Consider the following 72,089-nt stretch of genomic DNA (forward strand, 5'->3'; position numbering starts at 1 on the left):
ATCCCTGGCATGGGTATGTCTATCAGAGCACGAGCCCACAGCCGCCCTGGCAGACTGAGCTGTTGATACTCAGTTAGAAACTCTGGTGGCAGCCCCCACCCACTTGCTTTTCAACAACTCCCATGTGGTACCACTGGCTGTATCTCGGTGACAAGGCAGGACATCCTTCAGGCATTTTCCCAGCTGGGCAAGTGAGTAGCATCAGTGAGAATGTTTACAGCTTGCTACCACTGAGTGAGCTTTATCAGAGCTCTTAACATTGACCTCTCCACCCAAGTTGATAAAGGGGGAGTTGGAGGGTGGGGTGGGCAGGGAGCAAGGGGCTGGGAAGCCTGAGAAGCTGGGAAAGACCAGAAAGCAAGATGACAATCTAATCTGAAAGCCACACCCTTGCTGTTAGGATGTAGTAGTTTGGACTGAGAATTGCTTCCTGTAACAAGGAGCAGACGGTATCCCCTGAATAATGGCAGTTGGATCCCACAGTCAAGGTAAACTGTACACCTACATAGTGCCACTTGCTGTGACCCCAAATGGGCTTTGGCAGAGCAGAGTACAAAGAACTAAAGGCAGAGAGGAGGGCCCCTCCAATGGGGAAACATCGGATCACACTGAATCCCAAATCAGCATTTGCATGAACTAAAATTAGCTCTGGGTCAAGAAGCTGAGATAGCTACTAGTTGACAAACCAAAGCATCTTGGGGACATCTGGAAGAGACATTGGAAGGTAATAGGGAGAAGGATTTTGAGTTGTGGCTTGTTTACAGGGGCAGAAGGAACAGGCTTTCTTGGACACCAGCGAGGAGAGGTTAGCTAGCTGCTGTTCAACCTCTTGAGCTAGCAGTCCTCTACTCTAGCCTCGGAAGCTCTACTCTAGCCTCGCCTCGGAAGCTCTACTCTAGCCTCGCCTCGGAAGCTCTACTCTAGCCTCGCCTCGGAAGCTCTACTCTAGCCTCGGAAGCTCTACTCTAGCCTTGGAAGCTCTACTCTAGCCTTGGAAGCTCTACTCTAGCCTCGGAAGCTCTACTCTAGCCTCGCCTCGGAAGCTCTACTCTAGCCTCGCCTCGGAAGCTCTACTCTAGCCTCTGAATCTTGAGTCTTATTTATAGAATGGTAGAGAGCTAGCCAAAGCCACCTTTTAGCAACAGAGCCAGTGCCTGCAGGGACAGAATCCAGCAGGCTGTGGCCTGAGTGGGCTGAAATGCTGCCAGAGAAGCAGGCCAGTCACTGGAGTCACAATCGCTGACTGAAATAGCAGTAGGTTAAGGAATAGCCTAACGGTGGGGCATGATCACATAGACAAGGTTAACAACTGGCTCTGCCAGTTTGCCGTCTGGGCCTCTTGGTGGAAGCACTCAGTTTGTAACTGCTGCTTTCTGGGACTCTAAAGCAGGCTCACACTTAAAGCAGGCTCACACTTAATTGGAGGAGGGGCTTGAGTTTGCCACCAACACTGGGGACAAGCTGGAAAGTCCGATCTGGTGAGAACCTGGGAAGTACTTTTAACACTTAAATGATAAAATCTTTCCCACAGTAAGAGTAGGGAACATAGCAATGCAGGGCGCTAGGACCCGATATACAATGCTACTATGGATGGTCAGACAATGGAAGTTTTAAATGAGGGGATAAATGACTTAAGCAGAGATTGACATAATGTTTGTAACTATCAGTTTGGTAACTTTAAGGATAGTGGTTTCTTGTCACTGTGCCAAAAATGACTTAATTTCTTAGGTTCATTAGTTAAGATACTTGTAAGTTTTAGGACTTACTATTGAGGCAAGTTTTGGAAAGACCTACTTAATGAAAATAAAATACTCAAGAGTAACTTAGAGCAGAGTCCACCACACCCCACTGCATTATGAAATTCATGAGTAGCCTAAGGTTATTAGAAAACCAACCTTAATTATCCAGTTACCAAACAAGAACGCCCTTCAAGTTGATAGGCACCTCCAAGGCTATGCAGAAGTTAGAATTGGAATCCTATAGGAATGCTAGGCTTGAAGAGACTTAAAGGAGGAAGTCAACTTCATGTGACATGCATTCAACTCACCCTTTGTGAAGCAGATGTTAAATTCATGAGTTAAGCAGGAAACCGAATCCTGAGACTTGAAGGTTTGGCTCTAGCAATATTGGAATCTGAACCTTAATTACCATGGAAAACATGGAGAAGGAAGCTAGGGGTCATAAAACAAAGTATGGCCAGAGGTATGGAAATTTCCTAAGACCAGCTTCCCAGTTAGGGTTAGGGTTCTGTGTCAATAGCAGCTGCTTGCAGGACAGGATTGAGGAATCAGAGTACTTGAACGACTTAAACACAATGCCCAAAAATACAATTCCTTAAAAGAAGCTTCCTCCCCCTCCCCCCGAGACAGGGTTTCTCTGCAACAGCCCTGGCTGTCCTGGAACTCCTCTGTAGACCAGGTTGGCCTCAAACTTGGAGAATGCCTGCCTCTGCCTCCTGAGTGCTGGGATTAAAGGTGTGTGCCACCGCCACCGCCCAGTCAAGGCACTGACTTTTAAACAAGGATCTTGTAAACATTGAATATCAGATCAAAGTCAGACATTAACTGAACCTTTGCCTTTTGAAAATGCTAATTTGAGCGCAAAAGGGCATCTAGGCCTTTAAAGGCAAGATCAGTGCCCATGGACGAATTCATCCAGAATAGATACTAGATCTCAATCTTTATTTGGATATGAGAAGTGGTCTCTAAAAAAACTCCAAGGAAAACCAAAAGACCAGATGTTCTAACTGGTAAACAAGGTCATGTTGAAAAGGATTGTGTAGGCAAGGTGTCCTAAAGATGCCTGTCTTAGAGAATTCAAACAGCCCCCCCCCCATTCTGAACAGTATGGCAAAGGCTGGCATTAGAAATGAATGCAGGTCAAGGTAAACCTTTGTTACCAGGAAACACCCTCACAAGCCCCAGTGTCCATTTTCTTTGGGAAAACTTCACAGAGCAATTAAAAGGCTCAGTGCCTGTCAGAAACCACACTGCTCTGAATGATAGGATGGTTTCAGTTGATAAAAATGTCAAGACACCATGTAAGTATATTGGCAAGCATCTATAAATGAGACCAAAGCTAAAGAAAACACAAATGGCATTGAAACTGAGGGTTTTGTGTAGACACAGGCAACAGATGGTAACAATTTCCCAAATCCTTGCTATCCAGATTGGCATTTTGAAAGTGAATGTTCTGCTTCTAGGGATTGAAATTTTTATCTCAGAAAAGTACAAGATAATGGGGTCAAGTCTATAGGGCCAGAAGGACAGATAGGAAAACTTAGCCATGTGGCTAACATAGCAAATTGATGGAGACCTTCTCTAACTGTTGCCTTTCAAGCCATACCTGTCATGTCAGCAACTGCAACTCTGTCACTATCAGCAGCTAGGCACCTAAGTCACAGCCTGAGGGACACAGCCTGAGGGAGTTATATGGCTCTGACCTTTTCAAAGCTGCAAGGGGGACTTAAAATGTTTAACTCAAGATTCAAAGGTAGAAGTCTACTCAGAGGCTTGATAGTAAGTAGCTCACCTCTCCTTGAGTCTCTCCAGAAGTCCTCCTGCTTGTGCTCCTGCTCATCAGCCCTCCTCCACCTGGCTCCTTCCTACCACTTCCCCTTACAGCTAGTTGCTGACTCAGCCTCCTTGACCACAGGTGAATCTTCTTTAATCAATCTTTAAATGAAACATGTTAACAGAGCATAAACATAAGTAACACCTTCTCTACAACACTAACTCTTCCTAGAGGACCTTTGTACTCTACCTGTAACATTGGAGACTGGTTAGGGCAGGACATCCCCTTAACAGTTTCTCAAGTGTAATTTGAAACCAAAGAACCTAGGCTCTGGGAGATTGCAAGTCAATTCTGTCAACCATGAATAAAATACCCAAGAATGTTTAACCAGAGATAATGGTGCCCTTGGAAGCCCTGCAGAGGCTTCTCCCTGAGCATCTACTTAGGGCAGGGTAGGGTTACCCCTCTGTGGGCCGGACTAGATAAGGTCTATCATATTCACCTCTTTATTCCCCCCTCTGTCCACCAAAGCTTCAAGGCCTGACTTGATCACCAAGATTGGCCAGGTCTTAGGAGACTCCATCATGAATATGTTCTGCATTCTGCAGCAGGGGACAGTCATGTGGGCACTGCCCAGAAGGCTCAGCTTTATATGGCTACTAGCTAGCCTCATGGGAAAGGCCTGGCTTTCTCAAGTAGACACTCTGAATCTCACTTCAGTCTCTGGCACACCCTCTTCAAAGAATGAGCACACTTCCTTGGCTGTCCCCTAAGAAAAGTCCCCATATGCTCAAGATTTCCATGTACTTCCAGACACAGGGCCCAGGGCCTCGAACGCTGGGACTGATTTGAATGTCTTGGCATGCATATGTAAGTCGAAGCAATTAGTGAAAAAGGCCATGCATTTGAAAATGCTGGGAGGGAGAATATAGATGGGTTGGAAGGAAAGGGGGAAATGATATGATTCGTCGCAAACAGAATGAACATGTTAAAAACTTAGCAGTTAATCTAATCAAGCTACCCCCCTAAATACTTAAATGTCACAGCCTCCAAATCAGGTATTTTTGCAGTGACTGAAAATGTTTACCTCTAGAACACTGCCACTAGAATACCCTGCCACTTTAAGCCACTGTAGCTAGGATTTTCTAAACTTGAAGTTCTGTGGTTCCTAGTCCCTTAAATTTGGAATCAAATCTCAGTCTAGGAAGGTCTAATGGTTCTCAGGCATGAGGTTGATCTGGTTCATTCAGTACTTCGTGGCTCTTTCTACGGTATGGTCTGTGTCTCGTGGCTCAACTATCTCATGGATCAACTATCAAGAGCTGCTATGAGGTTTATTTTCACGGTTTAAGCCTCCCTACTACCAATGTAATCTACAAGGTATTGAGTCAATGTCCTCTAAGAACAGAACTAATGTGATGCAGCTCAATAGATTCATCCTTGCTTAGTAACATCCTTGCTTAGTAACAGTGTCTTCTCACTTGAGGGGCTGAGAACACAAATCACCAGGTACCTTAGAATTCCTAATCCGATGCCAAAGATACAGAAGGTTCCTGGAGAGCCACTGGGCCTTCCAACTTGGATAGAAGCTTGGAAATGCTGGCTTTGTCAGCACAAAGTGGCAGCAGCAACAGGGCAGTTCAACTCAGCAAGAGAAAGGTAGCCAAGTGCCTACGAGGCAGATCCTGCCACAGGTTATCCGGGTGGCTGCTAGGAGATTGTTCCCACACCTCAAGGTGGATCTCCCCCCCACACACACACTACACACCACACACACCTCAAAGTGGATCTCCCCCACACACCCCATACCACACACACCTCAGTGGATCTCCCCCCACACACCCCAAACCACACACACAAGGTGGATCTTCCCCCTACACCCCACACCACACACCTCAAAGTGCATCTCCCCCCACACACCCCATACCACACACACCTCAAAGTGGATCTCCCCCCACACACACAACAACACCCATACCACACACACCTCAAGGTGGATCCCCCCACACACCCACAACACCCATACCACACACACCTCAAAGTGCATCTCCCCCCACACACATCCACACCACACACACCTCAAAGTGGATCTCCCCCCCACACACTCACACCACACACACCTCAAGGTGGATCTCCCCCCCACACACACCCACACCACACACACCTCAAGGTGGATCTTCACTGTCAATTAAGTCAGACAATCTTTGCTTGGGTAATTTGCTCTTTGTTTGGGTAATTGTAATAAGTAGTGGCAAGTTGACATTAAAAACATTCCCAGTAAGCCTCAGAGCTCCTCAACTAGAGCCCCTTCCCAACAAAGGTATAGTTGAACCTCAAAGGCAACAGTTGCCAGCGTCACAACGACCTAAAGTTTTGAGAAATGCCAATATCCAAAGGTAACAATGTTCACGAGTCTGGAAACATGAGCCCAGACTTGGGAGGTGGGGGTTGGCTGACATTGCCACCAGAGCATAGACTAATGAGCCACCTCCATAGGGAAGTCTGTACTTGAACACACCCAAATGGACTTGCTCTCCAAGTCACTGGTCAAATATTGAACTGAGACACAGGTCTGATCAATAATGTCCAAGCCACTAAGGGCTCGGGTCATTTTCATCGACAGTTGTTTTTGTTCTGGTCTGTTGCTCTTCAGGTGTCAACCAAGATTGATTTTAGGGATCAAAGTGTATGTCTCCTAGATAAAGTCACGCTAGAAGAGATTGTATTAAGTGGAAGAGACCAGTTGAGTTCGAATCCATACGCTTTGCCAGAAACAGTTAACTTCCAAGATTAAAGAAACTTAAGATTTCTTTCCTGGTGCCAACAACATATACAAAAGTGTGCTACAGTCCCCAAACTCTGGGTTTGAGCTTCATGAAGACCATGGTTTAGAAGGCATGCATGGGACTGATCCATGAAATTGCTGACTCCTTACCCTATATTTCATGAGATTTGGAGGCCAACTGCACAAAACCAGCCTTAAACCTGGTCAGAGCATCTCCCCTAACCTAAGTGTGCCCTTGAGGGTCTCATTTGGCACAGCTTTGAGGGTTTCATTTTGTAGAGCTTTGGCAGGGAGACAGCCTGGTAGCCTGGTACATACAGGTTTGCAAGTACACAATAGGTGGTGAATGGACCCATGGAATCAATTTGTCTCCAGAATTCCAGGATAATGGCCATTCCATCAGCACTGGTGGGCCTTGTTTATTTAGCACAAAGTGCTCCCAACTAGAGGTGGCATTGCTTGCTAAGTGTACTACTCCTCCAGGTGTATGACCGGGTCAGCTCTCCTAGTAGGACTAGTGAGTTTGAACCTGTATGCAGAGGGCCAGAAGAACCTTTTTTTTTTTTTTTTTTTTTTTTCTGTATCCTGTTCTTGTAAAGGTATTTCTAAAAGCAGTCTCTTGTCATTCACTATAATAGACCATCCCTCAGGTAATAAAGAAGGCAAGGGAATTCCAGGTTGTAAAAGAGCCCATTGGCTGGATTGCCTTGTTTTATGGCTCTGAAATCTGTTAAAGAAATACAAACTGAATGTTAATGTTGAATTTTAAAAGATGGGTTGATTCCTCTATGTTGAGCACTTAACTGTTCCTGTACCAGCTGTTCTAATGCCTGTTAAAGCCCATTGTTCTCCCACACAGGCTTGTCAACCATTTTAACGGTAGAGCTGCTGGTACATTTGAAGAGAATCGGCTATTATGCCCTGATGCCCTGCTTATGCCCAACCTGAACAGTCAGTGACTTAATACCTTTCCATATTTTTTTCTTCCCCAGAAGCATCCGATAGTTCATGGTAGGAGACTGGAAGAACGTTAATCTGTCTTCCATTGCTGTAACAAATCCAGGTCACTGCTGTAGAAATGTTAAAGTGTTTTTATTTATGCTCTGGAACACTTGTTTAACAGTGCAAAGGTGTTTTAATTAAACAAAATTCGCCTTCAGTCAGGTTGAGCTGACAAATCTGTAGGGAGGAGCCAGGTGGAAGGGAGGGGGAAGGGTTTAGAAACAAGCAGGGAGATTTCTGGAGAGACAATGGAAGGGAGAGGTGTGAGCTGCTCTGCTCTTCCAAGGAACAGAATTCCACCTCAACCTTTGATTCTTGAGTTCATTGGAAGGGATAGATAAGTTCCTTTGTAGCTTTGAAAGAGAACTCCCTCAGGCTGCAGCCCTTGTGCCTAGCTGCTGATAGCGAGTTGCAAATTCAGACAGAACAGCTTAAGGGGCAGTCTTGTTTGATACGAGGGAGCTTTTTGTTAGCTGGAAACTCAGGATGAAGCACCTGGTGTAGAAGCGCCTAAGTGGCTCTGTGGCAGTGGAGTCGTATAATCCTAGCTCAACCTGACAAGAGGGAATGCTTCTAAACCAACTCGAGCCAGTGTCTAACAGGCCCAATGTCTTCCTGAGGCCTGAGATTTCTAAAGGGACACGGGGCGAAGGCTGCTGCCAGGCCTGACAAAACAAGTCTCAGTGATTAAGGGTGAGGAACCCAGGTTGTGATTTTACCAGGAGGTATCAGTGACCTACAGGATGGGGGTCAGGGCTTGGACCACAAAGGGGTCTCTGAAGTATGTGGTGTATTCCCACTATGACAGAATTGTGTGGCTCTGTTCAGGCCAGCTGTGCCCACCTGCAAACAGCTTATCACAGCCAGACTTGCTAACCTCTCAAAGGGGCAGGGAGGGGAAAGAGGGTCACTAGACCCTCATCGGGGTGTCTGGTCTCTTCTTGCCGCCAGCTACATCCACCTCTAGTTTCGTGTGGCCCCCAGGGTCCCAGGGAGGATCTAGAGTGCAAATGAGCCCAGAGATGACGGGGGTGGAGGAGAGGGGGGTGTCTCTGAGCTCAGTGCTTACCTTCCAGTGTATCTGCTTTTGGGTTTCACTCAAGCTCCTGCATCAAATTCCCTCCCCCATGGTCTGTAATACCAATCCCACTTGTTTCCCCAGGGGGAACCCTTCTACCAAAGCAGCCTCAACTGAGAAAATGCCCTCCATGTGTTTGGGGCTTGTAAGGCAAGCCTGTGGGGCATTTCTTAGTGATTGATGGGAAGGGAGAGCCCAGCCCACTGTGGGTGTGGCCATCCCTGGGCTGTGGTGTCCTGGCTTCTAAAGAATGGATGGGGGAAAATGAGACATGACTATATCAAGTTTGGGGGGTAGGAATGGGCAAGATGTCCAACAATATGAAGCCAGAAAAATGATAGTAGTGCCTATGCATGTGGACAGATACCAACCGCACTGACCCAGAGAGTGGAGAAGAGAGGTCGGTAAAGTTGTCTGAAACTGACCAGCTATAATAGGAAAATACTCATTAATGAGAGTAAGCGGTAAATCTTAGTCTGAGGGTAGCTGCCAATGTATCTGCTTCAACTCAATGTGTCCTTCAATACTGGGGTGTACACTTGGAACTTAACTGCCCTGGCAAATGATTGGGAAGTCTGGTGGCATATGATACACCTACAATACCTCTCCTCTAGGCCAATAAGTCTTTGAGTATTCAATCTGACTTAGACCTAAGGTCAGATGAGGTTGAACTACTTGGACCACATAACCCTAGAAGTCCATGTAGACCTCCCCATTTTCTCTTTAGGGTCCTTGAACCAAAGTGATTTAAGTGACAAATGTGGTGTCTACTTATCTAGTTAGGTCACTTCCAGAAGTCTCCTGGGGGGGGAGCATAATTCAGCCTCAGTCACTACCAAGTGAACATGAAGGGTTTCCCAATCTGAGCTCTGGAGAACTTGCTTGGGATCTATACTTGGGTCTATTGGTTTAATTTTTTGGAACAAGCCACATTGTAACAAATGGTGTACATGGTGACAACTTTGACACTGGATGGACTTCTATAGATTGGAAACCTCAGAAGCTATTAACTCAGCAAGAAATCCAGGCATCCTATTCATGGCCTTCACACACAAGACATGGCTAAGGCTGGTTGCGTTGGGTCAATGGTTCTAGCCAGTCCTTAGAGGAATTTCCAAGTGCCCACAATGCTTTATAAAGACAAAATGGTATTTCTCAGGCGTTGCTTTATAGAAAGCTGTGGAAAGAGGTACACTGCACTGGTGTTAGCCAAGCCTGCAGGAGGTGGGGGGATAGACGGGCCAACTACTTGTAATCCTTCAAATGGAGTTTTAAGTGCTTTCCAATCCGACAGAAACTTGAAACAGTTTCCAGTAACCCTGATACTTTGTATAAGCATTCTTTCCTGAAAGAATCAAATTGATAATGGCTTAGAAAGACAAGAGTCAAAAAACCAAGGTTCAGTGCAGCATCTGCCTTAGTTTGGGTTACTATTGCTGAAGAAACACATGCCCAGAGCAACTCAAGGAAAGGGGTATATTCTTAGAAAGTTAGGGCAGGAACCTAGAGCTTGAGGGAAGAGGCTTTGGAGGAGTGCTGCTTACTGGCTTACTCCTCATGGCTTACCTACATTGCTTACCAGGACCCACTAGCCCAGGGATGGCCCCACCTACAATGGGCTGGGCTCTCCCTCCCCATCACTAACAAAATGCCACACATGGAGGCATCTTCTCAGTTGAGGCTTCCTCCTAACTCTGGCTTATGTCAAGTTTACATAGAACCAAGCACACATGAATAAAATAGACTGCTTTGGTAGAAGGGTTCCAGGCTTGCTTGTTAGCAGTCTTACACATGGCTTTGTCAGTACTGAATTCAAAGCCTTAGAAGCCAAACAAGTTCAACGGTGATGCTGAGCGCCAAGATCCATGCCAGGTACACACCTATGGCTTGTAACTGCCACCAGTGTTAAGAGTCCTAAGCCAGGGATTTGTCTTGGTGTTTCAAACTTGTAAAATGGGTTGAAGCTAGTTTGTCCATTCTTGGAGTGGAGGAAACCCGTCTGGACACAAACATTCCTGAGTACATTATAATGAAGGGGCTGACTTTCTACCAACTGAGCTAGCCAAGCAACACAGGAAAATGGGCTAACTCTTCAAGTGGAGGCGTGCTGGCTCCTGAGCCCACATTACTCCTTCAGTGTTGCCTCTGAGTGACAGTAAACAGTCTTTCCAAGACTCTGTAGGGGCTATCTTAAAGTGTAGGGGGCTGCGTGTCTGCTTTTTTCAAACATTTCCATTGCTACTTCCACCTACCAATTTGAAGCTTGGCAAGTCAATCTCTTGGCCTCGTCATGGTTTGGAATCATCACTGTTCATCTGAAGTTGTACAGTGGCTTTAAGTTCTGTTCCACAGTAAAAATGGGATGGCATGTGCTTTTGCAACAAGGCTTGCTTTTAAAAATCATAAGGAACCCTTACAAAGGTCATAGGAATTCTTACAAGAAGTCCCGTGGGCCCTCCCCATACCTTATCCATTAGCTTTCCTGTTCTTACATCTCTGTAAAGCTGTCTCGGATCTCCACCCTAGCCCCACTTTGGATCATGGAATGCATATTCCTCCCTTCACAATCAAGAATTAATGAACATAAACTAACAAACCTCACTTGGCCATTGAGTGAAGAGCGGCTAAAGTAATACAACCCCTTTGGTCCAGGAGAGGCAAGGGTAAATCAGCTTGCCTGTTGCTGGGCAACAGGCCTTCATCTTGAAGCTGGACTTAATCCCAGGGCAGCCTCCTTGCTGATGGGGAGCAGAAGCTGCTGCAGATGTGGGTGGGGCTGGAGCGGAAGTAGGGGTTGAGGGTAGGGTGTAAACTGCCACAGCTGTGCACCATCCAGAGGTTTCTGGGTGGTAACTAATGCTGGCCACTTGTCCATATAGTTTTATTGCTTTAATCCCACCAAACCAGCCAAGGCCAGGCCATGATGATATGTTTAATGAGTCATGACAGCCAGGGCCTCTTGTGGTGATTAAAACACACCTAGCAGAGTGTGAGAAGGTCCCCAGAGGTGAGGGTTCTAATCCCTGAAATTGCCTGCATTTGTGAAATGCAGGGTTAGGGAGCTTGAAATGCTCAGGCTGGGAACAAAGCTTGGCAGCCAATTGGAAGCCTGGGTAAACGGGTACCTTCAAAGACTCAGAAGTAGGTGGGGTTTGGGCGACAGGACAGAAACTGGGTGGTTCTTGGTATATTCCAACTGATAGGATTTGGAGACTGAACACAATTGTCGTCATTCTCGACAGTAGAAACAGCATCAACGGCAAATTTTGAGGTTTTCCATACACATGAGTATTGACGTTATCTTTACTCTTTCCACAACTCATTACTATTACATACTATGCAAATGTATAGAAATACAGCCTGGGCCCACTTAGTGTGCTCATATGTGCTATGTGTTGAAGTCAGACCACTTAGAGATTGGGTAAGGTATAGGGGGGAGGGGGTGATTCATCTGACTCATAAACCTATCTTCACTTTCTATCTGCAACCATTGCCTTATAGCACTTTGAGGGAGGGGCTTGTGAGACTTCCCCCACTCCCTTTAGTCAGGTCAACTTGTGGTCATTGTGTAGGTTTTTAGGCAGCTATATTCATCATATCTGGCTCTTAAAATCTTCCTGCTCCCTGCCTCTCCTGAGACTTGGGTATGGGGAGTTGCGTTTTAGATGTGTCAGAACTGCTCTCCAGTCTTCCCTGGTGGAGAAATTCCGACCTGGTGTGGAAAGAACACTGAGGGTGGCAAGTTCACTAGCTGTGGGTTGAAGGATAAGTACAAAGAATGCAGTTAGAAATTGTGCAGGTGTAGGAGAGTGGTTGGCAGCGGGTAGACTGTGGCATGACCTCACCAAGGATTGTTGGCTAGGTGTAAAAGTACCTGGAATGAATGTACTAAGAGTGGGCCTGTCCTAGTCAGGGTCACTATTGCTAAGACGAAACACCATGACCAAAAGCAACTTGGATCCTTCTGGATCCGACACTTCTTCTTAAACATTTTTGAAGCTGAGTGAGTCTGAGCTGTTAATTGAGTTTGTAGTTGCATCTCTTAAAGCATCAGAAATATGGGTAGGAAAAGACAGGCCTCTTGGAGAGCAATGGGGGTGGGAATGTGCTTATGGATCAACCAAGAAGATTCCCGAAGGGTAAAGCATGGGATGAGGGGACGCTGGGAAAAGGCTTAGTGGGTAAAAATGCTTGGCCATGCACCCACATAAAAGCTGGGTGGTACCATAGCATGCTCATCTGCAGACCTATGGGAAAGATGACAATCTTCAAGAAGCCTCCAAGGCTAGTTAGCCTGGTTCTTACAGGAACAGAACCAAACTTTTAAAATAGTAACAAAAATGGCCAAATCAACCCTGCGATGCTGATTAACCTGGTACCCTAGTCCCAACCTGGCATCAGGAGGCTGGAAGTTCCTGTAAAGCAACTGGGTATAGCACATTCCATGTCAAAGCTTTGAATTGCTGGTTCTATCAGTAAGTCAGCAGCTGCAATAATGGGGAAATTGGCTCTGCAGCAAAAGACTAAAGTTCCTCTGAAATAACCCTCTTTACCTGGGCTCCTGCACAGAAGGGGCTGCCCAAATTTCTGTAAACAAAGAAAAATGCCCACAGGTGAATCTGATAGGTCCTTGCTAATTAAGGGACCCTCTTCCCAAATGACTGTCAAGATGACATAGAACAGTCAGTACAGGTTGCAGGCAGCCTTCCTATACTGTCAGCTGCTACCCAAATAATCACTCAATATTAACTGTAAGTGCACAGCTGACTAGCTCGGGCTTGTTACTAGCTACCTCTTACTTCTAAACTAACCCACTTTTTATTGACTTGCCATGTGGCTTGGACCTTTTCTCAGCCCAGCATGCCCATCTTCTGATTCCCAACTCTGCCCTTCCTCTTCCCAGTGCTGTGTGACTGTCATCTCATCTCTGCCTGCCCAGTTACTAACCACTCAGCTTCTTAACAGTGAGAACAATACATATTTAATGTACAAAGGCTGTTCCACAGCATCCACACTTTTTTGTCTAAAAAGGAAGGTTTTAATTTTAACATAGTGAAGAATTAGCTAAACATAGTGAAGAATTAGCTACAATGTCAGTCCACTTGTATCTGGCAAAATTAGAGAAAATGGCTGAGTCTAAAGTTTTAGACCTAATTTACCTTTTAAAATAAGGAAAACTATGACTCTAGTCTTGAGAAAATATCTAATGATGGGGAAACATCTGGCTACCTGGACAGTTGTCCAAAGCTCTCTCCTTTTGGGGCATCCATGTTTGGCCCACAAGCGCCTAGAATCTCACATTTCTGAGAAGCGGGGAGACTGTCCTACTTTATCTTAGCAAAATTTGGCAGTTACTTTGGCATTGTGCTTATCCAGTTTGGATAACATGTCTGTCAGCAGTCGCAGCAAAGGCAGTTTCTTGCCCAGTGGCTTACTTCTGCCACAAGAACGTAAATGTCATGTGGAGTTTTCCAATGCCCACCTTCTCTGTAGTAGATTGGTGCTGCTGCCAGGAGCAGATATCTCTTCGTCCCCCCCAAAAAAAAACTTGTTTAAAACCTCTTAAATGCCATATTCTATAGATCTCTGGAGTGTTTGAAGACCACCTATCTAAAACCTTAAACTTAATAACATGACTAATAGGTAACTATTATCCTGCATTTATCCTAAACAATTCACAATGAAAACACTTGTATTACACCTTGAACAAGAGTAGAAATGTATGAAGAGTAGGTTCTAACAATCTTACAGACTTTTCATTGATAAAAATTTAAGAGAAACACTCCCCAAATTTGTATCAATATGCAAAAATCCATACTGATGTAAAATATTTAAGACTAGGAATTGTTTTTTTTTTTAAAGTAGGTTCAATAACCTACTTTATCCATCACTTCTATATCCCCCTTCTCTCGAAGAAATGCCCCATCTAAAAATGGGTGAAGAGCAAGCAGGGGACATCTGAAGTTCACACATCATTCCTGTCCACTTGAGGCCACCGGCTCATCCAGTTTAATAGACAAGAACTCTGTGTGGGCCACGTCTGGGTATTATAGAGCAAGGAAACTGAAGACTGGCCTCTGGGCGTTTCCTGTTGTCCTCCATTGACTTACTCCACTGACTGTAGCTGCATGCCTGGTCCCTGATGTCCTCCAGTCCTTGTTCTCATAGCTCCTCTTCTCATTTCTCCCATTTCTACTTGGCCTGCCAGCCCTGACCATCCTTGCTTCCACCTCACTATTGGCCATTCAGCTCTTCAGTTGACCACCAGCTGTCTTTGACGGGCACAGTAACACGGCTTTGGAGTTAAGTGGCAGCATAAACAAAGGTCACATACTTCAAAATATTCTACCACAAAGCTTTTCCTCCGTGTGTAGCATCCCATAACACCTGTGAGGCTGGCTGGGGTCGAAGCACCTTGGAAGCTATGTGAAGGTCACATCTGTTTTTTTAATTCCTGAAAGCGAGGCTCTAGGCTGCATGTGACACTGGGCCATTGGCTCATGAAACTTTGACCACTCTAGGATCTTGGGGTGCTGTCTTTTGCTACCAAAGTTATTCTAGGTGGAAGGTCCTACTTGGCTCTGAAATTTCTTGGAACCCTAACAGCACTGGAAAAAAACTGCCTTGGGAAGCCCTTCCTACTCCCCACCCCAAGATACATAACTTACATAGAGTTCTGACCCCTGCAAACAGTCACAGGACCACAATGGAGTCTGTCCTGTCCTGGATCTCCAAACTGGATTCTTACCCTCTCCCAAGTCTGTTCTAGAAACTGAGGATGAGTCCTCCTCAGATCCCCAGGGTCTAGCAATAGTCTGAGTCCCCAGCTTTTGCCTGTACACTTGAACATTGGAGAGATGGTTCTGTGAGTTTACAGCCTAAGGTGTCCCTCATCAAGCCTGGGACACTTTCTTTGACTTTTCTGCCAGAGCAGAGTGTCGGGGCGGGGGGGGGGGGTTAGTGATGAAAGCCACTACTGGATAGTATTTTTGAAGCCAGTGGTAGCTGACTGGGTCACCCTGGCCCGCATAGCCCCATTGGCTCCTGTATCACTTGGTACTGCTGGACAAGAGTCAGCTTTTTAAGATGACAATTGCCCCATCCCACCATACGCCTGCCTCCATGATTGCAGCTCTGTTCTGAGCCCTCCCAGCATCTTGCATATCCTTGGGGGCAAAAAGAAATTGTGGCTGGGTAAGCAAACTCTAGTCCTAACTGCCCTTCCTTCCCAGGTGTGAGCACACAGGGTCCCAGCACTTCCTGTATTAGATGAGGGCCTTAGCAGAGGTCAGCCAAACTTCTCTCACATTCCACAGCCCTCCTCTCATCACCAGAAACCTTAGCTGGGCAGATGACCGACACTGCCTCTAGTCTCTGTCCTGGGACCACCTTCTGCCAGGTCTGCTGCTCCCGGGTGCAGGAGGCAAGTGTTGCGCATGTGTCCTCCCTGACAGCCATCTGTGGAGAAACGTATTCATTTCCAACCTGTTGGCAAGGTACTGACAGTGGGGGGATCACAGCTGCTGGTGTGGAAAGGGCTGCAGGGGAGAAACGATTTCCCAGCCCCAAGCAGCCCCGGGAGGAGAAATTGAACACTTCTAATTTCCCCCCAAGGCCTGTGGGGGAACTGGTCTCCCTAGGGACTGGGGCTGAAGGACAAGAATGCTGGGAGGTGGGCTCTTCATGTGAGTGACGGGGGCCACATCCAATCCAACCTCACTCTCCCGAGCCAGCACGGTTTCTCAGGCTTGGGAAAGCTGAGCTGACTCCTGACACCAGTTCTTGCTTGGGATATTCAGTGGAACCCAGGACTTTGCTGCATGAGAGGCCAACTCTACCACTCCGGGTCCCTGACTGCCTCATGCAACTGCTGGCTTTCTCCTACTTTAAGGCTCAAACTCAATGCTTAGTCTCCTATGAGGGACCTTGACTAAAGGATAAACATACCTGCTTTAAACATACCCTGCAAAGTGAGGACAGTCAAGGAATACAATAGAACGTAGGTTAAAAGTTAACCAGCTGGGCTGATGGAACCACCCAATCTGGAACCTTCTGGTCTGACTAGTAGTTCATGCTGCCACTTCTTTGGAAGTGGGGTCCAGGAAAGCTGTTAGGCCAAGGATCTGACACATGGAACAGATGACTGTGGGCGCACAGGGGACTTTCACTGTAAGACTCTTGCGCTTTTACTCCACTTCAAGCCACAAACCTTTGGTTTGATCTGACTTCAGGCTAGGCTGGAATCGGAATCGGATTGAAGCAGCTCAAGCTTTTTCCGCAGAAAACGCTGCTTTGTCTCAACTTGACCCCGCTACATCAGTGACATCTTGTAGCCAAGAAACCCATTGATTCCCGTGAATACCTGCTTTCCCCAACCTCCTCTCCCTTGATGACTAAGTGGCATGCTCCAACTGCTGCACCTAGAGAATTCACATGGGAAGGGAATGAAATTATGGAGACAGGAAGTCTTGGACCGTGCTCCACTGGCACTAGCATTGGGATCAGAAACCCTGTATGGTTAAGCCAAATTCTGCTGAGCTGGGGTGACTTTTGGGTTCGGTAGGCAAGTTTTCTCAAACTTTAGCTTTACCTGGTGGGCATACTCGGAGATGTGAGTCTTAATCTGAGAAACTGAGGGAGCCATAGGTGAGAAAATGCAAGCATGCCTGGACTAACATTCAGCCCCTAAAACAAAGATCCCAAAGTTCTAGTGTCAATTTGAGTATATTGGCGTGCTGAAACATGAAGGTTTGAAGGCTAAAGGGTTTATTTCCTGTCCTTCATTATGGACCCACAACTGAAAACATTTCTTCATGATAGTAGCTCTCTGGATTTGTTACCCAATGTTGGAGGAATGATAGCAAGGAGCATACAGGCCTCTGCTGAGCCAGGCATCCTTTGGTACTCTCTATAGTGTGAAGCCAAAGTGACTCAGGTGTGTCTGATCCTCAGACCTAGAATACTAGACCGATAAGGCCAAACCTTGGCGGGCTGGTCTGTCTGGGGCTGGCGTATGCCATAAGCCTCATGGGAGGCATTCCATTCTGAGGTCACCTCATATCAAAGTTGCTGCTGTTGCTCCAACCACTGTATTTTGGCTAGGAAGGTGAACGGGATAAATCAATACTTCCATCAGTGTAAGCAGAATGGAAGTTGGGGTCTGTTCTCACAACCCCAGTTGCTAGAACTCTAGGGATTTAACAACTACAAAAAGCTCATCTGACTTTGAGCCACTTGAGCTCTAGCAGTCTTGATGGCAATGGTTTTATAGTTCTCAAACAGTTCAGTGGCTTGTGGGTCTTGTGGTCCCCAGGCTCCTAGGGCAAGTCCTGTGTCCTGCTTTCACATCTGTACAATGGACGACAATCCCCCTCAGTTGTGACAGTTGTCCTTAAGCACACAGCTGCCACTCCAATCTTCTAGGAACTTAAGGATGCTGGCTTGTGCACCCCACTTCCCACACCACACCTCAGTGAAAATCCCTCTTTTCTAAAAGAAGAATCTTCAGAAGAAACAAAGAGTCGTGTGCAGACATCTGGCCCTGATTTAGGAAGGCTTTGAGAGATGGATGCCTTGCAAAGAACAACGCTTTTGTCAGAGGCCGCCAGCATTGCAGGGACACTTAACCACTAAGTACAAACAGCTGTCCCCCATCTGCAGGATCCATTTTCAACAACTGTATACAGTAGACCCTGCTGATAATGAACTTGGGTCCAGCAAGGCGCAGTTCATTCAGCGTGCAGAGTGAAGGGTGCTGCCTGCATCGCAAGGTGCAAATGACGATTGCAGATAGCGAGGACAGTCTCTCCGGCTTGTATCTCCAGACTCCGTATCTCAGTTTGGCCCTGGGCAAAGTGAGACCTCCCTGGGATGTTTCACTCCAGAACTTTCTTCATCTCTAACAGAATAAGGGTTGCACAAAGCCTTCCGATGTAATAGAGCTGCCGACCTGTAGCATTGCCGGCTCCCTTCCTTGCCTGGGAAAGGCTTCAGAAGCTTGGTAAGCAGCTCCCCGCTTGCTGGAAAGAGCCTGCCTGGTTCATCTAGGTGTCTGGATGCCTGTCCTCCTCATGACCCCAGTAATAGACATTCTGAGTGTCGCTTCTCAGGTGGCGCCACAGATGACTGGGTTGCCTGAAGGTTAAATCTAAAGCCAGGGAGACGGAAGGATGACACCAGGCACTTACTTGTAGATCCTGTTTGTCCAGTTCAAACTATGCTCAAAAGCAATTCTAACTTCTCTCAAAGGCCACGTGGGAAGGGTCCAGCAAAAGGACCCTCTTGGGCAGACATAGTTGGGTCCCTGTGGACAACTAGGCCTTACCTCTAAGTCAATGTTTACCAAGGGTCAAGCCACACAAAATCCTAGCCCTGGAGAACAGGAATATGGGCACTTGGTCCCACCCCTAACTAAGAAGCTATCTGCAATGGGTATATGTGCTAGGAGAGGGAAACTGGTTTCTGTCAATGAAGTTGACACCATCAACCACAGAGGCAGGTTCCATGTGCAGTAGTTGTCCAATACAAAATTGATTCTGTGCTTTGTTTTTGTGTTGGTCTTTTCTCTTTGGATTTGTTTTGAGGAATGTGAAAATGTATGGGTAGGGAGGCATGGAATCTGGGAAAAGCTGAGGGGAAAGAATATGATCAAAATATACTGTGTGCAAAACATTTTAAAGCCATTACAATTCTGAGCCAGGTGTGGTGGAACAGGCCTTTACACCAGCACTCAGGAGGCAGAGACAGGTGGATACTTGAGGGTTCAAGGACAAGCCTGGTCTACATAATTGAGTTCTAGGCCAGTAAGGACTGGTGTGAAACCCTGTCTCAAATCACTAAGTTTTAATGAACCTGATGCAGAGGCTCCCACTTCAAACCCTAGCTCTTAGTTCAAGGCTAGTATGAGCTACATACAGACTATGGTAACCCAATGTCTAGAGGCATGCTATTACTAAAGATTTAATTATTAGGTTATTTGAACCATTTAAAGGCCCTTCCTTGAAACTGGGGTGTGGTGGCACACACCTTTTAATCCTAGAATTTGGGTGGATCTTGAGTTCAGGGCCAGCCTGGTCTGCAGAGCAAGTTCCAGGACAGCCAGAATTATATGGTCAGAATTGTACAGAGAAACAGACAAATAAGTAAAGGACCTTCTTTCTCTCCAGGAACTTCTTTGTTACACACTGGCCCTTAATAAGCCGCCTTGATGCTGGAGACAGCCTGGCTGGAATTGAATATATGCCAGAACCAGACAGCTCAGTGTGAATCCTGTCTACACAGAGCATTGTGACATTTTTGAGAGGGCTGTTGAAGCAACTTTGCCAATTTCAGCCATGTTTTCCTCAGAGCTTGATCCAGTTTAGTCTTCAGCACTTTGAGATAAAATGAGTAGGCAAAACTCTTTCCAACAGGTAAGGTGGGCACACAACCACTTTGCCCTGGCATTGGGAGAGTATTTTGTGTATTACACACAATAGAGGTGCTCTCAAAGGGGACTCCCTGGTCCCTGAAGCAGTCATGAGATGTGGCCTAACAGCATCCTGCATATGACACAGGAAACATCTTACCTTGGTCCCCCTGCCCCCTTGGATACTTGGCAAACATCCTTAGTGTTAGCTATACCATGAGTTATTGCTCACTGGGTAAACTCCATCCTACATTAGAGTTCTAAATATCGCACTTCACTGACTCTTACAGTTGCATCCAACCAGCTAAAAAGAATGCCTCTAGCTCAACTCTTTTGAGCTTGGTCCTCTGTCCTTGCCCTCTGGAGAACCATCTGTGTGGGTTCTCCATAGTAGCTTGGTTTGAGCAAGTCCCCACTGCTGGTGATGCCTGTGTGGCCCTCCCAAACCACCCAAGAGTGGGATTACTCTAGGTTAAGAACCTGCTCGGAGGCCAGTGCTGACCTTCAGAGGTTAGGATAACAGCTTCTAGAAAGCTTCTATTGGCCTTCTGGGTTGGTGGGATGCATTTCTCAGGGCATCCAGCTGACTTTCTTGTGGAAATATCTCATATCTCTAGAGATGCTACCAACCTCAATTTGACAGAACATCTCTAATCCTACTGGGATGCTTCATAGAAAAAATTTGGACACCTTTAGTTCAGTTCACGAGCTGGACCAATCATGAACAAGGGTTATAAAAAGTGTGGGCATGCTTTCTTCCCAGGGAATCAAGTCAAGCATGATTGCTACAGGTCTGTCTGCCTTTGATCATAGTTGGTAGGAAGATTCGGTCCACTGCCTGTTCGTGGACTATTCTATTGGACGTGACTTTGCAACCCCCTGGCCAAATCAGGCTCAAACCAGATTTCTTGATCTAGGCACATCCTTGAGTTTTTAGTGTTGGAATCTCTCTACCAAATGTTTATAGCAGGTACAGTAGCCCACAAACTCCAGCTCTGGCCATTGATCTTAGATTCTTTCTGGCCTGGAATGGCCTGTTTATCTTGGATATCTGAACTTAATTATACATGTAAGCTTCCCCAAATCTGTGATTAGCTTGACCAGACCCAAATCTTGTCCCCTGCTACTCTCCAAATGGAATAAAGTTCCAAACAGGGGGGAAGACACTTGGAAGGGTCTTTCCTTAGTGGCTTGGCATCACCAAGATGAAGCTTCCAGGCCCTGGGTCAATTAGTCTTAGACTGGGATGAGGCACCAGAACAAAGCTAGTCTCAACTGCTCAGCACAAGGACTAGAGAGATTTCCTAGCATCTGGCGTTAATGAGCTTGAAGACTCTTATCCGGGGCGCCCTCCCCTGCCTCAACTCCCCATGGAGATGATTATCCCATGTCTGTCACTTTAAGGATGGAAGCATAGACACTCAGATCCTCTAATGAGAGCTGGCAGTGGCTCCAGCTTCTGGCTTTGGGACAGAGGGGTTAGGCAGGGGCTGAGGAGCTGGCCATCTCAAGAGCGTCTGCTCCCTGACCCGGGAGGACAGAAGTCTGTCTCCCTGCCGCTTCTGATGTCAGAGAAGGGAACCCCATCCCAAAGAAGAAAGGGGAGCATGGTGTTTGTTTTGTGTCAATGGAGAAAGGAAGGATTAAAGTCAAATACCTTGGTAATGAGCCACAGGGGGTCCAAGGATCCCAGAGCTGGCCCCTGAGGATGATCTGAAGGGACAGGTCCTGATTCCAGACCCTGCTCCCTGCTTGCTGTCTGGACTAGAGCTTGAGTCTGAAGTAGGAGCCTCACCTGGCTCCCTGAGCACATTGTCCCATCCCAACACATAACTGTGGGCTTGCTACAAAGAAAGCCCTGGCTGGTTAGCCCTTAAAACGCCCATCTCCCATCTGGGTTGTTTTTTTTTGTTTAACCCGTTCAGTTTGTAACTATTCGTTGAAGCTTGACTTCAGATCCTCCTCCATCCCACCCCACTATAGTCCAGGCATGTAACTAGAAGTCAGAAAACCCTTCTATGGTATGTATGGTATGTCTTCGCCCATCAGAAATCCAACTTATTGGTGCCGCCTCTGAATTTCAGTGAAGCGAGCTCTGGCGTGCTTGTTCAGAGACATGCTCCCTCTAGGATCTGATTCTCAGTTCTTAACCCTCAGGCTCTCCCTGCTTTCTCTAGTTGACTGAGGTGGGGCAGTATCTTTCTGTCCATCTTGGTTTCATGAACCAATGGGCAGCTCAGACTCGCACTTAAGCACCTGGTTTGAGGCAGGCTTGCCTCCCATGTAGAAAATTGAGATTGAGATGGACGCTGGGCTTAAACACTGGCCTTGTGAAGGGCATCCCTGCCCCCTTCAGTTCAGTTCAGTGGTTCAATGAAAGCATGAATAACACTTGCCCATTCAGAGTGCTGCCTGGATTACAGTCATGTTGTGCAGTGGCACTCTGACATAGCTTAACATGTTTCCCAGCTCTGTTCTGTACAGAATCAAAAGTGACTTGAGTGGTAACTGTCCCTTCATGTAGACAGGTCACCTTCACCTGCAACAATTGAATGGGGCAAAACTCCTTGTGGAGACCTATGACTCTGGTTGTCAGTCCATTTTGTAGCTATAACGTTATTGCCTATCATTGAAACAAATTTCTTCCTAGTTCAAACCTCAGAGCCAATTTAAGTCTTGAACGGACTGGTTTAGGAAGGGATGGCACTTCCAGCATGGCTCTGGTTGACACTCAGAAGATAACCCATCCATAGAATCTGACCATAGATCCTTGATGTAGCAATAATAAGTGTCTATTTAAGACTTGATGGCTTACTCACTGAAGGAACAATTACTACAACTTGGCTCCATGCCCAAAGAGGGTTTCAAGTCTGATAAAACACCTTTGAGAGTGACTTGGCCAATCTTGAGTTCTCTAGAATTGGACTAACCTACTGAGGTTGGATATGTGTGGGTAAGGAACCTCTATAGTAAATAGACCTTCTGAATGGCTGGGCGCTTTTAGACTGCTGAGGGTAGGTATCTGAACACTGAGATGCAATGACTACCAGTATGCCATAGAGGATGAATGGTACCTCCTGGGTGTATGGGGTTGGTGAAGCTGTGGCTGTAGTGTGTGCATACATGTAACCTACCTACTTGTGAACAGGTAAAAGATCCCAGTGACTGAAAGTAGTCAGTTAGTGCTACTTAGACAAGACTGGACACCTTGACCTTCTGGTGAGTTTGCTAGAGGATCTCCATTTTCGAAAACATAGGGGTCTCTGGACTCAACTTGTTTGTATCATAGGATTGCTACATAAAATAGACCAATTACAATACAAATGGTTCTCCCTCAAGTCTTCAGGGTCCAGTCAGCTCCGAGATGAAGCCATTACTGACACTTAGGGTTGTTCCTCTGGGTACAGCCCCTTGGGTCTTTGAGTCTCAGCCCTGGAATGAGGCCCTTTTGTTCTGTGCTAGAATACTGTGATGGGCACGATGGTCCCTGGGCTCATAAGTACGGCTGAGCACTGAGCTACAAGACAAGCTATTGAACAGCTGGCTAAATGGCTTAAAGCTGTACTGAAGAAGCTGATGCAGACAGGAAGGAGGGGGCCTATGATGACCTGTGCTATCTTCTGGAGCCATTCTAAAGTGGGCCATGGCCTTAAGAGAAGATCTTCACTAAATCCATCAGGGATTGCCCAGCAAGAACTGTCCTGCAGCAGTGAAGTTCTTGGTTAAGGGGATCAGATTGACAGCTGAGGCAGGTGGTGTGACAAGACAGTGTCTGTTGCTGCTTCACCCATATCTTGAGGGGCTGTGAAATTGCTCCCCCCTCCACTTTTACCTGTGGCCCGAGACTGGAGATGGTAAGCATATTATGGGGACAGGTGGCTGATTCTAAAATCCAAGTCTTCCCCAAAGTGACCCTGCATAAACAGGTGCTGTTAACCCCACACTTAGGTGTTTCTGCAGTTCCTAGTCAACCCCCCCCCACTAAGTATCCGTAGGTGTGCTATGAAGGTGTGAGTCGTTACTCACAATGCTGAATATTAATACTTAGAGTTGACCAAGTTGGGTATCCAAGAGTTGACCAAGAGTTGACAGGCCCTAGATTTAGCTGTGTTTGAACTTAACCCAGCTTTGGGCAAACCTTAAGGTTGGGGACTAAACCTGGATGAAGGCTGAACGTGAGTTGTGGAGTGAAATTCCAGAATGTCTAATTGATCAGGGTCAGTCTGTCTTGCACCTGGAATCGGATGTGATGTGGTCTTGGCCTCACGCACTGTGGGTCCATGCTTTTCCTGGACAGAAAGATGCATAATGGCAGGAGCCAGATGAACAGGTATAACAGTCTGCCCTCATAATGGAAGCACAGCTTCTGTCGTGGCCAGAGGGTATCTCCTGTTAAAATGGCTAAGTTACCTTCTTAAGGTCTACACCTGTGGTTGGCGCTCTGGCTGTGGGATCTACAAATGATTTCACCCAGCCTGTGTAACTTCTTCCTGACAGGAGTTGCTGCCCCAGAGGCAAACTAAACTGAATGTTCTACTTCCCTGCATTCAGGTAGAGTGTGGTTGCCTCAAGAATGACTTTAGTTATAGACCTGGCAAAGTGGTTGAATTCACTAGCTATCCATAGCCAAGTCAGGTTGGAATTTCAAATGGAGGCTGAGCACAGCTGTAACTCGAAGGTTTGAGGAAAGTTTATTAGCCTCAAGTTCCTTAAGGATGACTGAAAACAGATATTTCTATTCAGAATGACTGAAAACAGATTTCTATTCAGAATAACAGTAACTGGGGTATAAGCTGCTGTTGTCTACATTTCCCAACACTAAGATCATAGCTGGGGAGTGGTCCACAGTACTCTATCCCTGAATCGGCATCCCTCCAGACTTACAGCAGAATCATTGGCCACTGGGGCACATGTAGATGAGGGCGGGAAGACTAGACAGTCCTATGAATGGTCCTTCTAGGGGAGATATGCTATAGCCCATCTTGTCTATGTCTTAGGAATCCCTGTTAATGCAGCATGATGCATTTGGTCATACAGGGAGAGGTTGGGCCAAGTCCTCAGCAAATGCATTGAGTGAGCTCTGTTGGATTGTAACATCCACACTCCTCACATCCTATGTGTTGGGAAACAGTGTCTCCGGGGATGGGATTGAGTGAAAGCTTTGTCCAGGTCTTAAGAGAACCCAGGACTAGGACAGCCCAGAAGCCTTCCTCTGAAGAATGCTGTCCAAGTATCCAATGGTTTCCATAAACTCTCCACCATGGGGGTACCAAAGAGGAACCTGAAGGTCATTAGCCATTCAATGCTTCTTTCTTTCTGGGTGCCCATCACACTGCTCTCCAATCTTGATCAAAACCTTGATCTTGACAAAAGCTACAGCTCATGCAGAGACCCTCACAGATGGACCCTGCAGACATGAAGCTGCCCTTCAGTGCCAATTCTTGAATATCTTGTACAAAGCCTCCCCTCAACTTCATCCTGAGCATCCTGCTTGTCCTTGCCATCCTCACAGGGAATACCTGAGGATATCCTACCTGTTCAGGTTACAGCTCTTGAAGCAACTCAATCGTTTATTGCCTGTGGTTACTGCTGTCCTCTCCATATGTCCCCGCTTCCTGTCCTTGCAGTCGCCTGGCTGGGTGACTTGGAGGTTACTGTGGAGGCTCCGGCCAAGTTTTTTGTTCACCTCTAAATCTGCTCCTCACAAGACTGGTCTGCTGGCTTTATGGTCACAGACATGACCCAAATAACCTAGAGGCTGTCCCCACTAGCTAACATCCGGTGTGCAAAGTCCGGGGAACAGGCTCTCCTGCCTAACTGTCCCAGCTGCCTTTGTGAAGCAAAGCAGGAGAATAAAGGGTTTATCTAGCTTACAATTCTAGGTCACAGCCCATCGTTGATATAGGGAGTCAGGTGGCCTGCTTGTTCCACAGGTCTGCCTCTGACAGTGGAACCTACTTTACAAAGTTACAGTGCTAACACCCAGGACAGTGAAAGATGCTTTCTGGCTGACTCGAAGACCAGTTTTATAGTCACCTAGCTTTCTTACACAGTTCAGGATCTTTTGCATAAGGGCTGTCCACAGTGACTCTCAACATAGACTAAAAACCGGCAATCAATAGCTCAAACTTCCCCACTGGCCAAATCTGATCGTAGGCAGTAAAAGTTCTGATTCTAGGCTGTGTTAAATTGACATTTAAAAAGTGAATTGGGTCTCTTCTGTAACTAGAGACCCAGGTGTGGCTTTTTGGCCAAACAAAAAACCCTTGAGGGTCAACGGAGACATAAGGATCACTTGAAACTAAGCAGTGAAGAAACCTCAGCTCCCTGGAATATGTTACATGGCTAGGAACCCTAAATTGTCTTGCTATTCTGTTGCAACTGTAGCAGCAACACCCATGGTTCCTAACCACATGGACCCTATCCAGTTGACGGCATTCCCTGGGCACTGGCTTTGGGACCTCCCAAAAGCTCTTGAGGTCACTCTAGGTCAGCTGTAGGTCCATACAACTGCTGCAGAGAGGGCTTGCTCATCGCTTAGAAGTCATGTTTAACTGGGCAGTGATGGCACATGCCTTTAATCTCAGTACTTGGGAGGCAGAGGAAAATCTGAGTTAGAGACCATCCCAGACTAGAGTTCCAGGACAGCCAAAGCTACACGGAGAAACCTTGTGTTGGAGAAAACAAAAACAATAAAGCAAATCCAAGTCTGGGAGTTTAAAAGTGCCTTTTATAATAGCCCATATAAAGATTCTTAGAAGTATGATCTAGACTGAACTGGAAGAAACTTGCATGTGAAAGGACAGAACCCAGAAGCAATCTGGGTCTTTCATGTTTATGCCTTGAGCTTGGGAAGTTCTGGTCAACCCAAGGCACACTTGAACTGTTTTGGTACAGAAACTCTTAACAGCTGAAGCAGAGCCCACTCTGGTCACCAGCTAGTCACAAAACTGGAGTTTTGAGATGTAAACGGAGGGGGTAGTACAGACAATGCATCAGGACCACGTGGAAGCCTTGCCTGGTGTGGAATCTAGGGGCAGATGCCCCTTGGCTTCTAAAAGAATGGTCTCTGAGGGTTGCAGGATCAGATTAGCATCTCTATTGGGATGTCAAGGTTGGAAATGGGGGCTCTACCCTCCAAACTCTCCTCTACCACTTAAGGAAGAATCCCCAGTTGGTCCTGACTTGAATCTGCACAAACTTCAATGGGCATGAACTTCAATGGGCATGACACGACTTGGAACTCCTGTGGCTGGTGTCAGTGCCACAGGCAGTATAAAACTGCTGGCCGCTGGGAAGATGTGCTTATACAATTGAACAATTGTCCTGTCATTGAAGGTAGTGCTGGGTGTTTGATAGCTCTAACTAAAATAACACTACTTCAGGAGGGTTTACTTTTGGGTTTTTGTTTGAGCTCAGTCACTTGGGTTCCTCACACATTTGTGTAAAATCATCTCATGGAAAAACGGATACATATGAACCTGGGGGCTGGGGTGCCGTGCACTTGTGGCTGACTAGAGAGCTGAGCTTGGCAAGAACCGCAAGGTCTAGACCACTCTCATGAGATTCCCTCAAGTGAATTTCTTCTAGCTAAGCCTACCCACTACAGTCTCTTGACCTCCCAAGATGGGACCACCTGTTGTGGACTTGAGTATACAACACAGGGGCCTTTGGGGGTTTGTGTGTGACTGGCAGTTCTGATGCCAGGTGTTGACACCACCACACTTGGATTCCCCAAAGCTGATGATGAAATCTTGGTCATCCATGCTGTACTCCACCAATTTGAAAGTCCCCAGAGAAAAGGGCCTGAGAGTCTTGCCAGGGAATGAGGTACATGCACAGATGTGAGTTGAGATTTCTTTACCGCGCTTGTTTTTGGGGCAAAGACCTGATAAGGTGCTCCAGCCAGTACCACGAGAGATGCCAAAGCATTTCACTAATTTAGGCAAAGCTTGAGAATCTGACTGTCCAATCAGAGCTGAGTCTGAACTAGAGGAACATGTGCATGAGGCATGCAAATCATGGTTCAGGGGTTTCCCATGAACATTGGAGGAGCCGGGGTAGTTAAGATGTCCACTTAGAATCTCCCATGTCTTCACACTTGCCTGAAGGTGATAGGCAGCAACCTTTCCAGGAAGGGTCCCTCAGTTGGAGAAGCGTCCCTCAACAGATACTAGGTTTTCCCCTCTGCTAGCTTCCTCAAGGTGACGTATAAGGCAGTACAGTTCTGACAGGGACACAGACTACTGGTCCTCTCAGCCAGACTTAGCCACCTTGCTACCTCATGGTTGGAACACTGAATTCCTGGAGCCTACATTAATTTGAGAAAGCCAGGAGTAAGGAACCTGGAACCTCAGCTCCCCCCACACACCAACTCCAAAAAACTCAAACTGTTTGACTTGGCCTCTTGGAGCTTTGAAAAGTCAGTCTCATTTAATTGATCCAAGAGGATCTGATCTTGGGACCCTGCTGCAGAGGGAAGATTTAGAAACAGACACACAGTGACTGGTCATCAGTTTTCTCAACTGAGAAATCAACTCTGATCTTGAAAGCAAATTGGCAACTGGGCCCTTGGTGTGGACCCATGGGCCCCATGACCACTAGGTCCATTCTTCAGTTTGATTTCTGTGTCTCTGTGCACGCAGACTTGTTGGAAGCCTCCTGACTACCATGGAGGTCCTGTCTTGATGTTGATGCTGTTGGAACTGGGGACCCATATCCTTGCCACTGAGCTTCTTGAACATACCCCAGAGAGGGATGGTCATGAAGTTGAATGTCCTCAGTTAACTCTGGTCATCCCAAATGCAAACTTTAGTCCAAAAACTCCAGTTGACTCATGGAGAATAAGCATGTCAATGAACTAGGAAGGACATTCAGTTGTATGAAGGGGGGGTGTTAAAATCCATTAATACAGAGAACTTTTTCTGGATGTCTCTGAAAGACCTCATAAGGGCTTGTGCAAAACTGTAAACCTTGCCCAAGGCCAGTGCTGGTTGCATATTCCTGGAAGAATAGTTGACTCCCCTTTCAGAGTCCTTAGAAGGCTTTGGTGATCTGGGGTTTTTCTCATAGTATCCTGCATACCCAATGCCACAGACTTGGTATGTCTATATTGGTATTTTAAAATGGCCTTGGATCTGCAGCCACAGCTGGCCTAGAACTCAATAGAGAGGGAAGGGCCTTGGCATATAATGGTTTTGAATGTGATTGGCTGAATTCCTTGCTCTCATTTAACATCTGCCACACCTCATCCATGTGCATTACCCAGAGTTTTGAGTAGAACCTGAATATGGAATGTGGTCTCCCTACAAGTAGAACTGACTTGATACAAACCTCATGCCCTCTGAATGCAGGCTTTTAGGCTTCTATTGCTGTGATAATCATCATGACCAAAAAGCAACTTCTGGAGGGAAGGGAATTAGTTCATCTTGGGACCTTTGTAAGTCTCTATAGAAACCAGAGCAAGAAACCCAAGATGGGAACCTGGAAACAATGACTAAAGCAGAGGGCCATGTCCGGTGCAGCTTTAACTGTTCTCTTTGTGGTTTGCTCAGCCTATTTTCTTAGGATCTCGGAGTGGTACCCACAGTGAGCTGATTCACTCACTACAGGGCTAGTCTAGTTGGGGACATCTATCTTTTGACTGTGGTTCCCTCTTAGATGACTCTAGCTTGTGTCAAGTTAACATAAACTAGTCACTGCACTAGTCACTGCACTCACCACTTACATCTTCGATGTCTACTTGCTAAGAACCTTAATGTTGGCAGGAACTCTGATGTAGTCCCAAGTTCTGGTCTTTTGCTTTCTGAACCAGTCATGTCATTTAATGTTTTGGAAGAGACTTCCCATAGCTTGGAGCCTGGGGACACTAGAATTCTGATCTGTAGTCAGGAGAGACCTGTTTGAATGAAAGGAACACTAGTTAAGGCTCCAGTCACTGGGCACCAGCTTTGTATTGCCTTAGGCAGCAATGGAGGCTTTGCTGCAGTAGCTGCGGCCTTGGCTTTGCACTCAGGGGCACACTGCCTGCTTGTTTTTCTTCCTAGATAAGAGTCTACCCAACTGGAATTTTCCAACCCTGAAGGTGCAGCACACACTGCCCTGTTTACAGGGTAAAGGAGCTGCATATAGGAAAGTTAAAAGGTTCCTTTCAAACTAGAGTCTTGGGGTGGCTTTACTCGCCACTGTGAACAGGAACTATCGTATGTTGCATTCATGTCTTTGGGTCTGTGGTTGGCAGGGAGGGTGTGTTCTGGGGGGGCAGTTCTTGAAAGAAGTGAACTTTGCTCATTTCAAAGGTGGATGGAACCTTCTGGTAGAGATATCTCCTCTGGAGATAGAACCCAATCTCTGCAGACATCATTGCTGTATCTTTGCTGTGTGACAACTCTTGATGGGCCATTGCTCTACCCTCATCTTAAAGGTTCGCCTGACTTGTTATTTAAAACATTGCTTTTAGGAAGCTGTTTATATGCTCACCTGTTTCTCATTCATAGTGGCTGCCCCTTAAGTAATTGCAACTCCACAGCTACCAGCCACAGTTCAGCCACACAGACCACAACCAGGTGGGAATGCCATTCCCACAGGCACCAGCTCTATCACGCCACTAAAAGGGAACTTTTGATTTCTATTCATCTATGGAACTCAGGATTCAAAAGGTTGAGGTAAAATTCTGCTCACTCAGAGGCTGAATAGCAAGTAGCTAACTATCTCTCCCAGATTATGTCTTTTCTAAAACAGGGTTGTCCTTCTGCTGAGCCCCTACTACAGCCCTCTACACTTGGTTCCTTCGTACCACTTCCTGTCAGCTAGTTGCTCAGCTTCCAATACCAAGTTTAATCAAACACATGTAATATGTCCTTGCATCACTAACAAAAGCAGCAGAGACAATACCTGTACAGTTAAAGTAATACACAACACCCACAATAAGGTGAGAGTGTCCTCGCCAAATCTCCACATGGCTCATGAGGATGTTAGCAAAAGAATGTAGGGTGAGGATACCCAACATGTAGTTTTGTTTGGTACCCATTGCCCATTGCAGCTCCAGAGAAGAGGCCCATAAGGGCTCATTCTGCTATATTGAGTCTCTATCCTGACTTAACATGGTGGTAGCAACTGGATTCCTGGGAGGACACTGAAGGTTTATAGTATGAAAGTGAGTAAAAAGGAATGGGATGTAGGGGATGCTTAACTGCTGTATGAAGATGACCAGCATCCTCAAAAGAAGACACTATCAGATACGGGACATCCTCCCAGGTCCTAGTCCAGGGACTTGTCACTAGTGAATGTCTTTTTGAGCTTTCTGAGGCAGTTTTTGAGAGGAAGGTAGCTGCTGTACAGGAGACAATGATTAATAGAGGCATTTGTGAGGTTGAGATGTAAGTGATTGACAAACGGGAATCTGAAAAGGACCCAGGGAGAGGTCTAGGAAGACAATTTGCAAGCAAAGAGGGCAGTTTTTAGTATTGCTTTTATTGGCAAGGTGGGCCTTGCTTCTGAGACAGTGTGAATGGACTTCATCTCTACCCTGAGCTCAGGCTATTCAGGGAGTCTTGGGGACAGTGCTGGGGATCACACTGGCCAAAGAGATCTGACATCAGAGCCTGGTTCACTAGGTCTGCATCTGATGGAGGGGTTGGCAGGTGTACCCCTCCTCGCCTGTGAACCCCATATCCATATCCAAGTCACTTGATAAAACTAGTGTCTTTACCTACCCAAAGTAACATTAATAGGTGAGGATAGCAAGGAAGGATATCGTGGGTCTGCCTTCTAGTAGGGTCATCAGCTTGACTGGTCTCCCAGGCTTATCACATGTCTAGCAGGTAGGCCCTGCCATAGTACCTGGTCATACCAGCTATGCTACATTTTTGGTTTTCTTGAGTCTTGCTTGAAAGTTGAGGGATGTTGTGGTGTCGCCTCTAGAGGGGTGTGTCAGACACCTCACTCTAGGAAGACTGATTTTCTTCCAGAAAAACATTTTGCTTTCTCCTGGGAACAATGGTGCTGTGTGGATAAATGTTGGAGGTCCTTGACTATCTTATTGCCCTTAATTGTGTTAACATGTATTCCCTGAAAGTACCAGTTAACTCTTCCATTGCTTCAATGTTTGCCTGGCAAGATGAACTGAAGGAAGGGCTCCACTTTAGTGGAAAGGGGAACTTTAGTGGGAAAGGCCAGGTTGGAAGGAGCATGGCAAGGTTTGTTACATGGCATTGATTCTGTGCATGTACCTTTGTTACTGAACACTTTTTGGTTCTGTCATCTAGGCACCTGGACTCTACTTGGTGACCTACCATTCACCTCAGTTTAACAAAGACTTCTGAGAGCTGCCTTCCAGACACTGATTGTGCTATGCCATTGTCCCTAAGAGCCAGTCAATCCAGGCAGGGGGTCCCACCCTTCATGACATCCTTATTCTTGAATCATGAACACTTCCTGCCCACTAACCTTTGGGATAAGTTAGATACAGCCTGGTACTCCTATTTACATAGAATCCTCATAAGGTCCTGTGAAACCACTTGCCTGATCAGCTGTTGTAAAGAGGGATGTTCTCCTGAGGCATTCTCTATTCAGGAGCTTTCCTTTCAAATGAATTCACTTTTTTTTTTTTTTTTTACAAGGCTAGTGGCTTCAGTGGCTTGTGTCCCACCCTCAAGTCCCTCTATTGTGTTAGGATGGAGTTTCTCTTGATTGCTTCTTTTGGCAACTTAAAACTTGTTCATGTTTCCTCCCATCTTACTCTTAACCATGGATCTGAATTTTTGCAGTCCTTCAAACTCAGGATTCTTGTAATTCTTATGACTTAGGAAGAATGAAAGTAGATTTTTTTTTTCAAAACCTAGCAGTTTCCAAGAGGCCTTGTTTTCCTGAAAATGTCATGGTCCAGATCTCCACTTGACGAGAACATTCAAATGAGGACTCCCACCAGGCTCTAGTTGGATACCTTTTGACAAGGAGCCAATGTAGAATATGGATCCTTTATCTAAGGACATGGGCACAGGCTTCCCTACCTCAAGAGGTGATAAAAATGACCAAAGCTTGAGTTGTCCTGGGTTGTCATTTCCACGTGATGGTTTGAGACAACAGGTAACCTTCTATGGTAATACAAACCTCAAAGATAATTTGGTTGTCCATAAATATGCCCAACCAAACATCCGTATCAGGGATTTCTTGCCAAGCTCTCCTCTAACATGCAAAAATGTTGTAACACATTTAACAGACTATCTACTTGTGTTCCCTGGGAGAGTTAGGAGCCCTGACCTGGCCCTGATCTTGCTAACATAACCTTTATTCTGTCTCATTGCTTCAAGGTGCCTTGGGTTGTGGCAGTTGGGTTAGTTCCTAATTGACTCTACCTTGTAGGTACATAGTAATGACATCAACTCTACTTTGGAGCAATAGCTCCTCTACTTTTTTGGAGTTTTCTCCTAAGAACTAGAATTCTCAGTTACAGAACATAGTGAATAGCTCTGAATCAAGGTTGTACTCTTATCAGAAGATACTGAAATGGTCTAAGGCTGAGGTTGAGCTTTTGCTGCTTTGTAAGTCCTGTGTGGGATGACATTGGAGTTGCTCAGGTCGTCTTCGATTTCATAAATTGCTTTAAACTTCCAAGTACTTGGCACATGGACACATGACAGTTGTATAACATGTAAGATCATTTCTGAGTTCTCGGTCTTCTCTCTTATAGGTAATATGAACATTGTAATCCATGTATGGTAATAGATCCACTGGCTCTGGTGTGGTGGGAGCTATCAATATGGCCCTGATCTTTTTAAAATGACCCCATTTTCCATGTATACCATTGCTAAGGCACCTTTAAGATATATCAGTCGGGTTGTGATTGTTTGCCTCTAAGTGAGAATTTGTGGGGTAGTCTCATCCCCAACCTGGGAAAACATCCAGGACTTCTCTACAGTCTTCTTGAATCCTTCAAAATGATACACAGGGTGTGCCTCTAAGTTGAAACACCTGGTTTTCAGTGGATCCTGGTCATTGATGCAAGACAAGTCCAAAAGATGATCCCTGCAGACGGGTGATAAGTGAAAATGTCCTGTTTTCAATGACTACCCTCCCCCCAAGAAGCCTCAGCAAACAAGATGGTCTAGAGAGCTCAGAGAAAATGGTCACACTACTGGAAGATGGACTGCTGCCCTTTGTATATGCCATAACTTTGCGGTCCCACAAAGACTTGTGACTTCTGTTAATTTGCAGTGATGGCCCCAGATACTACATATGAGCAGTCAAGGCAACTTAAGGTTGTAATTTGCTTGATCTTGAGCCTGAGCCATTCATGTGGCACGTTCTGTCAGAGTTATCACATAGGTTAAGGAAGGACATTAACTAAGTGTTGCTGTCAGATGGGAGGAGCCACACATAAAACGTATCTCCACTGGAGTGTTGGTGGGTTTGAACCATGAGAGCTGTGGTTTGTGACTTTCTAGCGATTTCAGTTTTTAAGTCTCCTTCTCACCTGTTCCATTCTCAAAACTCTTGATTGATCTTGCAGTGGACACTTCAGTCTGAGAACCACACTTGGACTTTAGGTCAACAGTAAACTGAATGCTGCATCTGTGCTCAGATGCCAATAAAGCAAATAACCCTGCACCCAGAAGGATCACTGACAATGTGATCCAAACTAGGATTGGTGACCAAGTGACTTGGCAATTGTCATAGCAGATGTTCTTGGTGAAGTGGCCAGGGCTTTTCCATGTGTTCTTGGCTTGTTAGATCCGTCACTCCTGTGAGTACACCTCACCTTGATTCCATCAATATCCTTTATATGTAGCCTAGGTAGGAGTCTGAGTCTGGGGTAACTGCCATTCTGGGGTACAGCATCCATCCCTTGCTTAGAGGGACACCTATTTCCTACTGGTTCATTTCTCCAGAGCAGAATGAGTGTCCTGCAGAGAAGGCTCTTGGTGGCTGTGTCAACTCTGAACTTTCTGATGTATCACTGTCGGTATACAAAATGAAAAGAGCTTTTAGGAATGTAAATCCAGAATTCTAGTGAACCCAGAAAATCTTCCCTGATTCAATGACACAGACCTCTTTGTGTATGAGCATGCACACCAGGGATTGCCACTAGTGTGGTCCAAAATGGTTTCTGAACTTTTAACATCACAGAAACCACAGCTATGCAGAATTAGGTGTGGGCTTTTGTCTACAGGAGGGCAGAACCCCTTTCCTATAGGACTCCTAGTGTCTTTGTCTTGCCTTGCCCACTCCTAACCCACTTCAATGAGTGAGCTGAGAACCTTTCATTACAGTATTCAAAGGTGTTGCATTTCAAACCATTATTCTTTTAACACTCCCGTAGAACTCAGTCTTTTATGTCAACCCAAGGTTGAAGTTGAGTTGTTGTAAGGACTGGGAGTTGCTGGATCAGATCAAACCTCAATTTTTGAGTCACTGACCTGATGTTGTAGGATGTTCCATCCCTCTGTAAAACTGTCTTTTTTGCTATACTACCATACTGTCCATCTCACGATATTTCTCATGTGTTCAATTCCCTCCCTAAGTAGACACCAGCTACTGAGCCTGACTGTGGCCCAGTTCAGTAGGTTCTGGTCTTCTTTAGGAAGACAAAGCAAGTAGAGGAAATTCCCAGCCCCTTAACTTGTGAGACTAGAATATCTAAGTGACCAATGGAGTCCTAATCTCTTAGGACCCATGGTGTCCAGCACTGAACGAGGTGCCTGTCTTTGGGTGAATTTATGTAACCAAACTTGCTCACAAGGTAATGTGAGCATCTGGTATGTTACTATGGGCTCTGGCTCCTATTTCTCTGGAAAATGTCTACTAGCCCGAATAGTGTATCCCTCAGCTCTGCAGGTGCTGAGTCACCATTAATACCCACATATCTTTGAACACTTTGGGAGAAGTGGCTGAGTAGCTATGCCTGTATGCACATATTGAATACCCTAACGATCAGCAGTTGGGCTTGAGGTGTGTCTTTATGGAGGAGGGTTCCATAATCTCCATCAAACCTATGTTTGGAGTCACAACCCGGTGATGAGGAACTCCATGGAGATGGTTCATCAACTGGGAGCTTGGGTGACTGGCAAGAGGCTTGATGCAGTCTCCCTCCTGGGCAACTTTAAACTTGGCTATTGGGACTTTCTTTGCCTAGTTCATATTGTCTAGATGTGGCTGTAGGTCTGTATGAGAGCAGTGAGCAGCAATGTACAGAGCCCAAAAGCCTCATGTGTTGACATTACCACCGCCAGAAAGATCAGTTCACTTTCTAGTTCAGACTCAGACCTCATGATGTGGGCAGAACAAGTCAGGCTTGTGCCATGAAGCCCAGTACCAAGGAGAGTCCTTGCTCCTGTGTGGGGGAAATGACATCCTCATCCAGATCTCCATTTTGGAAAATGGGAGTGTTCTACCCAGAACATCCCTTAAAGCTATTTCTTGATCATTCAAGATATTTCCTAGCTCAAGAGTTTAAACTCTTGACACACAAGTATCTGTGCATCTCTGGGTGATCCCAGTCTTTACTGATTTCTTTTTCTGTATGAATTTAAGATGCTCAAAGTTATTTCTACCATTTCCTTTTCTACCATTTCCTTTGACTGTTTCACACATGCTTTCCTTCCCTATCTATTTTTGGGAAAATTTTCCCAGCAAAGATGACTTTGATAAAACCTCCAGAAAGTACAATATGGTGTCTTGAATTCATGGTATAAGAAACTAGAAAATCCAGACTGCTATGAGGGATAGACTGGAGGGTAGCTTGGGACCTTTAGTCTTTCCTTGTCTTCCAACCCTTTCCCCCTCCTTGTTTGCTAGCTGATGCAACTACATCTTTCCCATGTCACATACTCTGTGCTAGCCAGTCATCTGACTCTAGCCTGACCAAGAACTGAGGTTGGTAGTGTAATGGAACCTCCAAAAGGAATTTGGTTGTCAAATCGCCCATAACCAACATGGGTATATCCTTCACCCTGGCTTTAGGGACTGAAGATCATCAAATGGGGCTGTCATTGCTATTCTAAGCCTTTTCAGAACCATGTCTGAATTATGTACACACTGCAGTAGCTGTATCCTATATGAAGAGACATTGGCAAAAGACGATGACAGTGAAAGACTTTTGTATTGAGGGACCAAATTCTATAGGAATGGCCCTAAGTAATCCTGTAGTTTCCAGGCAGAATCACAAGGATTGTGCTGGTGCAAGGTAGATTTTTATCCCAACACTTTTCTCTTTGAGGAGTCCAAAAGCAGTTCTTACTGTGGTGTGAAGTGTAAGTTGAATGGTCTCGCTTCTCTATGGTGAAGGGCTCATGTTGGGAACCCAGGAAGTCCTCACAGCAGTGCTGCAAGATTAGAAATGGCATCTGAAGAGACTGCCTCATCCTGTCGTTAGTGAAAGTCAGTCTGGTTACTATAGAGGACCTTTGAGTTCATTCTGCCAAGAATGTTAGAAATGGTACGAACATGGTTGTCTCAAATTAGGGTTACTTAGGGTTACTTACTGTGATATGAAACCTTCTAGAGAAGCTTAGGGAGAAAGAAAGGATTTCTTCAGTTTATAGACTTCCTGTCCCAAGTCCTTTGATTATATGAGCTTGGGATGTGGAACTCCCATCAGGGCAGGGACTTTTGAGGCGGGAGTGATGCAGGGGTGCTGCCTATGGCTTGTTCCTCATGGCTAGCTCATCCCACTTCGTGACAGGGTTTCTTTGTGTAGGGTTGGAGCCTGTCCTGGAATTTGTTCTGCAGACCAGGCTGGCCTGGAATTCGCAGATCTGCCTGCCTCTTGAGTGCTGGAATTTAAAGGCCGGTGCCACCACAGCCCAGCTCTGCTTTCTTATTGAACCCAGTACTGCCAGCCCAGGGATAGCCCCACCTGAAATGGTCTGGGCCCTCCCCCATCACTTATCAAAATGCCCAGCAAGCTTCCCTACAATTTGACTCTTCTAGGGAGGCATTTTTCTCAATTGTAAATTCTCAGATGACTTGAGCTTGTGTCAAATTATACACAATGGTAGACATGAGAAAATGATACTTGGGTTACTATGAATTTTGTGGGGTGTAGCCTTTCTGGTCATTAAGGAAATAGAGTGGAGTCTGATATTAAACACAGAATGTCTTCCGCAAGCCAGCTCCCACCTGTCCTGAAAATAAGGGCCTGCGTGCAAGAGGGATGCCATTTCTTTCCCTCCAGTCTTGAGAATCGGGGGTTGACATGATATATCATGATCAGTGGGTGGATAGACATTGGTCTCTAGAACTTACCTGGCTTTTGATCACTTATCTCTGGCATTTTTTAATCACAGTTGCTTTGAGTAGAAGGGGTATGAAAGATGAGTTTCCTCGTCCCTCACTAGCCTATCTGGGAGGAAAGTCATAGGGCAGATGTGCCTCAGCTCTACTTGGGTCCCTTCAATTTTAGCCAGAAAGCTATCCACAATGCACAATGAGTGTCCTATAAGGCAACTCACCCGGACTATTCTTGAGGAACCTCATACTTGGATCTGACTGAACTTTGACAATGATCCAATGAGAGATGTCTCATCTAGGGTCACATACAGAGATTGTTCTACCACCAGAGATGATGAAATGGCCCAGAGCTTAAGGTGGGATATCTCTGGCTTGTCATTCCTATGTGGGATGAGGTTGAGATGACCATGTGATCTTTTTCTAGGAGTAGCTTTTTACTAGGAGTAGCTTTTAAATGCAAAGTTCTTACACATTGACACGTCAGCTGTGTGGCAAATAATCAATCATTCTCAGGCTCTCGGCCTCCTCATTCATGGATGCTGAGTGTGATAGCAGCTACTCAGTATGGCTGTGATCTTAACATGATGAACCCATTCTCTATGCATTTCCATTGCTTTGAAACATCTTGGGATGAGGCACCTGAGTTGGTTGTTTGCCTCTCCTTTGAACAATTGCAGTCACCTCATCCTGAACTTGAGACATCTCGGGCCTCCTAACATTCTAATTAAAAACTTGAAGGCTTGCTCATCCTAAGATGAGACTTAAGGATTCATAAGTCTGTTGGAGTACCTGAGCCACTATCATTGTGTTGGACACTGTCCCTACTCACCTCTGTAGCCCTGGGATTCCTGTGGGTCCTGGTCTTTTTATTGCAAGACATGCCTAAAAGATGATCCTTGAAGACCGGTGATGAGAAGGTCCCATGTTTTTAAGGGCTTTCCCCACAATGCCCCAGTAAACTCCCTAGAAGTAACCTTCAGTTGAGAGGATGATGGCTATCCTATTGAAGACAGACTTCTGCTTTGTATATGCCATAATTCTGCAGTCCCACAAAGATTTGTGGCTTCTGTTTGCAATGACTCCAAACACTACATATGAGCACTCTGAGGTAACTAAGATTGTGACTTGCTATCACCTCAGCTTCCACACTGACAATTCCTGTGGCCTGTTGTATCAGCACATGAGGCCAGGAAGATGTTGACCAAGAGTGTTGCCTTCAGATAGAACAGCACTGTGGAATGTTGAGGTATTTTCTGGAGACAGTGTTGTGTTGATGCTCACTGTCGGCTTTGTAGTTGATGAAATTTCAAGAAGTTTCCCTCTTGTCTACCCACTTCATCCAAGTTCTAGTTAGAACTTGCAGTGGGACATCTCCCATCTTGCTGAGAACCATAGTTGGACTCTAGGTCAGCACTGACCTAGGTCTTTTCTCTACATTCTGTTCATTTTTGTACAATCCCATTCCTCTTATAACCAACTTTCTGTGTAAGGTACACAGACTTAAGAGTCTCAAGTTCTCTTAAATCTTTTGGCTCTTTAACACTATTTTCTTCCCTGCTTGTCCTTGGGGTCAAGTTTTCCAGTAAACATAAAACTCCTAAGAATGTACAATATGGTGGCCTGAATTCCATCATATAAGAAAAATACCTGGAAACTAGAGAACTCTGCCTCCTATAATGCTAGAATGGAAGGCAGGTGGGTGCCTCAGTCATACCTAGACATCAACACTGCTCTCGTTGTGACTTGAATCTTTCATCTGACCTACTATTGCAACAAGACACTTTGAGTCCGGAAGCTGAAGAGGGTTGGATACTAAAGTTTGCCTTTTGTGAAAGGCACTTGGGTATCACACTTAACCAGTGTGGACATCTCCCTCACTCTGCCTTAGGGACTTAAAGACACTGGTTGGGGTTGTCGTTACTATTCTAAGCCTTTTTTGGTCATGTCTGAATTCTTTTTACGTACATGCAGTAGCCATATCCTATGTGGGCAAGAGACCGTGTCAGTGAAGACTCTCCTGTTAGGAACCCAGTTCCTTAGGAATGGCCCTGTGGTATCCTGTGGTTGCTAGACAGGCTCACGAGCAATGTCTTGATGCAGAAGAACTTTTCCAACACTTGGTTCTATTGTCATGTGACCTGTGTCCACTATGCAGACAGCCATTTGACCCTTCCATGTGGAAACCCAGGAAATTCCTCCTGGCAGTGCTGGAGAACTAGGAACATCTGAAGAGATTGCCTCTCATCACCATCTTCAGTGAATCAGTCAACATGGTCACTAGAGTGCCCTTGTGGACAACATCCTGTCATTGTTAGAAGCCAGGCTCTAACGTGGTTGCCTTAAGTTAGGGTTACTATTGGTTGTGATGAAACACCATGGCCAAAGTAACTTGGGAGGAAAGTTTCTCCAGTTGATACTTCACATCAGTGCATCAAAGGAAGTGAATACAGGAATGGAGCTGGGCAGGAGTTGATCCAGAGGCCATGAAGAAGTGCTGCTTACTGGTCTGCTCCTTTCTCAGCCTGCTTTTAAACCCCTGGACCACCAGACCGGGGATGGCACTAGACCCCTGATAAAGCCTGGGCCTTCATCTATCACTAAAAATTCCCTACAAGCTTGCCTATAGTGCGATCTCTCGGAGGTATTTTCTCAATTGAGGCTCCCTCCCTGATGACTTTAGCTTGTGTCACCTTGACAAAACTACCCATCCCAATTAACCCCTTTTCAACTTGACACCACAAACGCATCCCCATTAACACTGTTTTCCTTCCATGTTCATCCCCAAGCTACTGCATTCAAAACAACTCTAAAAAAAAAAAAATCCAGTCTCTAATTCAAACCACTGGGTCAGTCTCTTTAAAATACCCAATCTCTTTAAAATCCAGAGTTCTTATGGGCTCCCTGCAAAATTGTAAACTCTTAACTCCAAGAGAAAAGAACCCAGGGCACAGTCACAATAAAACTAAACGAAGTATAGATAACTCAGTCTGGGATTCACTCAACAATCTTTGCTCCTAAAGGGGCTTGTATCACTGCTACTCCAGCCTCTGCAGCACACCACTCCTTTGCTGCTCCTGTTCTTGGTGGGTCATGCCTTGGTATAGGCATCTCAAACCCTGAGGTCTTCTGCACTTTGGGTTTCTCCAAATAGCCTCTCATAGGGTCGCTTTGTGATGCCAAACATCAGATGCTCTTAGGACCTCTTCATGCCTTAAGTCACCCAGATAGTTCTGAGTTTAACACTACCAAGTTTACCTGCCAGCATGAGGTGCAACCTTGGCCACCCTTGTAACACACACAGCCTCTGTGTGTTAACTCTCAGGAAACACTGTAGATAATTTTGCCTCTGTGATGCTGGTGGGTTTTTTGTTGTTGTGTTGTTGTTGTTTTACATCCCCTTCATCCACTCAATTTCCTTTCAGAAAAGGATGGGCCTTCCCACGTGGATACCAACCAGCCATGGCATAACAAGTTGCATTAAGACAAGGCATCTCTTCTATCGATGATGGAGTAAGCAACCCAGTTAGGAGAAAAAGGTCCCAAAAGCAGGCAATAGAGATAGCTCCTGTTACAACTAAGGAATCTACACAATTATAACCCCTATGTAGAGGGCCCAGGTCAGTCCCAAGCAGGACTCTCTTCATTGGTTCAGTCTCTGAGCTCCTGTGAGCTCAGGTTAACTGGTTCCATGAATTTTTCTTATATCCTTGAGCCCCTCTGGCTCCTACAATCCTTCTTCCCTCTCTCCCACAGGATTTCCCAAGCTGGACCTAATGTTTAGCTGTGGGTCTGTGCATCTGTTTCTATCAGTTGCTGGATGAAGCCTCTCTGAAAATCAAGAGTTTTGTATCAGAATATCATTAGGGAGTAGATTAGAACTCATTTCATGGACTTTTGTCTGCTTGGTTCTACATCTCTGGACTACCCTACCTCTAGGTCCTGGTCCTCTAGGCAGTGTCCAGGGTGCACTCCCTCTGGTATGGGTCTCAAGTTGGATCAGTAAGTGTTTGGCCACTCCCATACTTTCTGCCCCATCTTTTACTCTAGCATATCTTGTAGGCAGGGTAAATTGCAAGTCAGATTTTTGTGGCTGCATTGGTGTCCCAATCCGGCCACTGGAAGTCTTGCTTGGTTATAGATGGTTGACTCCTGCTCCATGTCCATTACTAGAAACCTTTGCTAGCATAACTTGTAGATTCTATGAAGTTTTCAATGCACTAGGGGTTTCCATCTCTCCCCTGAAATGCCTCCCAATTCCAGTCACTTCTCCCAGCATTTTCTCCCTCCCCCACTTGATTTCCTCACATCCCAACCCCATCTGCCCCCAGTCCACTCTCAGAATCTATTTCCCCTTGCCAGGGAGATTCTTGTGTCCCCTGTTTAAACCTTCCTTGCCACTTAGCCTCTGGGTCTGTGGATCATAGTTTGTCCTGCTGGGTCACCTCACTCAGGATGACTTCGTGGGTCTCACAACTGCCACTAATTTCTCAGTTGCAATTTTCAGCAAAATGTCTCGGTATCAATTGTCCCAGTCCCAGTAAGACAAGGGCTTACTTTAGTACTTCTGGTCTCTTGTTAATCAGTCAATTCTTAAGCCCCAGCTAGCCAGAGCCATAGAATTGTAACTTAGAATAGCAAATAGTACCTGTAGAGACTTTTAAATCTCCCTCAAATTTTGTAAGTCAAGCCTCTATCTCCTGCATTGCCCTGGAATTCTTCTCTTTAATTTTCTTTATCTGCATCGTTTTGCCTGCATCTGTATGATGGTGTAGGATACCCTGGAACTGAGTTCGAAGGTTACAGCTGCCATGTGGGTGCTGGGAGTTGAACTCGTGTCCTCTTGGAAAAACACCCAGTGCTCTTAACCACTCAGCTATCTCTCCAGTCCCCATCCTTTTCTTCTAGGCTCCTAAAACAAGTTCATTGAGTTCTCAGCACTAAATGGCTTTTCTAGTTCAAGTCCTCCCCCAAATCCTCCCCCAAACATGTTCAGGTCTGTTATAGAAATACCACACACTCTTGGTATCAACTTAATTAGGGTTGCTGTTGCTGTGATTAAAAACCATGATGGAAGAATTTATTTGGTTCCTACTTCCCACAAAGTTTCTTAGGGAAGAAAGCCGGGACAGGAACTTGGAAACAGGAGCTGATGCAGAAGCTTGCTGGCTTGCTTCCCTGGCTTGCTCAGCCTGATTTCCTATAGAATCCAGGGCCCACCAGCCCAGGGATGGCACCACTCACAAGGGCTTGACCTTTCCCCATCAATGACTAATGAAGAAAATACCTTACAGGCCTGCCTACATATGACCTTTATGGAGGCATTTTCTGGATTGTGAATTGACTAACCATCCACACAATGGTCAACTGGACAAAGTCCTACAGACACATGGGATAACATAGCATTTGAGGGTGTAGCCTTCGTCAACTCTTAAGGAACTGGATTGATGTGCTATGAAGACAGAAGATAGCTCTTCATCAACTCAAGTGTCTTCAGAGCAAGATCCCACCTGTCTTTCTGAATAGGAGCCTGCATGTAGGAGAGCCTTGAGGACAGTGTTAAATTAACAGCCAATGGGATATAGCTCTGTCACATCCCTTTAATACTGCTTGGTGTCAGGTCTGAGAATCAGGATAGTGGTTTGCTTTTAGCAAAACTTGGATGGGCCAGATCAGCACCTGGAACTTACCTGCCCATGGAGTCCTTGATTGCATGTCTCTGGCAGGATTTCCTTTTTAATCATGATCTCAGTAGAAGTGGCCAAGAGGCAGTGGCTGGAAAGTTTCCTCATAACTGTCAACATCTCTAGAAGACAAGACAATAGGGCAGAAGTACTCAGCTCTACTTGGGTCCTTTTCAATATAAGCCAGAAGATAATATAGGATAAAGGCCCTATAAGGCAAGTCACTTAGACTACATCTCAAGAATCCTCACAATTTGGACCAGCTTGAATATTTTGATCAATGAAGATGGCTCCACCACAGAGGTACTGAGATGACCTCTCTCAGGAGGTTACATTGAGCTTTCCATGACTTATCACTCCTGTGTGTGACACTCAAGATGCACAGACCTTCCGTTTCAGTACTGGCTTTAAGCCTCCATGTTCTTGCTGCTGCTGATTAACAGTCGGGAATGGAACAAATGTCAGATGATAGTATCATAATCCATGTATGGGAATAACCTGATGATCTGCATGATAGCAGATAGTCAATATGGCCATGACTTGGAAAAACAATGAACCTTTCCTCCATGGTATCCCATTGCTTTAAGGCACCTTCATACCTGTCGTTTGGATTGGGGTTGTTTGCCTCAACTTTGACTTCATCCCAAACTTGGGAAGACATTCTGGGCTTCATCCCTGGAGTCTTCTCAGATCTTTGACTAAGAGTCACGCCCTGTCATTTTCTCAAGTACGACACACTGCCTGCATCCCTGCTACCCTCTTGATGGTCCTTCTTGGCATGTGAGCCACACACTTAAGTTGCCATAGGGCCAAGCTCTGTCCCTGAACTAGACAGGGCTATTAGACTTCGTTATAGACTCTCATCATTCCATCTCAGGTTTCCTCATTATTGGTCTCCTAACTTGACCTGCTCCACAGAAGACAGGACTTGGGGACTCATGTGTTTATCAGTACCTGGGCCACTGAGTAGGATACTGCATTTCCAATCATCCCCTGTAGCCTTGGGAATCCCTGTGACTCGTGGCCATTTGTGCAAGACCTACTTAAAAAGTTACCTTCGAAGACAGGTTACTTGCTGAGAGGTCCTGTGAGTGTTAGCAATGATCTTCCCAATAAAATGCCTCAAACAGCCTAGAAACCTCTCGATCAGTAGAGATTGTAGCAATTTTTAAAATGGACTGCGGCCCTACAGAACTCTGCAGTCCCGTGAAGACTTCAGATGGGGGAGGAACACGTGGGATCTTGCAAGTGTCCGCTGGACAGTGTTGAGGGTCATTGGTTGCCCTAGTTGAAATCTTGTCTTTACTTTTTACGTGGAAGCTTTTGTTAGACCTTGCAGTGGATGCCTCACAATACAGCGAGAACCACATATGTCCACTCACTGAAGACTGCCTTTTCTATCTCTTCTAGGCTCAGATGCCAATAAAGGAAATGAACCCTGTGCCCAGCATCGGGGGCGGGGGAGTAGCTAAGGATAAGGGGATATTTTAATGTTGATCTAATGTATGAGACTCAGACATCTGTCATGCATGTAGCAGACCTTCTCATAGGGAGGACGAGGCTTTCCCATGTATTCTTGGTTTCGTTTTGAAAGCATCACTCCTGGATTAGTACACCTACCCTTGATTTCATCAACCTCCTACATATGGTACCCTGGGTAGGAGCCTATGAATCTGGAATAACTGGCCTCCTGGGATGATGCTTCCATACTTGCAGGGACACCTATTTCCTGCTGCTGTGCCTTTTCTCTGACACAACAGTGTTTATGCAGATAATGGCTCTTGGCTTTGCCCACCCTGGTGTATCAGCAATTGCAATGGACTTACAGGTATACCACTGTTTAAGGAATCAAGAGCTTGGCAACCTTCTGGAATACATCTATGGAGAATGCCAACCCAGTGCATTAGGGGGCTCAGAAAACACGTTCTTTGATTCAGTGACAGACATCTTGATGCATATGAATTTATGAGCACCAGGCATAACCAATGGTATGGTCTGAAATGATCTCTGGATTAGCTTTTTAAATTGTCTTAATTTAAAATAAAATCTTATTTTACACACCAATCCCAGTTCACTCTCCCTCCTGTCCTCCTACTTCTGCCCCACCATCTCCCCATCCCACCCTCACCCACCCCTCAGAAGGTAAGGCCTCCCATGAAGGATCAAGTCTGTCACATCCTTTGGGGAAGGATGGAAGGCCCTCCACACTGTATCTAGGCTGAGCCAAGGTATCCCTCCATAGCAAATGTGCTCCAAATAAGCAGTTCATGTACTAGTGGTAATGTGCTGGCAGCCCCCTGTAGATGGCCCAAGCCCCACAACTTGACAGCCATGTTAAGAGGGGCCAACCTTTGTCTTAATACGCTGGTTTCCCAGCTATCAATCTGGAGTCCGTGAGCTCCCACTTAGGTCAGCTGTTCCTTAACTCTAAGCATCACAGAAACCAGAGCTACACAGAACTAGGTGTGGGCTTTTGTCCACAGGCTGGTGGAGCCCCTTTCCTAAGACAGTGACTTCTTGGTCGGACTTGCCTTGCCTCATCCACTCCTAAACTTCTACAACTAGTGAGCTGAGTACATTCATTGCAGCTACTCAAAGTGTTATATCTCAAACCTTTAGCTCCTGTAATAACCCCAAAGAATCCAGCCTTTATCAATCTATGGTTGAAGTCAAACTGTTACGAGGATCAGGTTAGCTATCTCAGATCAAGGTCCATGAATTTGGAGGGTTAGTCTCAAACAGATCACTCTTCCAGAGTGTTTAATCCCTCTATAAAATCCTTCTTGCTGCCAAACTCTCCATCTCATGTTTTCAGTTCCTTCCTTAGACCCCCACCCACTGAGCCTGACTCTGCAACCCTAAAAATGAGTTCTGGGTCTGTTTTGTCTTCCTAAAGCAATCAGTGGGAACTTTCTCCCCAGCTACTGGGATAGTCACATCTCAGGTCAGTGGAGTCCTTCCCTGGTAATACCTGTGATGGCCAAAACTGAAAGGAGGGTGAAATATGTATTTGAGGTGGGTTTCCTCAGATGCCCAAACAGGGTAACCTGATCACCTAATGTGCTACCGTGGGCTCTGGTACCTGTTGTCCTGGGAGATGAGTCTTCTAGTCTCAAGAGAATCCCTCAGCTCTGCAGGCTCTAGACTACCCATAGGCCCCATAGATCTTTGGATACTTAAAGTTGTGGCTCATCTGTGCACACAGGGTTCACTTTGTGTTGACACCTGTAAATGGTATATCTACTCTTGACATTTGAATTTGACATGTGGAGTATTTTCCATAATTGCCAGAAAACTTGTGTGATAGGAGTTACAATCCAAAGATGAGCAGCTTCATGGACACCCTTTCCAGTTCATCAGGACAGGGAGCTTCTAAGAATCAAGAGGCCTTACAAATTCTGAGGCAACTTTAAAATTTTTAAAGGGTGATGGGCCCTTGTTAGGCTTCATATGTTCTGTCTAGGTGCTCACTTGTAGAGCCAAATGAGAACAGTTGAGCAATGAGTGTACACAGCCCAAAAGTCTCCCATGTTGAAGTTACCACCAATAGGCAGATAAGCTCATGATGACTTTTCTATTTCAGACTCAGTACTCAAGACATGGACAGAACATGGCAGGTAATCTTTCATACCGAGGCCCAGTTCCAGAGTCCCTGTTGTTGGGTTTTTGTTTTTGTTTTTGTTGTTGGTCAGGGTTACACCATCATCCAGGTCTCCATGCTGGAAAATGACAATGCTGAGGGGTGAAAAATGGAAACTCTACCCAGAATGTTCTTTCCTACAGATGTTTTCTAGCTCAATGTGCCAATTTGCACACACCAGTTCACCAATGTTTTAACCACATGGTTGGGTTCATCTTAGCACAACCCAACTCCTGGTAACAATCTTACATGTGAAGTAAGAAGTTGCCTTGGCTAGTTGTCACTTTCCTTCCCTACTTGTGCTTGGAATAGAAGTTTCCCATTAAAGATGACTTTTCCAACTCTAACAGTATAATAGTGACTTGAATTCCAAGGTGTAAGAAACACCAAGAAGCTAGAAGAGAACTCAGCCATCTGAAATGGCTAGACTTGAAGGCAGGTTGGAACTTTCCACTTGCCTAGATATCCCAACACTCACCTTCTCATGGTTGGCAACAGCTAGCAAGCATCTTGTTTCAAGTAGAGGGGATATGAGCAAAAGCCAAAGAACGAGTTTCCTCATCTCTTGCTCTCCTATCTGGGAGGAAAGACATAGGGCAGATGTGCCTCAGCTCTACTTGGGTCCCTTCAATTTTAGCCAGAAAGCTATCCACAATGCACAATGAGTGTCCTATAAGGCAACTCACCTGGACTATTCTTGAGGAACCTCATACTTGGATCTGACTGAACTTTGACAATGATCCAATGAAAGATGACTCATCTAGGGTCACATACAGAGATTGTTCTACCACCAGAGATGATGAAATGGCCCAGAGCTTAAGGTGGGATATCTCTGGCTTGTCATTCCTATGTGGGATGAAGTTGAGATGATCATGTGATCTTTTTCTAGGAGTAGCTTTTTACTAGGAGTAGCTTTTAAATGCAAAGTTCTTACACATTGACACATGTCAGCTGTGTGACAAATATCAGAATCATTCACAGGCTCTCGGCCTCCTCACTCATGGATGCTGAGTGATAGCAGCTACTCAGTATGGCTGTGATCTTAACATGATGAACCCATTCTCTATGCATGATGAACCCATTCTCTATGCATCCCATTGCTTTAAAGTACTTTGGGAATGAGACATGTGAGTTGATGAATTCTTTAATTGGTTGCAGTCACCTCATCCTGAACTTGAGACATCCATGGTCTTCTATGGTCTTCCCCTAAACGTCTTAGTTTCTTGAAAATGATATGGTGTCACTCTAAATCAAGTATGGAACACTGCCTGAATGCTTGGTATTCATCAATGGCCATACTCAGCTCTTAATATACACCTTAGTGGAGCTGGAGTTGAAGAGCTTTAGCACTGGCCCTGAACTGGATGTAGGCTGCTGGGCCTTTGTCTATCATTATGAGATTTACTTGTTTCTAGCAATTCTTCATTGACACTTCCAAAAATGAAGACATAATCCTCAGAAGATAGAATTTGGGGACTCGTAAGTCTGTGCAATTGAGCATTTAAAGTAGACCAGAGAATATTCTTCTGTTCAATGAAGCAAGAAGGGTACAGACATCTTGGTGTATATGGGCATGAGTGCCAGTCATTACTACTGGCATGGTCTGAAATGGTCTCTGGATTAACTTTAACCACCATAGAAGCCACAGTTATGCAGAAACTAGGTGTGAGTTCTCTCCTACTGGAGGAGGGAAGAGCCCCTTTCCTAAGACACTAGGAATCAGTTCTTGGGTCTTGGCCTCACCCACTCCTAACCCTCAACTGGTGAGTGGTGTCATTGAATTGCAGTACTCAAAGGTGTTGCATCTCAAACCCTGTTATTTTAACTCCTGGAACATGTCAAAGAATCCAGTCAGTCCAAGGTCAATACTCAGCTGTTAAGGATCAATTTGGCTGATTGAGAAAAAGATCCAGATTTTGTTAGTCACTATCAAACAGGTACCATTGTGTTCAAGTGTTCCATCCCTCTTAAAACGTTGCTACCCAGTCTCCATCCCCTGATGTTTTGTTTTCTTCTGTCCCTCCTAAGTAGACTCCACCTTCCTAAGCCTGATTCTGCAACTCTGGACAGCAGGTTCTGGTCTCCTTTATGGGAGACAAAACAAGCAGTGTCTGTGGAAGGCACTTGGGTGTCACCTGTAACCAGTGTGACTGTCACCCTCACTCTGGCCTTTGGACTAATGACATGCCCAATGGCCTTTTCAGCTTTCATGTCTGAATGTTTGACTGTTTACACACATACATTGCAGAAGCCACATCCAGTGTGAAGAGATGTGTTCAAGACATGATTGCAGTGAAGTTTTTCATGTTGAGGAGCCCAGTTACTAAAAATGACCGAGTTATCCTCTGTGGCTGCCAAACAGGATCATAAGGAGTCTCTTGACTCAAGGTGGACTATCTTCAACACCTTCCTCATTCTCCAAAGAGATTAAACAGCTCTTAACCGAGTGACCTTCTCCATCCATGGTATAGGTCCATGTGGAACTCAGGAAGTTCTTTGTGAAAATGCTAGAGTATTAGAAACTCTCTGGAGATACTCCTCATTGCCCTATCTTTATAGTGGCCAAATTTATTCACTAGAGTGCTATTGTAGGACATCCTGTCAAGATGTTAGAAATGGGGCTCATGTGGTAGACTTGGACAATCCCATACAGACTTGTAGCGCTAATGTACATGGCCTTTGTGTGTAGCCTCCTAGCCTTAAGGAACTGGCTTCATTTAAGGAGTTGGATTAAAGTGCTATGAAGACACAAAGGCAGCTCTCCAATTCACCCAGTATCTTCACAAGATTCCATCTATTCCTCTGAAATGGGGGCCTTGCATATAGAAGAGGCTTGAATTTTAGACATTAACCAAAGGTATGTGACTGTCACCCTACGTCTCAGATCTGATAATCATGGGATGACATATTCCAGCAGCACATATATCAGGATCAGTGGATGACAGATGTGCATCTGGAACTCACCTACCCATGGAGCCCTTTGATTGCATGTCTGTAACAGGATCTTCATTTTAATGACTGTTCCATGAGAAATGGGGATGGGCTAAGGGATATGGTGATGGACTTCAACTCTCCTAGTCCTTGGCTCACCTATCTCTGGAAAAGGAGGACAATGGGGCAGTTGTATCCCACATCTGAGTCCTTTAAAATTAAACAAGATGTCCTATAAGGCAAGTCACCTGACCTCTCCTCACGATGCTCACATTTTGATCTGACTTGTGTTTTAACCAATGAAGATGGATTCATGATCTAGGGACATGTACAGAGGTGCTTGAGATGCTGAAATGAACAGGAGCTTTCATTGAGCTTCCCATAGCTTGTCATTCCTATGATGCTTGAGACACTGAAGTAGTCATCCATTTAAGTGCCTGCTTTAAAATCTCATGTGCTTGTGTCAACAGATGTCATCTAGGTGACAAGTATGTCCAAAAACTATGCAGGTTTTCCTCCTCCACTCATAGGTGGTAAAATTGTAAACCATGTGTAGGAATACTCCTACTGAAGCTTCTGTGCAGTGATAGGAGCTGTTCAACACAGCCCTGACCTATTAAAGCCACACACCTATATTAGTGTTGATGTCAAAGAGTTGAGTTCTGCCCTTGAACTTAGCATAGGTTCTAGAACTTTGTTACAGACCCCTGTTTATTAACCTCTTCATTGTGGGGTTGACTTGTCTCCTGTTTTAGGCCACTGGGATTTCTTTAAAACTGAGGATGTGCCACTCAGATGGTATAGGGCTGGAGACTCATAAGTCTGTGCTTCAGTGTAAGCTATCGGCCTCCATACTCTCCTCCTGGTAGCCATGAGATCTCTGTGGGTCCTGCTCCTTTGTGGAAAACATGGCCAAAAGATGGTGCTTTTGCAGTCAATTTCTCTGAAGTTTCCAGTGACTGTTACCAAATGATACTTTCCAGGTTCCCTCAGTGAGCAAGGAGTTAGCCTGGAAACCTCTCAAGACAGGGACAACTCCTTTTATTGAAAGATAGATTTCAAAGAATGTCAAATTTGCAGTTCTGAGAAGACTTGTGGCTTGTTCTAGTTGCATTGGACCCCAAATATTACATACTAGCACTTAGAAATTGAGCTTAAATAACTAAGTTGCTATCATGGCCACTCATGTGTCCTATTAAGAGTTATCATAGGGTCTGAAGCACTTTGACCATGTGTCACTTTCAGATGGGGGAATCACATGTGTTGTATGTGTTCCCACTGGAGATAGTGTTACAGGCTTGTTGGGTGTGGCTCATGGAGAATTGGGTGAGTTGGGAAGGATGGGTTTAAAGTTGGTGCCATGTTAGTCATGTGTCATTGTAGTTGAATTTTAAGCCTTGCCTCTAACTTACCTGTCCATCCTCTTGTTAGGAATCTGCAGCAGACTCCTCCCACAGTCCTCTGGGAGTCATACTTAGCCTCTAGGTCAGTACCAAACATTGCCTTTCTACCTCTGTCTGCTCTCTTGTCAGCATAGGTTTTACCTAAGTGCCCACAGGCCCATGCAGGGAGAAAGTGGCTGAGACTAAGGGGGACTGGTCATGATTCAGACTCCTTTCAACTCAATTCAAAATGTGAGTGGGCTTCTATATATATCATGCATGGCAGACTCTCTTGGACAGAACCCAATCTCTGTTGTTGGGTGTCCAGTGCAGTCCATAACTCCTGGATGAATACAACTTACCTCGACTGAGATTCCACATACGTACAGCTTTAGTGGGAGTCTGAGTCGGGAATGGCCACCCTCCTGGTTTGTATCTTCTTTGCTTAGAGGAATACCTTATATTCTACAAGGGTGTTGGTCTACAAGGGTGTTGGTCTAAGAGTGGACTATGCTGGATATAATGTCTTCATAGCTTCACAGCTGTTGGGTTTTAGGTTGCCAAGTGCTCTGGCAGGTAAGGTTGTGGAAGGGGCTGTCCAGCTGGTCTCTTCCTGGAGTGTCGGTGCCTCTTAGTCACTGAAAAGAACCATACTGAGTTGGGAGCCTTGTCAAGCAGGAGCTCTCATTTTATTGTGACAGGCATGCTCTTATATAGCATTGAGAAAGAGGGTGGGGAGACCTCAGAATGGGATGAGGTGTAAGGCCAATAATATTAGCAGTAGCTGGGCAGAGGCAGTTTTACTGAGTCACTCCTATGTGGAAGTGATAGGCCAAAGACAGGTAGCCAAACTCTAGCCAGGTTCAGGAAGTTCTACTAGGCCTTGTCAGGGTCTTCTTAGGCCCAACAGTGGGTGGCCTGGGAGGACTCATGTCTTGACAGGGGGCTGGAAATCTTGCAAGAACAACATTTGATCCCTTCTTGGTGTGTTAAGTCTCCAATGACGGAGAGGCCTGGCTAGTAGAGCAATGATGGGAAGGCTGTTGAGTGACTTGGTCCATCTCAAAATGGGGGGGATTGGTCTTGCAGACCAAGAGTGTGTTACCCTTTTGGTTCTGAGGGGCCAGCTCCCAGCTCTCAAATCATGCAGAGGCTTAGACTGCTTGGACTTAGCTTGCTGTGTTTTCTAGCCAGCTTTGTTAGCCCATTCCCTTTTGCTTCTGGGCTTTTCTTTATTCTATACCTTTCTTTGCTTCTTACTCTGGCTTTCTGTGTAGCTGGCTGGTTGCCCCTGATGCCCTCTTCTCCTTTCTCTTCTAGATCTCCTCGCAGATTATTCCTACTTCTGACAGCCCCACCTTTCCTTTCCCCTGCCTAACTATTGGCCATTCAGCTCTCTATTAGACCAAGTATTTTAGGTAAAGTACCATGGCTTCAGAGTTAAAGGTAATATAAGAGTGAACACATGTTTGCATAATTAGACAAATCCACAACACAAGGATTTTTGTGTTGCTTCCCCAAGTCTGAAGATGTCAGTAGAAGGTCATGAACAGCAACAACGTAAGCCAAATGGCTCCACATCCTTCTGGCCAACAACAGTGCAGATAATGGGAGTTTGGAAAGAAGTGCTCCAACTTCCCAGTGAGCTTCCCTGGTCTAAACTTCTGGTAGCTAGCAGGCCTGGATTTTTGTTTTCCATACTAAGTTCAGACAGATACAGCCTGGCCAGAGGAGAGGTCTGACTTTCACTGCTGTCCTTACCCTTGGCCACCTCTCTACCTACTGTCTTCCATACTGTCATGATGGGGGTTGTCTTTCTGTATGTAATTTATTGGTTAGTAAAATGCTGTTTGGCCAATGACGTCTCATTTTGACAAGCTTTCAGAAATGATCCTGATGTGTGAACACTGAACAACAGGTCTCCAGGGATAGGCAGTAACTCCAAGGGGCTCCAGGCTCCAAGACCCTGAAGGTTTCTGATTGCTCTGACCCTAATAATGGCTTTCATATTCTCGAATGTTTCAGTCTGGATCTCCTCTCTAGACTATTCCTATGAAGCCGCTGCCTGTTCTTGTGACTTCAGTGATTCAGTGCTGTCTGCTCTGGGTACACGCCAGTGACCTCAGCTGTCTGCCGATGGCATTTCTCAGTCTGATGTGGCCCTCCTTGAGGAAACGGTCACATCTGATAGGGCCCATTCTCTAATGGTGTTAGAACTGTCACCTCTTCTACCTTCATTCCCCACCTTCTGACTTTAAAAACCTCATCTGTTTGAGCTCAACCTCAAAAACCACAGCTCATGACTCCTAAGAAAGGGCTAAGACCAAGACAGACTCCCACTGACCACTATTTCTTTGGTTTCTGGCCCCTCTGGTATGTTATTTTGAACTGAGAGAATCCAGCTTTTGAGGACAGTTGTAGAGAGGGTGAACCCACAACTTCACCTGTTTGTCACCTGTGTGTGACACCTGCTATCAGTGCCAACACCAGCTGTGTCCCCTCAGTGGGTGTCGGGTATTTGTCTAGTTATGTGACTAGTGGGCAAATCCCACCCAATCAAGCATTTGTTCTTGGCCTGTTGATTCCTGGTCACTTGGTTAGAATTGTAACCTCTGTTCCACAGAGGCTGTGGACTTGCCCATATGAACACAAGACAGCTGGTGCTTAGAAGGAAGTCATTTCCTCAAAGTCCAGAGGAAGGAGATTGAACAGGCCTAACTCCATGGGTCCTGGCCCTTTCTTAGAATGTCCAGAACTGTGTTTTGAGATTGGAAGTGACCTTGAAACAGATCCAAATCTGGGAGCCTTGGTCAGGCAGGGGGGGTTCCCCTTATCCGGACTCTGGGGTCTACCTGTACTTTAAGAATCTTGGCTGTGTCATGCTGGCCTCTGGCAGGAATCAACACTCTAGGTTGTAGCTTTTTCCTGGTTTACTCTGCCCCCCCCCCCATGGTCATGAAGTAACTGCCTCTAGTTTATCTCAACCTCACTAGGTGAGGCAGACTCCGACAAAAGGAGTACCTGTCATTGAGTAACTAGATAGAGGATCTAGCCAGTAAAGCAAAGAGTTGCAAAAAATAGTTCAGATGGGCAGAGGGAGATGGAAGTTTAGTCTCACAAAGGATAGAGCTTGAAGTCTGAACATCTGACCATGGCCTTGGCCTTGACACAGTGTGGCCCCAATGAAGGAAGCTCAAGTTCTGCCCTCACTTGGAGGCATACGAAGCTTTACATGAACTTCTGCCCCAAATGGTGAATTCCCAACTGTCCTGTTAGCTGTTTCTGAAAGAGGAAGGTTAATTCTCCACTAAAGGAAAGGGGAATATTCCTGTCTTCCCATGGTCTGAGCACAAACATTGACACTTCACAGGACAGGAACGCTATGATGGGGAGTAAATGACTTCATCCCTCCCCAGGCATCTAGTTCCGAACATCCGATGCTCAGACAGGCCTACACCTGCAGTGTCTTACTGAGTCAGACTTGGGAGACCCTGGAGGAATTGGGGACATCTCCTGAGGTTCTCTAGTACCCAGTGGGTGCTGTTACCCATCTTTGTGGAACTGCAGTTAGACTCCTCCAACTTTGTACCTAAAGAGGGGGAGTGTGGGGGAATGTGGATTGAGAAATGGGAGGTAAAGATGTTAAGACAAGGACACAGGAGGATTGAGCATCGGGAGGGCAATGCAGTTAATGACGGGTGCCTCCGGTTTATTCAGCATTAAGTATCCCAACCAAAAGGGGAACATGGCAAAAACTTATGTGCAAGGAACAGACTTATTCTCCAAACATTTAGTAACCACACCTTAGCTCAACTTCTCTTTATTTGGCCTTGAGGGTCAAGAGTAACCACACCTCAAACCAAGTCTTATTTAGATAAGACATGCATGACTCTGAGATCAAGCATCCTACAGTAGTAGTCTTGGAAGAGTAAGGACAGTTCTGAACTCTCTTTGCTTAAGTCAAGATGAAATGAAGCTATCTTGGTGGACCCCAACAAGTGGACAGGTAGGACCTGCACGGGGGGCTATGCCATTGTTCTCAGATGTGTTCATGCTGTCTGTGTCTGGGGTTCTTGTGCAAGCAGATGCCTGACTGCTGAGATGCCTGGTACACTGGGGAGTTAGAACTCTGACACAGACTCAAACTCTTGGGGTTCCCACTGACTCCCTTCTACTAACCCCCTCCCTGAATTCCCCATCCTCCACAGGGTAGAGCAGAAACAAGACCCATGTCCGACACAAAAGTTTGAGACTTTTCAACTTTCTGAAAGGTCGTGTGATCATTGGACTTTACAGAATGAGTCGTGAGACAAGGCTGGGTTGAATTGTCCTGTGTGCCATCCTATTTCCTTTTTATTGGACTGGTTCTCAGTGCGTCCCTGTGCTGGAGACAGCTGGCCAATGGTGAGGCTGGGCAAGCTCCCCATGTTCAGCTAGCTAGAAGGGGTTGGATCTTGATCAACTGATATTAGTGGACAAAACTTAGGTTCCACATGTCCTTGTTCTTTGAAGGTCTGCATTAAGGACTGTTTCTTGTTAGGAGGTACAATCTAGGGGTGCCTTTCTCTAATTCTATTGGCACTCAAGGGAATGTTTGGGAAAACTGTCGCTTGCCAAGTTAGGGTGTCTGTGGTTCCTTCTAAGACATGGATACCTATCTGCCCTAAACTAATCTGAGTTCATGCTCTTTCGTCATAACTTGTTTCATGGCAAAACATTGACTAAAACCAGCTTGGGAAGGAAAGGGTTTGTTTCCTAATATGAACTATGAGGAAGCCATAGGAGGGAATTGGGGCAGAAACCATCAAAGTCTGTCCTCGCATCATTTAAGAGAAAATACCTCAGACACACCTATCAGCCAACCAGATGGAAGCAATATCTCCATTGAGGTCCCCTCTCTGCGCTGTCAAGCTGACAACCAAGACTAACCATCGTGACTTTGCTGAGTTGCATGGAGTCAGTTCACCTTGGACAAATGAAAATAAAACACAGATTAAAAAATCTCACACCAGGAGATTAATGCTTGAAGACCTTTGTGTGACATAGTGACCAGGTAGCTACAGAGCTGCTTATCTAAGTTTGACAACTGTACAGACATTGAAAAGAACCAAACATTTGTATATTTCCATGGTGAGAACCATTGAACTTGCTGAGCCTGAAGTTAACTACTGTCTTGGGGGGGGGCAGACCACACTGTATCGAAATGTCCTAAATCCTCAATAGATCATAGCTCTTGAACTGAGATGGAAGCTGGAGTCTGGGCATCTCCTTTCTCGGTCTCATTTCTTTGCAATTCATTGGCCCTTTGCCACAGAAGCAAGCCTTACTGTATCTGATAGTAAATTTAAAACTGGGAAAAGATGCTAGCTCAGTATAGTCTTCAGGCAATAATGACAAGATAGTTGGTCAGAGAAGGTTGTTCACCCTACTACCAAGAAAGTCAGAACATCTACAGATGGCAAAGGATTAACAGTATCCCTCCATTTTTTAAAACATGCTTTTGTTCTGACTCTTGATCGTGTATAACTCAAATTCAGCATTAATTTCTCTTAAAAGGTCTCTGAAATAGAATTCTCTATACAAAAGAGAAGTAAAACATAAAATAGATTTAAGAGGAACTTGTAAAACTTTAAGGTATTCTTGACCATTAATTTATTAAAGGTTCTGATATTTGACAGCTGCTATTTTTACATAGCCTGGTTTTTGTTCTGTTCCCATGATGGGAACATAGCTTTCTGTTTCTATATCTTCATTCAGGAGTTGTTATATATGTCACTGTCCTTCTAGAATCTGTCTCTTCACCATGGAAACGTGCAAATTTTTGGTTCTTTTCAACATGTGAGATTTAAAACATGGCTTATACTTACAGCCATCAGGCTTAAACAGGATGGAAATGGGGCTTGTATATGTAGGAGCCAGGCGCTGCTCTCACTTCAATGGTGTGGAGGATTACTGTCTAACTCCATGCTCTCAGGGGCGCTCAAAGGCTAGTCAACCCTGATGCACATGCAGGCAACAGCCCATGTACTGACACTAGTAAACAACTGATCCCAAAGCTACCTGGTTCCCGATGAGATAGGCCACACCCTGAAGAAACTTCTGTCTTGAACTCCCCAGCATTGGCCCAAATGGCCACAAGTGCTTGAATGAATCACCATGGCCAACATACCCATCATGGAAGGTGGAGATGATATTGCCTTCCATTATGGGAAGGACATTCATGGGAATCTCTTTAGGGGACCCAGGGAATGCCCCAACATCTTCAGCATTCTATCTGCCTCTTGGACACTGGTATAGGCACTTGTTTATCCAAGTAACAGAATAGTGAGTCTCCCATCCACTATGGACCCTGCTGCCACCTCTTCCCAGCCCACTCAACTCAATGGCCCTTGAACCTCACTGGTCTCCATTTGCCACCATGTCCCTGGAGCCATCATGACCACAGCAGTCCTCCTGAGCTTCATTCCTCTCCACGGGCCACCAGTAGCACCTGTGAGGTAACTACAATGTCTTCAATTCTAACTCCAACCCCAAGTATCACGCAACATGATCCAGTGGCACCAAAGAATAAGCCAGAATAACTTGGTCAAGCCCTGACATTGTGTACATGCAAATGGTCATTTGCCCCCACACACAATCAATGCCATTGTGGCAGTTAGTCTTTATAGCCCAAGAAAGTTTATCCTAGGTTGAGTCAGAAGGATCAAGTTGAGAATAAGTCACATAACGGTGGTGCCAGTCTATTTCCCTATTGTTGGGAGACTTGGTTAGTAGAGTCTTAACATTTTTTCCCTTGTTATATACTGACCAGTTTCCTCTCCCTCCCCGTTTCCTCCCCGATACTCCACCTACCCCATCTCCCTGTCTACCTACTCCTCCATTCAGAAGGGGGCAGGCCTCCCATGGACTTGAACAAAACATGACACTTCAAATTGGATAGGACCATATCGCGGTTAAATAAGGATCAGGATAAACAAATAGGCCGAATAGATGTTTATTCAGGGAGAAATAACTTACAACCTAGACAGACGAACACCAGGAAATTTAACCCGATCCTCTCCTGTCCGAGTCACGCCAAGAAGAGAGCTTTTCCCAGCAGGTCACTTCCGCCCATGGCTCCACCCCCCAATGGGCGTGGTCAGTGCCACAGAAGGACTATCTCACTACAATTCCCCTTTTAGTCTAAAGAAAAGATTTAGGCTTAATACAAAACTATATACAAAACAGTAAATAACAAGTGTGCTCTAAGAAAAGGAAAATCGAGAACAAAATGACAACTACATATCTAGTCCTAGGGTGAAGGCATAATGGAATTTACAATAGAGTTCTAAGCTGGAAAACGTAAGTCTAGTACCTAATATCTAACTAGGAAGAGAGAATAATAGTTGTGATAGTTTAATCTTCAACCTCATCAAGGCTTGAGAAGGAAAATAACAATACTAGAGTAGACAGGAAGTGAGGATGGACACCTTCCAAAAGGTGCAGCAAGGACAGAAACAGCAAGCTGATGGGAGATGCCATTATGTATATATGTTTCTCATACTGGTTAATAATAAAGCACTGTTGGCCAATAGGAAAGGACGATAGGAGGGACTAGGAGACGAGGAAAGAGGAAGTAGTAAGGAGTAAACATGGAGAGTCTGGAGAAAGCAGTATGCCGGCCGGCTCCCCTGTAAGAGAAATACATAGATCAGCAGAAATGGGTTAATAATTAAGACAGAGCTAGCCGATAAGAAACAAGTAACCGGGCCAACAGCATTGTATCAAATACAGAGTCTCTGTGCGTTATTTGGGGCTGGCGCAGCGGCAGGACAAGACCAGACCAGGCGGCGGGCGGAAAAACCATACTCGTTACAGCAAGCCACCTGAACAATCACCCTAGGTCTCACAGCAACGTTGGTACACCCAGTTTTGGCTAAGGCCAAGAGAACTTGACAGACCACAACAGCAGGGAGGTAGAATGGCTGTCTTACCCTGACTTGGCAAGGTCAAGCAGTCTTCTATATTTGTCTCCTGCAAGCACATAGGACCGCATGTCCAAATCAGTGGTCAAGGTGGGGGCAATTCTTTGCCCAACAGGCCATTAGCTGAATCGAGAATGAGCTCCAGCAGGAGCAACAACAGTGTCCAACATATTTTCAGGAAAGTGCACGGTGCTGTCAGGAGCAACAGTGTCTCATGTCAATGGAGTACTAATATTAAAACATTTAAATGCCATGTTCACCCTGTCTAAAAGATAAACCTGAGTGTAAGCATCACCTTCCATACCCAACCCTAAATAACTAAAACCAACCCAAAGACGATGACTATTATCCCAAAATTCCAAGGGTAGGGAAAGGGGGCGTCGTTATCTTAAGGTTACTTCCTGCTGAAATGGGGCGATGATTGCTCCAATGGATCCTGTAGGAAGAAAAATTTTTAGCAACCAAATTTCTCAACAGAACTGGCTATGACATATGTAGCAAGTCACTGTGTGGCAGAAAATTCTTGACTGTAGTTCTATTTGAAACTCTGGCCAGGGTGTAATAAAAGGTGCACCATTACAGCTAGCTAGTCATGAGTTGTCTCGAGCTAAACAGTCTCAAACCGGTTTTAGGGTGATGTTTGTAGTTCAGATGCATCAGGTTGAGTCAAGTGGAAACGATGATGTGGGACCCCATCTTTCCGGAGAGTTCAAAGACTGCTGTTAGGAATCGTTATTATTCCTTGTGGAAAAGTTACACATCAATATTAAAGTAAAATTTACAAGTTTTAAGGTATGCATTAGGGAAATACAACAATAAGCATTAAAAGTATGTGAGAAAATTAGGATTTCAGAGAAAATTTCATATAAGAAATGAGTCCCCAGATTTTGTTCTGCCTTACACCAATTGGCTTCTTGATTTAAGGCAGAAACCATGAATTTAATCTTAACAACATGCTTGAATTTAGAGAAGGAAAGCCAAATCCAACTCCAAAGCCAGCATTGGTTTACATAAATTGGGACTTCAGGAATACTAGATAGTAGAGAAAAATAGATTTCTGTATAGAAATAGTTTACTACAATTAAATATTTTTTACCATATATCAGATTCTGCTTCCTTAAGTGATTGTTTCTGAAGAGCTGTCTTCTCTTCTGTAGGCACCTACATGTTCAGTGTTTTTTTGCTGTTTGATGATAGGTTTTCGGTTTTCCTATAAGAACAGAAAATTTCCCCTATCTTTGAGAGGCTTCCGCACACCTCATGGGACCTAATTTGTTGGATGACTTGTCATTTCTCTTGATTAAGATGTTTCTCTTGTTCAACTCGGATCTTGATTAACTTAGATGGTATCCATAGTTTTCTCCTGTAGATACAAATGCAAAACCCCTACCCCAACGTAACACATATCCTGCTTTCCATTCTGAGGTCAGTACATCCTTGAAGTACACTGGCTGATTTAGTTCAGAAGTTTTTTCTATTGTCCAGTGTCTTTCTGCAGCTGTTTTTCCTTTTTCATCAGCATTAAGAAAGTTTAATGAAGCATTATGTAATCTGTGTTTGGGTGTTTTGGTTCCTCCTGCCTGTTTATGGAGCATTTCTTTTAAAGTACGATTGGATCTCTCAACCACTGCTTGTCCTGTAGGATTGTGTGGTATACCAGTTATGTGCTTTATCTTGTAATACTCAAAAACCTGTTTCAATTTGCTGGAGACATATGCTGGAGCACTGTCAGTTTTTATTTGTGCAGGTATGCCCATAATGGCCATTACCTCTAATAGGTATGTGATAACAGAATCAGCCTTTTCAGAGCTCAGAGCAGTAGCCCATTGAAACCCTGAAAATGTATCTATAGTGTGATGTACATATTTTAATTTTCCAAATTCTGCAAAATGAAACACATCCATTTGCCATATTTCATTCCTATTTATACCTTTAGGGTTACTGCCTGATGGTAAAGGAGTTTGGTTATAGAATGAGCAAGTAGAACATTTCCTTACTATTTCCTTGGCTTATTCCCAAGTGATAGAAAAATCCTTTTTTAAACCTTTGCTGTTCACGTGGTGTTTCCTATCAAATGATAGGAAACATCATTGCCTTGTGCTACAGGACCTGACAGACCCGTATGGGATCTGATGTGTGATATGTATATATAATATATATATATATATATATATATTATATATGTGTGTGTGTATGTATATATATATATATATATATATATATATATATGATGAGTCCTCTTATAGTATCTTGTAACTGTATAAACAATGAAATTAATTCTGTATGGTCAGGAATAAATTCTGCAATCTCAATGTGTAAAACGACTCTCTGTGTATTGAGAGTCAGTAACTATATTGACAGGTTCTTTAAAATCGATAAGTGCCATGAGAATGGCATACAATTCTGCCTTTTGTACAGAATTGTAAGGACTTTGAACCACTTTGCTAATTTTTCCTGATTTATATCCTGCCTTACCTGATTTGTTTGCATCAGTGTAGAATGTATGAACTCCAGAAATAGGTGTTTTTTTTTTTTTACAATGCGTGGAAGGTTCCAAATCATTTTCTTTATGAATTTGATTCTCTGTTTTGGGATAGTTGTTGCTAATCGTTCCCAAAAAGTTACTGCAAGCTCTCTGCCAATATTCGTTATCTTTCCATAAGGAGGAAATTTCCTCATTAGTTAAAGGTACTATAATTTCTGCTGGGTCCCTTCCTCAGCTGGCAAAGTCTTGTCTTTTATAATCAAGTCAGATCTTTTCTATGTTTTTAGTTTTTTATTCTGTTTATGTAGTAGGAATATCCATTCTAATATATCTTCTCTCTGCATCAAAATCCCTGAAGGATATTCTCTAGACGGTAATATAACCAGAATACAGTCTAGGTTTGGATCCACCCGGTCCACATGTGCCTCTAGTATCCTCTTTTCTACCCATTCTAATTCTAATTCTCAGCTTCAGCTTCAGCTTCAGCTGATAGTATTCGTGGACTATTCAAGTCCTTATCTCCTTTTAGGGCCATTTTCAGGTTTTTCAAATCATGCCCTTCTACTCCAATAATGGTTTGCAGTTGAGAAATCTCTCCTAGTAATTTTTGAAGATCATTAAGAGTCTGGTAGCTATCTCTTCTGATCTGTACTTTTTGTGGTCTAATTTTCTGTAGACCTATTTTATATCCTAAGTAGTTGATAGACTCTCCTTTTTGTATTTCAGGTGCAATTTGTAATCCCCAGCGAGGTAAAACTTCCTTTACTTTCTCAAACATTTTTTCTAATATTTCTCCTTTAGAGTCAGCTAACAATATATCATCCATGTAATGATAGATTATGGATTGTGGAAACTGTTTACGAATTATTTCTAATGGGTTTTGTACAAAATATTGGCACAGGATGGGGCTGTTTAGCATTCCCTGTGGCAAAACCTTCCATTGATATCTCTTCACCGGTTGAGAATTATTGTAATTGGGTACCGTGAAGGCAAATTTCTCTTTATCTTGTTCTTGTAAAGGTATAGTGAAGAAGCAATCCTTTAAATCAATAACTATAATAGGCCATTCTTTGGGTATCAAAGAAGGAAAGGGCATTCCAGGCTGTAGAGAGTCCATTGGCTGGATAACTTTATTGATGGCTCTCAGGTCTTATGCATTCTCCATTTACCAGATTTCTTTTTGATCAAAAATGCAGGAGAATTCCAAGTGCTGGTTGAACAGCATTTAGCTGTTCCTGAACCGGGCTTTCTAAAGCTTCTAACTTCTCAGGTCATAGGCCATTGTCCTACCCAGACAGGTTCCTCTGATAGCCATTTTAAAGGTAGGGCTTTTGGTTCCTCTGTTTGTTCAGCAATTGTATTCTGTTTTTGTACTGCCTGGATATTTGGTATCTGTCTTGGATAGTACTTAATATTTTTTCCACAATCATTAGGTCGTTTTTGGTTCCTATCTAATACTGGAGGAATGTTAATCTGTGTATTCCATTGCTGTAATAGATCACTACCCCATAAATTTATCACTACATCAGCCACATATGGTCTCAACCTCCCTCTCTGTCCTTCTGGTCCTATACATTCAATCCATCTCGTGCTTTGTTTTACCTGAGACGGGGTTCCAATCCCTAAGAATTGAACATTTACCTCATGAACTTCTTCGAGGCCAAGATTTATTAGATATGATAGTTACATCCATCCCTGTGTCTAGGAGACCATCAGTCTATTATTCATAACTATCAATCTAGGCCTATGACTATTTATAGCGGTTTGCCAATGGGCGTGGTCAGTGCCACAGAAGGACTATCTCACTACAGGACCAAGCTCCTCCCTCTGTATTAAGGGTCGAGCAAGGTAATCTAGTGGGGAACAGGTTCCCAAAACCTGGCTAATTGCCAGGGATGCATCCTGAACTCACTACTAGGAGCCTTACAAACAGACCAAACTATGTAACCTCGATCAGTCCTATGTAGGGTTGCTAACTGTTGGTCCAGAGTTCATAAGCTTTCATGAGCTCTGGTCAACTGTCTCTGAGGGTTCCTCTGTCATGACCTTGACCCCGTGGCTTATACAATCACTCCTTCAGGGAGATTACCAGTGCTTGTCTGTGAATGTCTACATCTGCTCCTATCCATTACTGGGTAAAGGTTCTGACAATTGGGGTAGTCACCAATCTGACTACAGTAGCCAGCCAGTTCCCGGCACCCTTCTTTCCACTTTTGCCTAGGGTCTTAGCTTCATCTTGTAGGTTTCTGGGAGTTTCCATGGCACCAGGTTTCTCCCTAATCTGAAATACTCCCACATCAAGATGTACTCCTCCCCCATCCCACCCCAAACAGTCTCCTGCACCCAGCTCACCAAACCTGCTCTCAAGTCCCCCTCCAGCGTAGAGTACCTGGGTACTAGCAACCAGCTACAAATAAATGACACTGAAAATGCAAACTACAGTGCATGGGAGGTAATAGTTAAGAGCTCATTGGACCACTTCTGTTCAAGGCCTTAGCTGAAGTCAACCTGTATGGAAAAGATGCCAAGGCATGTTAAGCTAGGTGTACTGGATGGTTTTATGTGTCAACTTGACACAAGCTGGAGTCAATTAGAGAGGAAGGAGCCTCAGCTGAGAAAATGCTTCCAGGAGATCCAGCTATAAGGCACTTTCTCAATTAGTGATCCATGGGAGAGGAACCAGCCCATGGTGGGTGGTGCCATCCCTGGGCTGCTGGTCCTGGACTCTGTACGAGCAGGCTGAACAAGCCAGTGAGCAGCGCCCTCCATGAGCTCTGCATCAGCTCCTGCCTCCAGGTTCCTGCCCTGCTTCAGTTCCTCTGTCTTTCTCCAACAAACCATGGTCTGGAAGAGTAAGGCAAATAAACCTTTCCTCCCCAACTTTTTGGGTTTTTTTGGGGGGGGGTGATTCACAGCAATAGAAAAACTCTTAAGATACTAGGTCACCTAGGAATGTGCAGAAGTGATAGATGGGCTTCAAGGAGTCTTGGGCCACCCAGCAGGGAATTCTGCACAGCTTGTTTCCTATCAAGTAGAGATATCAGGGTCTCTATTGGACTTTGTCTGTTTTAGGGTTACTATTGTGATAAAACACTGACCAAAGCAACATGAGAATAAAGAAGCTTGTCTTACAATTCCATATCACTAATCACTATAGGGAAGTCAGGACAGGAACTCAAACGGGGGCAGGGTTCTGGAGGCAGGAGCTGACAGAGGTCATGGAGTGCTGCTTAACTGGCTTGCTCAGCCTGCTTTCTTAGAGATCCCAGGACCACCAGCCCAGAGATGGCTCCAGCTACAGTGAGCTGGGCCATCCCTTATCACTAAAAAAGCCCCCACTTTGGAAATATTGGTGGTTCTCAGAAAACTGGACAGTAATATACCTTGAGACCCAGCAATAGCATTCCTAGGTATATATCCAAAGGATGCCCCTTCCTACCACATAGGACAATTGCTCAGCTATGGCTACATAAGCCTTATCGTAATAGCCAGAAACTGGAAACAACCTAGATATCCCTCAGCCAAAGAATAGACAGATGGTGGTACATTCACACAATGGAGCGTTACTCGGCTGTTTTTTGTTTTGGTTTTTGCTGTTATGAAATTTTCAGATGAAACTAGAAAAATCATCCTGAGTGAGGTGATCCAGAAAGATAATGCTATGTATTCATAAGTGTATGTTAACTGTTTAGTGAAGGATAATCATGCTATATAATGCTCAGACACAAGAGGCTAAGTAACAAGGAGGGCTCAAGGCAGGATGTGCATGGATCTCCCTGGGAAGTGGAAATAGAGTAGAATAGACTTGGGGGGGCAGGTGGGGATCAGGCATGAGTGAGGGAAAAGAAACACTAGAGGACTGGAATTGGGGGGCATGGAATGGGGGCTATGTGGAAACGCAGTACAGTGGAAATTCCCTGTGATCTGAGGGTGACCCTAGTTGAAGTCTCCTAGTAATGGGAGTTATGGAGCCTGAACAGTCAACCAGACAAGGGTTCCAGTAGTAAAATTGGGACATCAAACCAGCCACAAACGCTAGCTACAAGTTGCCCTGCCTGGAAGATGTGCTGAGGGTAATGGTGGTAAACTTGTGGGAGTAGCCAACCAATGACTGGTCCGACTTGAGACCCATGCCTGACACTGCCTAGAGGCTGGATAGCCCAGAGACTTAGGATAGAACCAAATGTGGCTGACCAAAATAAGTCAATGAAATGATTCCTAATCTTCTACTACACTCATAGACTTGAGCCTGGTTCAGTTGTGGCCAGAGAGGCTTCATCCAGCAACAGATGGGAGCAGATGCAGAGAGACCCACAGCCACAATCTAGGTGGCGCTTGGGGAATGCTGCAAAACAATGGGGGGAGGGAGGAAAGATTGTAGGAGCCAGAGGCATAGAAGATACCAGAAGAAAACCACCCACAGAATCAACTAAGCAGGACTGAATAGACTGAAGAGTGACCATTACATACCCTTTGTGGGTCTGAGCCGGGGCTTCTGAATATATGCTATGGTTGTGTCACTTGGTTATCTTGTGGACTCCTAACAGGAGAGTAGGAGTTGTCTCTTGCTTGCTTTTGGGACCCTCATCCTACTGGGTTGCCTTAACCAGCCTTGACGTGGCATTTGTGCCAAGTCTTACTGTAACTTGTTAATGCTTGTTAATGATAATCCCTGGGAGGCCCACTCTTTTCTGAATGGAAACTGAGCTGTTCAGACAGGCAAGGGTAGGTACTTGAAGGAGTGGAAAGTGTGCCTGGAAGCACAGTGAAGCAGGGGAGAAAGGCCCTGAGATGTTGAACATACTTAAAAGGTGAATGAGAGTCCTTTTCGGTGACTCTGCGTCATCCTGGGACAGAATTGGCTGGTCTTGAATGTGAATACCATGAGGGAAATGAGGGCTTCCTTGAGTACAAACACGGCCAGGTTATGCCAACACAGGAAGTGCAGATTGCGGTCTTAAACATCTTTCTGTGGTAAAGTTCACCTCCCTCTTGTGGCTAATGTGCTTTCTTCTGTAGGAACAGGGTGTGGGGATCAAGCCAGAGGGTGACCCATCTGGAATCATGATCGCTTTTTGGATTAACAGGCTCTCACTTCCTGAGGCCATCACCACCACCTGTGAAACTCTTGCCAAACTTAAGGCTGTCTTAAATTTATGACACCATAAACCATGCTGTCCTGGAAAAGTAACACTCATGTGTCCCCCCAAAACTTAAAAAAACCTATACACCTTATATTCATGTGTCTATAAAATACTAGAAATTGGGCCTGTGAGTAACCAATTGGGATAGAGCCCACCAAGGCCACGGAACTACCCAAGTGTTCTTGCTCCAACATGAAGGAGCAGAACTTCTATAGTCCAAAGTTGGCCATGATAGTTGAAGTTTCAAAACTCTATCCCTTATCAAGACATAGTTGGTGTTCTTCCCCAGGAAAGGGAAGATGAACCTACACAGAACTTGGGCACGGTGGCAGCTCATCCCTACAATCTAGCACTTGGTGGAGCCAGAGGCACGACTCGGAGTTCAAGTCTCTGCTGCCTGGTAAGCCCTTGTTTCAAGTTAACAAGAACCTTGTTCATTGAAATAAAGCAAAATGTATCCCAGATTCATGAAAAACTAAAAATGAACCAAACCCTAACCCTGAGTTCATTTCATGTGTACATCCAGGGCCCCTGCATGAGGTCATCTTGTCTGTTTACCTCTAGTTGGTAGCATGAACCTGGAAGAGTGGGGCCTAAAAATGAGGTTGACCAAAGTATCATGCAATAGACAAGTTCATCTGGAGCATCAGATAACAATCCCTAGGCAGAGGTGGCCTGTGTTGTTCAAGAAGGTTAGCTTAGTTGTAAGCCTGGGAGAAAAGCCATTATACAGGGCTCCTCTGGTGTCTGCTTCAAGCTCCTGCCTTGAGTTCCTACCTTTGCTTCCCTTCGTGATGAATTGTATAGAACTTGGTATGCCCAATAAACCCTTTTCTTAAGTTGCTTTTTTAATCTCCATATTTATCACTTTTCTCTTCCAGGGTCAGATGAAGTGACTTTAACGGTGGAAAGCAGAAGGACTGCCTCAGATAGATGAGCCTGTCTTTTCTCCCACCCCTCACCCCCCCCAGCAAAGCCTCCAGCTTAAGTCTCTCTTCAGGAAGACCATGACCCTCCCACCTCTGATGCGTGAGGGCTGGAACATCTGTCGTGGGGCTCTTGAACCAGCCTCCTCCCAGCTTCCCAGATCCCCAATTCGGGTCTTAGTCCACTCCATCTGTTGGTGAGGCCATAAATCAGATGGCTGCAGCCCAGGGTCAGGGCTGGTCAGCTTGCTGATGGAATTAGAGTAATGAATGGTAAATGGGTGTTTACATTAGTTTTGGCTCTGAGACCAAAAGGAAGAATGCTGGCATTCAAAGGCTTGATACATTGGGTACCAACACAGCCTGGGTGAGCAATTATGGCTTAAAGATCCTTCAGGAGGACCTGAGGTGGAACCTCCCTGGGACCGTGTGGGTCACCTGAGCAGCCCTGTCTTCGTGTGGGGAAGGTAGGCTGAGCTGGGTACATGAGCTGCAACTAGACATGTTAGAGGCAGCTTGGTACCCACTCCCTTGTAGGCTCTCCCATGGTGCCAAGCTCCCTTCTGTACAGCACTGGCAATGCTGACATCTGGCTTGAGATGGCTTGAGAAATGGCATCTGCCCCTCTTAGCAATGACTTGCATGATGACTCAGCAGTAGCAAATGCAAACTGTGTTTTAGAGTGTGGGTGGGTGGTGACAGGGTCTAACCATGGTTGAGTCCAGGCAAGGGGACAACAGTGCTCAAGCTGTAACTCAGATCTGAGGTTTCCACACACCCCACCCAGGTGTTCTAGAGCAAAAGATGGCTTACTGAAGGGCGACAGTGAGTGGAATAGCCAGGCTGGCGTAAGGCCTTAGTGACAGCTAGGTAGCTGTCCAGCTGAGGCAATGAGGGAAAGGCTTATGGCTGTAGTGAGATCTAGGGATGTAGAAAGGCAAGTCATGGGGCTTCCTGGAGAAGGTGGCCTGCGTTGAGTAATAATCGCTCATCAGACCTTGCTGAGGTTAAAGCCTGGTCAGAAGGGAGTATTCAAATATGGGAGCCTCTTCAGTAAACATGGGGACAAAGCCACAGACCCAGGCCTATTGCTACCCTCTGTAGGCATGTAGAGGAAGGTAGTTTAGCAAAGGACTGCTCTTCTCCTGGTGTCTTACTGGAAATGTCCTGAGAAGGTGGTGCTGAGCCCTAATCAGTGGCCCATGACTGTCCTTCCCTTACCTGGATCCTCTTCCCTGCCTTCGACACTACCAGATAAGACAGAATGATGAGATGGTTCTTCATGCAATGAAGTCACAGGAGTAGAAGACTGCATGTGTCTTCCTCCCTCCCAGCACCCTGAGCAGGACACACAGACACAAGATGTCCTTGAAATACAGGACAGACTCACTAAGACTGGAGAAAACACAAGGCCAGGTAGCAAAATGTGAGGTGTCTAGGAAGTGTATCCAAGTAAGATTGGAATGGAGGGAAAAGGACCCAAGCTGGGCCCATGTATTGCTAGATCCCTTGATGTCCCAAGTGTAGACGTTCTGGGGACGGCGGAGTAGCCTTGCTTCCCATCTCTGCCTGGATCCAGGCCAGATGGTCCCTAAGTCATCCCACGTGTTGACCTCACCTACTTCCCCCCCCCAGCAGAGGCCCCTCCCCGAGGTCACTCCTCCTCTGCTCCCCTTGAAGTCACACCTTCCCTGGCAGGATTTTCCTTTATTGCAACCTCTCCTGGTCTGATTGTTCTCAGAACCAAGCCCTTTGATGGTTTTTATTGTCCCTAAATTCACACCAGGCTCCAATAACTTCAGAGCAGGTAGAGAAGGCAGGAATGGGGAGGATTGAGGAGAGCAGCCCAGGATCAAGGCAGGAGCCTGTAACTTCTAAATCTAAGGGACCAGATTTTGTTCTAAAGGCTTCCAGGTGTGTTTGGGGAAGTGGGGGGCGGGGGACCTTCAATCTCTGGCTCAGGACATCCGGGCTAAGTGGATCAAAGTGGAGCCTACTTCCAAGTGCCCCCAAGCCCACCTGCTTGGGCCGCATGGAAGTGGTTGGTCCACAGAGCTCAGTACATTCCTGTCTGGGTCCATGTGGCTTCTAAGATGGCCACTGATAAGGCTTTATATTGGTTCTGTACACAGCAATCCATCCTCCTGAGATCAGTTAAGCCAACTTACTGGCTTACTCAGTCGTCTTCCCAAAGACCTTAACCTGTGAAACTATTTCTTCGTGTTTCTTGTCCCTGTCCTCTCTTGCTCCCTAGGATGGCTCCCAGTTAAGAGTGGCTCCCAGAAAGGGGACCTCAGTGAGCACCAGGGATTTATCCTGCTATGAGCTTTCATGTTCCTCCCCAGAAGATGGAGCCTACAGGACATCACCCAAGGACATGAAGATAGTCTTCATCCCTTGTGTCTTAGAAATGCCACAAAGGTGTTGGAGAGACACTCAGTGGTTCAGAGCACCTGTTGCTCTTGCAGAGGACCTGGACTTGATTCTCAGCACCCATAGCTTGCAGTCACTGTAACTCCAGTTCCTGGGATCCAATGCCTTTTCTCTGACCACTGCACACTCACTCGCACACATGTGCACACTCACACACACACACTCCTAAACACTAGAGAACAGCCTGCCCCTCTTTTCAAGACTTACTGGAACCATCTATGAACCAGGCTCTTAACTGACTCAAACTGTTCTACTCTAATCCTAGATTTCCAAAATTAAACTTGCTTACAAACAAATCCATGGTATTTCGTATTGTATGTGTTCACATGTATGAAGGCAAGAGTTCACCATTTGTTGTCATCCCTTACATTCTTTGAGAAGGCCCTCTCTATGGGCCCTGGGACATGATCACCCATTATCCAGGCTGTCGGCCAGTGAGCTCCAGGGACACATCTGTCTCCCTACCATTGAGGTTACAAATGCACACCACCATGCCTGGCACTCTGTTCTGGGGATGAACTTGAGTCCTCATGCTTGTGTGGCTCCTTTGCTACCTGAGCCAACTCAGTCCTTTAGTGTTTTGAGTAGCATAAGTGTTGTAAGAAAGGGGTCCCCTGAGGGATGCTAGGAATGAGTAATGCTTCAAGGAGCTGAGTGATGTTCAATCATCTTGCACCTCTTTGGTGCAGAATTGGGTGAGGGTGGGCCCCTCTGGCTGCAAGCTTAAGCTGTTGCTTGATTGCATTCTGGTATGCCCCTGTGGCTGGTACACCTTCATGCTAAGGTTCAGTGCTTTGAGGTAGAAGCCATCAGTGTGACAGGCCTGGAACAAGAAGTCGCAGTGATCTGGAACTGATTGGGGGGGAGGGAAACCCGCTTGCATGGGGTTCCAGAAACACGCCAGCTTGTGATAGATCCACTCTGAACCTTCAGGGACATACACAAGAGCACATGCTGTGAGCCAGGACTTCTACTAAGCTATGGAACTATGTGGCCATTCAGCCATGTTGCCTTATTGGACACTTAGAAGGTACTGGTCCAGGGTGTCCTGCCCGCAGCTGACAAGGCCACTTGCCCTGGCATGAATGTTCTTCATGCCTGCTTGAGCCATAGATCCTCAGATGAAGTGACAATAAGACAACTGTCTGGAGTGTGGAGACCTCGCAGGAAAGCCAAGGGGGCTGGTCAGCCAGAGCTACAGATTGGAGAAGCAGCTAGTGTTTGTGTGCACATGGAAGGCCACAGAATGGATGTTGGGTGCCCTTCCTGTCACTCCCCACTTGTCTCCCTTGAGACAAGAGTCTCACTGAACCTGAAGTTGTCCCCAGTGGACCTCTTGTCTCCAACCCCTACAATAGAGTGATGGGTGCACACACAGCTTGACATACAGATTCCAACTCCGGTCCCAGCGCTTACGCAAGTGCTCTAGCGCACTGAACATCTCCCAAGCTCAACTGAAGTTCTCTGTTCTTTGACTAAAGTCTCACCAA

Source organism: Phodopus roborovskii, unplaced genomic scaffold (genome assembly GCF_943737965.1).
Source record: "Phodopus roborovskii unplaced genomic scaffold, PHOROB, whole genome shotgun sequence".
Lineage (NCBI taxonomy): Eukaryota > Metazoa > Chordata > Mammalia > Rodentia > Cricetidae > Phodopus > Phodopus roborovskii.